We start from the raw sequence: 60,948 nt of genomic DNA on the forward strand, positions 1-60,948 counted from the left end.
GCACAAAGATTGAGCTGCTCTGTGTAAATAAGATCCCTTTCAGCTGGGGTCTACCAAAAGACTAAGCTTTTCCTCTTATAGGCGTTGGTGTATTTGTTCCCTATGCTTAGAATGACTTTCTCTCTCTTCCCCCAACTGGTTGTTGACGTCTATGACACCTCCTCCAGGAAGCCTCCTGTGGCCTTTGCTCACCTGAGTCAGGCTCTTGGGCATCACACTGGACTCAGTCCTTCCAGGCACCCTCTACATTGTGCAGTACTTCCTTAGACCAATGCTTTGCAACCTTGACTGTGCGTCAGACTCAAACGAAGGACTCGTTTGAAAGCGCAGAAATTGCTGGGCCAGAGTGTCTGACTCAGTAAGTCTGAAGGGGCCCTGAGAATCTGCATTCCTCACATGCTCACAGTAGTTGCTGATGCTGCTGGTCCCAGGGATCCCACTTGGTACTCCTCTGGTTTAGAGAACCTGCTCCAAGCTATGAAGTTTCTTTTCCATTATCACTTCCAGCAGCACTTCAGTCTCAGTCATTATGGTATAGAAGGAGAAATCAAACGGCAAGATGCGATACAGATTTCCCAAGGTTTGCGTGCTGACAGCCAGGCAGTGATAGCGACCCAGCTGGAAGGCTGGAGGTGTGGTGCCCACAGAGGCGGCCGGAAAGGCGAGACCTGTGTCCTAGGTCTTAGCGCCCTCTGGTGCCAACAGCTCAGCCCTGCACCTGGAGCTGTGACGGGTGAGAGAAGGGACTGGATTTCCCCTCTGGACCTCCTTCATGTCAGCACCAGAGGAAATGTGCTAAAACCCAGCTCTGACCCTTCCCCAGGTTAAACACTCAAGGTCAGCCCCTCCTCACACCCTCTCTTGTCCCTGGTGAACTGCCTTTTTCTGGGAAGCCCTCTGTTTTACCCACACAAACAGGCCATGATTACATGCCCTCCCTCATGCGATTTATTCCTCCCAAGAGGGTCACAAACTACTTTCTCTCTGTGAGAAACACTCTAATGTCGACTATGGCCTCCTCCATGAAGCCTCCCTTGGACTCTCCCAGGCAGAGAGTGATCGCCAATGTCACCCTGTGCAGAGACCAGTAAAGAGACTTCACAGAGCATGTAAGTACAGATTTGTGGGGTCTGAATCCTCCTTGAGACTGTGAACAATTTGGAGTTCTTGATTCAACCTTGAAATAGCTCAGTTGGAATTCCATCACCTCCACTAGCTTTGTTCGTAGTGATGCCTTCTAAGGCCCACTTGACTTCACATTCCAGGATGCCTGGCTCTATGTGAGTGATCACACCATCGTGATTATCTTGATTGTGAAGATCTTTTTTGTACAGTTCTTCCGTGTATTCTTGCCACCTCTTCTTAAAGTCTTCTGCTTCTGTTAGGTCCATACCATTTCTGTCCTTTATCGAGCCCATCTTTGCATGAAATGTTCCCTTGGTATCTCTAATTTTCATGAAGAAATCTCTAGTCTTTCCTATTCTGTTGTTTTACTCTATTTCTTTGCATTGATCACTGAGGAAGGCTTTCTTATCTTTCCTTGCTATTCTTTGGAACTCTGCATTCAGATGCTTATATTTTTCCTTTTCTCCTTTGCTTTTCGCTTCTCTTCTTTTCACAGCTATTTGCAAGGCCTCCCCAGACAGCCATTTTGCTTTTCTGCATTTCTTTTCCATGGGGATGGTCGTGATCTCTGTCTCCTGTACAATGTCACGAACCTCCGTCCATAGTTCATCAGGCACTCTATCTATTAGATCTATTAGTCCCTTCAATCTATTTCTCACTTCCACTGTATAATCATAAGGGATTTGATTTAGGTCATACCTGAATGTTCTAGTGGTTTTCCCTACTTTCTTCAATTTAGGTCTGAATTTGGCAATAAGGAGTTCATAATCTGAGCCACAGTCACCTCCCGGTCTTGTTTTTGCTGACTATATAGAGCTTCTCCATCTTTGGCTGCAAAGAATATAATCAATCTGATTTCAGTGTTGACCATCTGGTGATGTCCATGTGTAGAGTCTTCTCTTGTATTGTTGGAAGAGGGTATTGGCTATGACCAGTGTGTTCTCTTGGCAAAACTCTATTAGCCTTTGCCCTGCTTCATTCCGTATTCCAAGGCCAAATTTGCCTGTTACTCCAGGTGTTTCTTGACTTTCTACTTCTGCATTCCAGTCCCCTATAATGTAAAGGACATCTTTTTTAGGTGTTAGTTCTAAAAGGTCTTGTAGTTCTTCATAGAAACTCAGCAATGGCCACAGGACTGGAAAAGGTCAGTTTTCATTCCAATCCCAAAGAAAGGCAATGCCAAAGAATGCTCAAACTACTGCACAATTGCGTTCATCTCACACCCTAGTAAAGTAATGCTCAAAATTCTCCAACCCAGGCTTCAGCAATACATGAACCATGAACTTCCAGATGTTCAAGCTGGTTTTAGAAAAGGCAGAGGAATCAGAGATCAAATTGCCAACATCTGCTGGATCATGGAAAAAGCAAGAGAGTTCCAGGAAAACATCTATTTCTGCTTTATTGACTATGCCAAAGCCTTTGACTGTGTGGATCACAACAAACTGTGGAAAATTCTGAAAGAGATGGGAATATCAGACCACCTGACCTGCCTCCTGAGAAATCTGTATGCAGGTCAGGAAGCAACAGTTAGAACTGGGCATGGAACAACAGACTGGTTCCAAATAGGAAAAGGAGTACTTCAAGGCTGTATATTGTCACCCTGCTTATTTAACTTCTATGCAGAGTACATCATGAGAAATGCTGGGCAGGAAGAAACACAAGCTGGAATCAAGATTGCTGGGAGAAATATCAATAACCTCAGATATGCAGATGACACCACCCTTATGGCAGAAAGTGAAGAGGAACTAAAAAGCCTCTTGATGAAAATGAAAGAGGAGAGTGAAACAGTTGACTTAAAGTTCAACATTCAGAAAACGAGGATCATGGCATTTGGTCCCATCACTTCATGGGAAATAGATGGGGAAACTGGAAACAGTGTCAGACTTTCTTTTTTTTGGGCTCCAAAATCACTGCAGATGGTGATTTCAGCCATGAAATTAAAAGACGATTACTCCTTGGAAGGAAAGTTATGACCAACCTAGATAGCATATTCAAAAGCAGAGACATTACTTTGCCAACAAAGGTCCATCTAGCCAAGGCTATGGTTTTTCCAGTGGTCATGTACGGATGTGAGAGTTGGACTGTGAAGAAAGCTGAGCGCCAAAGAATTGATGCTTTTGAACTGTGGTGTTGGAAAAGACTCTTGAGAGTCCCTTGGACTGCAAGGAGATCCAACCAGTCCATTCTAAAGGAGATCAGTCCTGGGTGTTCTTTGAAAGGGCTGATGCTAAAGCTGAAACTCCAACACTTTGGCCACCTCATGCAAAGAGTTGACTCATTGGAAAAGACTGATGCTGGGAGGGATTGGGGGCAGGAGGAGAAGGGGATGACAGAGGATGAGATGGCTGGATGGCATCACGAACTCGATGGACATGAGCCTGAGTGAACTCCGGGAGTTGGTGATGGACAGGGAGGCCTGGCGTGCTGCGATTCATGGGGTCGCAGAGTTGGACACGACTGAGCGACTGAACTGAACTGAACTGACTCAACCTTGGTGTTGATGCAGAAAACTTGGCCTCTGTGCACCTGTCCTGAATTGAATCTCGTAGACAGAGTTTTCTGGTAAAGTAGAAAAGATAGCTTTATTGCCTTACCAGGCAAAGGGGGACACAGCAAGCTCATGCATTGAAGAACTGTGTGTCCCAACATGGGACCATTTGGTGAAGAGTTTCATAGCAGCCGCTCAAGAGTCACTGATAAGGATCAGGGTGTGTGCAGGGTCTGCATTCCTTTAATCTGGCCTCGGGTGGTCTCCTTCTCCAGGTTAATAACTTGTGACCTTCTCTGGAATGAAGAATGCTAACATTTTCCATTCATTAGGGTTTTAGTTCTGTGAAAGAGTTCAAAGGTATTGTGATGTGTGTCCCTTGAGATGGAACCAGAACCCTGCCCCAAAGCTGCATTATCGTTTCTTGACTGCTCCTCCCTTTTCTCTGCATCCCCTCCCTTCCCTGATTAGCAGCTGTTTGAAAGGCTTCCGTGCCCAGGAACCCCACAGGGTCCTGCTCAGTTTCCTTTTCTCATTAAATGCTAATGGAATCTAGAGAGCTGTTTTCCTACTTCAAAAGTAAAACATATCCTTTTAAAGCAATGATAAATGAAAATTAAACAGGGATATAAATTAATGGAGGGGGTCTGTTTTATAGTATGGTTAAGGAAATTCTCACTGACGAGGCGATACTTGAGCAAAGATCTGAACAAAGTGAAGCTCTGGGCTGTGCATGTATCTGATGGTGTGCTAATGCCCTGTGGTAGGATCAGGCTTACCTGCCTCCTGAGAACTCTGTATGCAGATCAAAAAGCAACAGTTACGACTGGACAGGGAACAACGGACTGGTTCCCAACTGGGAAAGGAGTATGTCAAGGCTGTATATTGTCACCCTGTTTATTTAACTTATATGCAGAGTACATCATGCAAAATGCTGGGGTGGTTGAAGCTGGAATCAAAATTGCCGGGAGAAATATCTATAACCTCAGACATGCAGATGATACCACCCTTATGGCAGAAAGTGAGGAGAAACTGAAGAGCTTGTTAACGAAAGTGAAAGAGGAGAGTGAAAAAACTGGCTTAAAACTCAATATTCAAAAAGCTAAGATCATGGCATCCGGTCCCATCACTTCATGGCAAATAGATGGGGAAACAATGGAAATAGTGAGAGACTTTATTTTGGGGGGCTTGAAAATCACTGCAGATAGTGACTGCAGCTATGAAATTAAAAGATGCTTGCTTCTTGGAAAAAAAGCTATAACCAACATAGACGGCATATTAAAAAACAGACATTGCCAACAAAGGTCCATTTAGTCAAAGCTATGGTTTTTCTAGTAGTCATGTATGGATGTGAGAGTTGGACCGTGAAGAAGGCTGAGCGCTGAAGAACTGATGCTTTTGAAGTGTGGTGTTGGGGAAGACTCTTGAGAGTCCCTTGAACTGCAAGGAGATCGAACAAGTCAACCCTAAAGGAAATTAGTCTTGAATATTCATTAGAAGGACTGATGCTGAAGCTGAAACTCCAATACTTTGGCCACCTGATACGAAGAACTGACTCATTGGAAAAGACCCTGATGCTGGGAAAGATTGAAGGCAGCAGGAGAAGGAGGCAGCAGAGGATAAAATGGTTGGATGGCATCACTGACTCGATAGACATGAGTCTGAGTAGGCTCCGGGAGTTGTTGATGGACAGGAAAGCCCGGCGAGCTGCAGTCCATGGGGTCGCGAAGAGTGACTGAACTGAACTGAACAGGGAGCTCTGGTCCCTGAGTTATGCCTAGAGTTTGTCTTGACCAAAGACAACTAACTAAGACTTTACTGTTCCCATCAATCCCTGGTTAAGGGTCACCCCAAGGGTCACCAAGGGCTTCCCTCATAGCTCAGTTGACAAAGAATCCGCCTGTAATGCAGGAGACCCGGGTTTCAATTCCTGATGGGAAGATCTGCTGGAGAAGGGATAGGCTACCCACTATAGTATTCTTGGGCTTCCCTTGTGTCTCAGCTGGTAAAGAATCTGCCTGCAGTGCGGAAGACCTGGGTTCAATCCCTGGGTTGGGAAGATCCCCTGGAGGAGGGAACAGCTACCCACTCCAGTATTCTAGCCTGGAGAATTCCATGGACTGTATAGTCCATGGGGGTCGCAAAGAGTTGGACACAACTCAGAGACTTTCACTTCATTTCAAGGATTTGTAAATGCTTGGACACTTTATATGGGCAAAGCGGGATTCAGCAACTTAAAGGCTGCCCCACCACCCAAAAGAGCCAAGGGTACTGGGTGTTGGAAGCAAAAGCAAATCACAGCTAGGGGCCACACACACAGTAGGATCTGAAGGGCTCTTGGTGGAGGTGGAGTGATAGCATTGTCTGTTATAATCGACAAGGTTAAAGAACAGAAGTCAAGGGGGAAAATTATGAGATGAGATCTGAGAGTCAGTTGAGGCCAGATTAGGGAAACCAGTATCTGATTTTGCCCAAGGAGGCAGTGTAGTAAGCTATAAAAGTACATTTTCCAGTCTTCCTTGTATGTGGGGTGGCCAGTTCTAGACACCGACATAAGTAGAAGTCTGCTGAAGTTGTTCGAGAAAGCACTGGTTTCCTGATGGAGGCACCAGTTCCCCTTTGTTGCACTCTTCTTCTTGCCTGGAATGTGAACCTGAGGCTGGAGCTCAAGCAGCCAACTTGCAGTCATGAGGACACAATGAGGCAAATGTGAGAATAAAAGCTTCATGCGAAGGATGGTAGAGCAGAAAGACATCACCTCTGCCTACAGCTGACTACAAACTACAGGAAAAGACTTGATCTTTGGTAAATGTCTATCATTGCAAAGCAGGAAACAAAGTCCTTTTATAAACTCTGTTACAACACTTTCAGGCAGAGCACAAGAGACTGGCTGGAAGTTCACAGCCTGCACTTAATAGCCCAAGTCCAATATCTCGCCCATCTGCGGAATCACTGAATTTACCAGCCCCTATGAAAATCAGCAGCACTATGTTTGGGGCTGAAGAAATAAACAGAAAAGCTGCCATTCCAAACAATCTTAGGGATGCATTGAAAACATCTCAGATGACACAGAGCCAAAGCTAATCTAGGAGCTCCAAAGCTTTTGCATCGCAAAGTGACAAATCACTGTAGAGCGCTGACTCTACAGACATCAGTAACTGTAGTCAGTTAGAAAAAGCAACAGAATGCTCAGAATCCAGTGAGGAGGAAGTAGTCAGAGGTATACGGGCACCTTGAATTGACAACACCAGGTGAGTATGTGATCTCCTGGGGTGGCTGCAACAACACAGTGTCAAGGCTTTACTTCACAATTCTCTCCCCAAATCCTGAAATTTCAGGAACATATTCTTTCACTCATAGAAAGTTATTGTTTGTAAAGATTTCCTTGAAGATCTGAATTCCACAACGGTATGATCAAAACGGTGAAATAAAACCCAAGGCTCTCAGCTGTATATAGTTTTGGCCTTATGAGAAGGCTGAAAACTACTTTTTGCTGTTTCATACAGAAATGGGTTGACTCTCCAAAGAAAGTTTTGTCAAGAGTCTATAAGCTTAAAAAATAATAAAAAAAAGAAATGTAAAAATTGTGAACCAGTCTCACTTTGCAGATTTTTTTGAAGGAATAAGTAATTGGCTTCAAAATCTGACTTAACTTAATTGACATTTTTGAGTCTCTGAATGAATTTGATCAAAAATTATAAGAATTAAGGGAAAGTATATTTGTGCATGAGTTGACCTAGCAGGCTTAGGTGGCCCAAATTTTCACATTGCAAAGGTCATTGGGACTAGCCCTTGATCAGCTCCTGGAAGATGATCTTTGAGCCTTTGAAATGTCCCACGTGATCTCCCAGATGAGTGTTTTTGTTAGCCTGAAACTTTGAGCCTTGCTGCATCAATCTGACCTCAGTAGGCCAACACTGAGTAAGTAAGGTCAATTTTGTGAGTGCTGCCATTTAAAGTAACTGACCCTTAAATAAAAAGCCTGGACGCCAAGTCTGGGTGAGCCTCCCTGAGTGTCAACAATGCCCTGCTTTCAGACATCATCCTGGGAGAATTAGGTGCTCTCCATGTGATGTCACAGGAAGAAGAAAAGTAGAAGCTTGTCCTAGTCCTTCCTGGACTGCTTCACCTAAGCATCTTTTCTCTGAACTGATTTTAATCTGTATCCTTTTACTACATTAAACCATGCCCATGAAGACACCAGGTTTTCCAAGTTCCGTGAGTCCTTCTAGCAAATCATTGAACCTGAGGACTGTCTTGGGGTCTTTCCACACAATAGTAAGGTGTACTAACAATGTTTATGGAATCAAATAAAAAACTTACCTTTGGAGAAGTGAAATGACCAGCGAACGAAGTTGGAGTTACTGTTTAAATCCTAAAGAAAAATGATTCAGACTAATAGAGCATTGTCTGTGTACACTGGAAGAAATTTTCATCATGATTTTAAAGTACTTAACTTGAACAAAGTACTATTGTATTCTAAAGACCTTAATATTATTACGAGAAATTTCAACATTACATTTGTCAGTGAAATAAAAGGCCAAACCACTAGATTTAGAGAATAATTGCATCATCCAAGTAAAATTCAAAGGATCCTAATTCTATTAAGAAGTAGGAAGGAGTGTCTAACAAGTGGGGAGAAAAATAATAGATCTTGCTGCCATTCACAGCATCTACTTGTGAATGTTTCTTGTGAATGGTGATGATCATGAACTTGACGTGACCATAACTGGAAGAACATAACAAGGAGTTTGTGGTCATTTCAAGTACAGACTCTATTGCAAAGTGTTTGTGGAAGCAAACTGATTTCTTATCCGAAATTTGAAAAGATGTTATTTGGAAGTTTTATCCTAATTCAATAGTTACTATTTTTCTAAATACTTTGTATTTTATTTCTTTTCATAATTATGTACTATCCTGCTGCTGCTGCTAAGTCGCTTTAGTCGTGTCTGACTCTGTGCGACCCCATAGACGGCAGCCCATCAGGCTCCCTCATCCCTGGGATTCTCCAGGCAAGAACACTGGAGTGGGTTGCCATTTCCTTCTCCAATGCATGAAGGTGAAAAGAAAAAGCGAAGTTGCTCAGTCATGTCTGACTCTTAGCGACCCCATGGACTGTAGCCTGCCAGGCTCCTCCGTCCATGGGATTTTCCAGGCAAGAGTACTAGAGTGGGATGCCATTGCCTTCTCCGTACATACTATCCAAAAAAATGTAATTAGTATTTTCACTCAGTCCTATATGCTGCTGCTAAGTCACTTCAGTTGTGTCAGCCTCTGTGCAACCCCATGGACGGCAGCCCACCAGGCTCCCCCATCCTTGGGACTCTCCAGGCAAGAACACTGGAGTGGATTGCCAGTTCCTTCTCCAATGAGTGAAAGTGAGAAGTGAAAGTGAAGTCACTCAGTCATGTCTGACTCTTTGCGACCCCATGGACTGCAGCCTACCAGGCTCCTCCGCCCATGGGATTTTCCAGGCAAGAGTACTGGAGTGGGGTGCCATTGCCTTCTCCAGTCCTATATATACATTCCCAAACCATGAGTACATCCTGATATGTCATATAAATACTACCATTTTCTACGTATCCTATGGTGTGAAACCATTAGGAAGCACTGAGTTAAAACAGTTTAATTGTTGTTGTTAAAAAAAAATCAAAATAATGGTGGCTTAAAAATATAGAACCATATTTCCCCCCAGGTAACAATCCTCGGAGAAGGCAATGGCACCCCACTCCAGTACTCTTGCCTGGAAAATCCCATGGATGGAGGAGCCTGGTAGGCTGCAGTCCATGGGGTCGCTAAGAGTCAGACACGACTGGGCGACTTCACTTTCACTTTTCACTTTCATGCATTGGAGAAGGAAATGGCAACCCACTCCAGTGTTCTTGCCTGGAGAATCCCAGGGACGGGGGAGCCTGGTGGGCTGCCGTCTCTGGGGTCACACAGAGTTGGACACGACTGAAGTGACTTAGCAGCAGCAGCAGCAACAATCTACATGTAAGCCATCCTGAGATTGGCGTGATGGCTCCTTAACTCTTCACCCAAATACATTCTCTCAAGCAAGAAGGTGGAAGAAACTGTCCTCTGCCTAGTTTCACATGTTTCTTTGTTGGGTTCAACATAGACTGCTAGTTATTCCCTTGGGCACGTGCTAAGTTGCTGCAGTCATGTCCAACTCTTTTCAACCCCATGGACGGTAGTCCACCAGGCTCTTCTGTCCATGGGATTCTCCAGGCGTGAATACTGAAGTGGGTTGCCATTTCCTTCTCCAGGGGATCTTCCTGACCCAGGGATTCAACCAGCATCTCTTACATCTCCTGCATTAGTGGGTGAGTTCTGAATCCGCCTGCAATGCGGGAGACTCTGGTTTGGATTCCTGGGTCAGAAAGATCCACTGGAGAAGGTATAGGCTACCCACTCCAGTATTCTTGGGCTTCCCTTGTGGCTCAACTGGTAAAGAATCTGCCTGCAATTCAGGAAACCTGCGTTTGATCCCTGGGTTGGGAAGATCTCCTGGAGAAGGGAAAGGCCACCCACTTCAGTATTCCGGCCTGGAGAAATCCATGGACTGTATAGTCCATGGGGTCACAAAGAGTCAAACACGACTGAATGACTTTCACTTTCACTTTCTTTACCAGTAGCGCCGCCTGGGAAGCCCTAGTTATTCCTTTGATCATGGAAAAAGCAAGAGAGTTCCAGAAAAACATCTGTTTCTGCTTTATTGACTATGCCAAAGCCTTTGACTGTGTGGATCACAATAAACTGTGGAAAATTCTGAGAGAGATGGGAATTCCAGACCACCTGACCTGCCTCTTGAGAAATCTGTATGCAGGTCAGGAAGCAACAGTTACAACTGGACATGGGTCCAAATAGGAAAAGGAGTACATCAAGGCTTTATATTGTCACCCTGCTTATTTAACTTCTATGCAGAGTACATCATGAGAAACGCTGGACTGGAAGAAACACAAGCTGGAATCAAGATTGCCAGGAGAAATATCAATAACTTCAGATATGCATATGACATCACCCTTATGGCAGAAAATGAAGAGGAACTAAAAAACTTCTTGATGAAAGTGAAAGAGGAGAGTGAAAAAGTTGGCTTAAAGCTCAACATTCAGAAAACGAAGATCATGGCATTCGGTCCCATCACTTCATGGGAAATAGATGGGGAAACAGCAGAAACAGTGTCAGACTTTATTTTTTTGGGCTCCAAAATCACTTCAGATGGTGATTGCAGCCATGAAATTAAAAGACGCTTACTCCTTGGAAGGAAAGTTATGACCAACCTAGATAGCATATTCAAAAGCAGAGACATTACTTTGCTGACTAAGGTCCATCTAGTCAAGGCTATGGTTTTTCCAGTGGTCATGTATGGATGTGAGAGTTGGACTGTGAAGAAGGCTGGGCGCCAAAGAATTGATGCTTTTGAACTGCGGTGTTGGAGAAGACTCTTGAGAGTCCCTTGGACTGCAAGGAGATCCAACCAGTCCATTCTGAAGGAGATCAGCCCTGGGATTTCTTGGAAGGAATGATGCTGAAGATGAAACTCCAGTACTTTGGCCACCTCATGAGAAGAGCTGACTCATTGGAAAAGACTGTGATGCTGGGAGGGATTAGGGGCAGGAGGAGAAGGGGACGACAGAGGATAAGATCGTTGGATAGCATCATGGACTCGATGAATGTGAGTCTGAGTGAACTCCGGGAGATGGTGATGGACAGGGAGGCCTGGCGTGCTGCAATTCATGGGGTCGCAAAGAGTTGGACACGACTGAGTGACTGACCTGAACTGCCCTGCTTTGGGGATAGGGAGCATTTCTCATCAGATGCAGCAGTCTTGGAATCAAACAGATATCTCTGCTGGGACTTCCCGGTGGCCCCAGGTTTGATCCTGGACAGGGAAATAGATCCCTCATGTCTCAGCTAAGACCTGGCACAGTCAAATAATAAATAAATAAATATATTTTTAAAAAGTCTCTGGTGACTACAAGCTGGGGATTTCAGCGGTATTTATGCTCCCTTAGCCTCAGTTTTCTCATCTGTAAAATGGAGCAAAGAACAGCACCATGAGAATTAAAGTAGGGATGCAGCTGAAGCAGTCAGGACTGCGTCTGGCATCCGGCGTGTGCTCATGGACCTCAGGGTTACTCTGCATCCCTGGTGTCCAGCGTGGAGCCTGAAATAGGTGGGCCAGCATCAGCATTGTCTGAGGTGAACTGAACTGAACTGGGCTCAGGGGAAAGACGCTAATTCTCCAGTACATTAGGCCTCTCCTGTGGGTATAGCTGGCTCTGGCAGCCGCAGAAAGTCCTAGGGGGAGACTTTCCGGAACGAACAGTTGGAAGGCAGGGTGATCTTCCCTGGAGGGCTAAGGACATGGGTTGGATGATGACAGCATCTGCTAGACTGAACCATCGTGTCACTTTCACACTTTTTGAGACAATTCAGGTCTGAGTAGACTGTAAATTTTATCTGGGATGAGGGAGGGCAAGAATGCTACCAGAAGCGGGCAGTGGCTTGCAGAAGAGAGCGATCGTTTTCTGGGCCTTCGGTAGCAGCCAGGCTGTGGTGGACTCCACACAGTCGTCTAGTCGTTTCAGTCGCGTCTGACTCTATGCTACCCCCAGGACTGTAGCCCGCCAGGCTCCTCTGTCCATGGATTTCCCGGGCAAAAATACTGGAGTGGGTTGCCATTTCCTTTTCCAGGGATTCTTTCCAGTCCAGGGATCGAACCCACTTCTCCTGCAGCTATAACGTCTCCCAACCTCCCCTGCGGCCAGGACATGGCCCTCTGACTCAGTTTTAACCAGTGGCACGTGACAGAAAAAGTGTGGACAACTTCCACCGTATGTGCTTTAAAGGAAATCGTTTTTCCTTCACTTCCTTTCCTTCCTCACTCCTGTGCAGATGTGAGCACAGACACGGCGGCCTTGACCATGCAGATAAGGACAGGGCACCTTGTGGGAAGGCGGAGTAACAGGATGGGGGGAACCTTAGTCCCTAGATGGCTAGCCTGTCAATCAGGACCACTCACCCCAAGGCTGTCACGTAAGTGAGAGATAAACATTTATCTTAGTTAAGCCACTGCATTTCAGGGTCTCTGGCATGGAGTCTTAGCTTCCTGTTGACCAAGGGGGTGAGGTGGCCTTTGATTAAGGCAAGAGAGTACACCCTGGACCTGTCAGAGCAGAGCGAGCATTGGAAACCCTTCACACACTGGCTGTGGAGGAGGCCTCTAAAGAACACAGGCACCCACAGTCGAGATGTGAGTTATGCCCCAGAGAGGGAGACTGCAGGGCTAAGTGCAGACCTCAGCCCAGCTCTTTCTGGAGAAGGCAAAGAAGGTGGGCAGGGCTTATGGTAAAAGACACTGGACCTTCACAGCTGACAGCAGAGTTTCTCTCCTGCCTGGAGGAAAGGCCTGGGTGGGCTTAGGGGAGAATTCACTGCAGCCCGCCACAGTGATAAGGCTTGGCTTGGACTCCCAATGGCAGTGGGCATGCGAGCTGTCCACCAGCATGGGAAGCCCAGGGTCTGACACAGAATGAAAGGCAACGAGCAGAGCCACGACTTGGAGGGATTTGAAGCTGCAAGTAACAATTGCAAGTGGCAAAGTAGTTTTAATTGGGATCTGCATTCAGTGACAGGAAGAGCCCCAGAATTTCATGAGTATCAGCATAGACGGAATTTCTTCCTCTAGCCCCGTATTCCAGGCATGAGCAACCCAGGGCTGCCCCTGCAGCCAGCCTCTAGCCTCCTTCTGACTCGTTATCCCCTGCATTTGAGGTGTCCCAAGGTTTACTCTCAACTTGGTTAAACTGAAGCCTCATTTCCTGGAACCCCTTTCCCTGTAGAGTTCCATGTGAGAGGGGACCCCACAGAGGATCTGGTGTGAGGCTTGGGAGATGGAAGGCAAGCACTATTATTGTCTGAAGGGGAGGCATGGTGACAGAAGAAGTGCTCGGCAGGGTCCACCTTGTCCTCCGTGCCTCACTCTGCACCTCTTGCCCAATGATCACAGTGGCCCCGGGCACACCACCAGAGGCTTGGGCCCACCGAGGGGTACCCAAGGCTACAGCACCCCCACAAGCCTCTGCACAAGGCCCCAGTTCCCAGTGGCCAGACTCGCCCAACTTCTGCTTCCCAGCAAGCTCCACGTTGTCCACCTCTGACCATTATCCAGGAGGATTTGTTACTGAGTCCTCCCATCCCTCGTCTCCCTAATCTGGACCTTCACTTCCTCGGTTCCTCCTACCGTTGTGCAAGGTCTCATTCCAGCATTAATCCTTCCTGCCCTTAGCATGAGCCTGCTGGGTTCTGTTTCCCCACGGCTGGCTGGCGTTTTGTCTTTGCTAAATTTGCTCAGTTTTTATTCACTCATCTGATTTCTTGCTTCCAAAATATTTTCTCCTGTCATCTCTCCTGTTCTCCATGCCTTCATGTAGATTTATGCTTTAAAAAAAAATGTCTTTATTGTAGTTTCAATGAGGTTACCATGGGAAGGGAAAGTTGGCTGTGTTTGTTCAAGCTACCACTTTAACATAGAAGTCTTCTCCCTGCTGTGGTCTTTCTTTGCACAGAATAAACTGCAGTTTCCTCCATGGATAAGCTCCTCCTGCTTGTGACTCAGCACGTGACCCACCCCCCTCCTCTCCCCCATCGTGGGCCCTTACCCCATCCTCCAGCCTGGCTTCCCTTCCTCCTGTGTTGGCGCCTGCCCATCCTGAGAGACACTGCTGTGGGAAGTTTTTATGGCCATTTGGCTGAGTTAGGTACCCCTCCGGGGGTTCCAAGGCACACCCCACCACTTTCCCCAATTCTTTACTGGCCTCCGTATTATAATTGTCTTTGTAACCCTGGTGCCTAGGGCGCAGGGAAGATGCCAATAAATGCTCTGGAAATAAATGAAGTAGATGCCCATTTTGACAGCTCTTTTGCTTTGCATAACCAGAATCCGAGGAAGATGATTTGTTTACCTAAAAAGAAAGAGGATCTGGCATGGAGAGGAAGAGAGGAGGCAGGTACAACTTAAAGGAGCCAAACAGAATGTTGTGGATCTTAAGATTTTGCGGGAAAAGAGGAGAGCTTTAATAGATGACTGTGTTATCCCAGTATAGCTTTAAAAAGAGCCCTGCAAAAACTAATGTAGGGTGTTTGAAGTCAGGGTAGTTGTTTATACTGGGGGCGTAGAAATTGGAGGGGAACAAGGGGGCTTTCTGGAATGCTAGTAATGTGTTTCTTGGTCTGGGTGCTAGTTACATGGATGTGGTCAAGTATGTAAAAACTCATCACATTGTTCTCTTATGATTTTTACATCTTTTAAAAGTATATCATACTTCAAAAACAATTTACAAAATAGAAGTACATTTTAAAAAACAGAACAAACAAATGAAAAAACAGCCCTTAACTTCTTTCTTCAAAATAACATCACCCTCTACCACACCATCCTTGTCAATCTTTCCAGTTGTTTAAACCCACGAACAGATGAGTGTCTTTCCCATATGCCCTTGAGCTTAAGAGTAGTTGAATATATGTTGAATGCAGGTGTTTGAAAATTTTGAATCATTTAAAACACTCTCCTCTTGTGCAACAGGAATTGAAGGGCTAATTATGTAAACCTGGATGTTGGCTATCCTGTATGAGTAGTCCCTATTTTCCCCAGATTTAAAAGGTACCTCCAAGTGATCATGGCACTAATGGCAGGAGTGTGAACTATTCCTGGAGACAGAAATAGATCTCTTAAAGAGATCTGAGATACAGATGTCTGGAGCTTGGGTCCAGAATTTGAAATTACGACTATTGAGTTCTATACAAATTAGGGCTCCACTGAGTGCTTCCTAGATGGAAATCTCTCAATGTCCTAGCATCTGTCAGGTCACTCAACTCTGTGGCAGCTGGGAGAATGCTAGATGCCCAGTGGGAGCCTGGAGAATATTGGCATAGTGATCCCCTTAGTGATCTTCTGATTACCCTGGGTGGAACATTGCCAGCAAACATTCAAGACCCTTTGATTATTGAGCTGGGCTGGTGTAGGGATTGCTTTTGTGGTATCTCCCCATCAACTGAAATACAATTGGTTTTCTTGCAAGAATGCTCATTGGTGGAAAAAAGCCAGATGCTGAGGAGGTTAAAAGTCACAGGGCAATTCCCTGGTGGTCCAATGGTTAGGTTTTGGTGCTTTCAGTACACGTGTCCAGATTTGATCCCTGGTGAGAGAATTAAGATCTGGTTCAGTTCAGTTCAGTTGGTCAGTTGTGTCCGACTCTCTGTGACCCCATGGACTGCAGCACTCCAGGCTTCCCTGTCCATCACCAACTCCCAGAGCTTGCTCGAACTCCTGTCCATCGAGTCAGTGATACCATCCAGCCATCTTGTCCTAAGCTCAGCCAAAAATAGAAAAAAGAAAAAAAATTAATGGGGTCATTTCTTAGTCCTAATCCATCAAATATTTACTGACGGTCTGCTGTGTGCCAGGCAATATGCCAGACACCGTGGATAGAATGCTCTGCCTCTAGACTTTGGATACTGCAAGTGTTTAGGGGCCACATGCTGGTTGGAAGCAAGTGGTGGGAGCTTGTTTGGGAGCTCTGTTTGCGTAACAAGAACACAGTTTGTAGGTGGATTATATGGCTTATGGAAGTTTGGGAGAGGTTTTGCCAGTCCTCTCACAGCTACCGGTGCTGAAAAGAGGCAGTTTTGTCAGTCTAGGAAGAAGCCAATCCAGATAATTTCAATATAATGTGGTTGCTGGGAGAGATGAGGACAGAGTAGGCTCTGTGGATCAAGGAATGGTACTCAAGTAGACGAGAGGCTTGGAGGGGTTCTCCCAGGTGGGGGATGCTGGAAATGTACCTTGTTTGCTGTGTTTTCTGAACCCCAAAGTCAAAACATATGATCTAAAAAGTGTTCATTTTCTCACCTATCCATTTATTTGCATCAAAAACTTTAGGGATTTAATAACAAAATATTTGGGTTTCCCTGTTGGCTCAGATAGTAAAGAATCCACCTGCAATGCAGGAAACCTGGGTTCGACCCCTGGGTTGGGAAGATCCCCTGGAGCAGGGCATGGCAACCCACTCCAGTACTCTTGCCTGGAGAATTCCATGGACAGAGGAGCCTGGCAGGCTACAGTCCTTGGGACTGCAAAGAGTCGGACACGACTGAGTGACTATGCACAACCAAATACTTAGTACATGTAGCACATTCCTTTTATTAAAAATAATAAAATTCCAAGAAATCAGAACTGTCCCCTCCAATCTGGGATATGTGGTGATGTTAGCTATGTCATATTTGTCGATTAAGAATTCACAGTAACATGTTTTGTCGAAACAGTTTTTCTTCATTCTCTTTTACTATATGTCCTGCCTCCGCCCCCCCTTGCAATCTGTTAATGAGGCCCTACTGTATGATTACACCAAATGGTCATATAATAGTAATGCATATTATTATACACCCTACACAAGACAGATGTCTCCAGCAGATCATTCTGACATCCCATCACATTCTCTGTGAAGGACACCATCAATTCTGAGGTGGATAGGAATTTTACCCCCAGGCTCAACTGACAGTTGAAAGCCTTTGAATTTAACTTGGAGCTCAGAATGGCTTCATTCCATGTATTTCTCAGAGAGTATATAATACTGACTTCACTGCCCCTCAAATTCTACCCAGCACTTGCATTTAGGGAACAACTCGCCCAGAGGAAAGCCAGAAGATGCTGTGTAATTTGCTCTTGAATAAGCCCAGGCCTTCCAATGGCTTCTCCCCGATACTGCATACTATTGGTAGCCTATGGGCCCTCCGCAGAATCACTTTGCCTGACCTGTACTTTATGGCACTGCCAGCAGGCTTCATAGAGGATCATTATAAGGAACAGGGCCGTGACTGTGGCCTGTACGTCTGCTGTGCAGGTGTTGCTGAGACCACTCATTCTTATATTGGGTACCCTGCATCTGCTCCATGAAGACTTGCAGGAGAAACTGATCGCTGAGCTTATTAGCAGGAATAATGCTCCCTTTAATGCACTCAGGAAATATTTACTGAGGGACTTCCTTGGTGGTCTAGTAGCTAAGACTCCTCACTCTCAACTCAGGGGGCCCAGGTTCAATTCCTAGTCAGGGTATAGATCCTACCTACCACAGTTAAAGATCCTGTATGCTGCAACTAAAACCTGGAACAGCCAAATAAATAAAAACAAATACTTAAAGCAAAACCAAAAACATTTACTGAGCACCTCCTACATGCAGGCAAGACAGATGTGCTGGGGATACACTCATAAATGAAGTACAGTCTGATAGGGAACACAGACATCCTATAACCAGTTACCCCATCAATTGTTACACTTGTGGTAACTGCTAACAAGAAAAATACCGCCACTCAGGGGGCCAATAAGAAGGCATGGGGGTCAGTGAAGGGGTATTTGAGGCAGTGATACTCCTCATGATGTGGTTTTCTACTTGATCACACTGATCCTCATCAATTATGGGGCTGGGAAGTTAGAATCATATTTGTGACTTGCCTCTAGAGAGAATAGGATTTGGGACCTACTTTAATTCCTGGATTCATTTATTTGTGGAATCAAGGGCCTACTCTGTGCTGGAACCAGCTAGGCACTGAGCTTTCAACAGTAAGTCAGAGAAACAGGTCCCAGACCTCATGGAGCTTTGGACAAGGAATAGAACTGTTAAAACGCAATCTGTAGGTGCTGTGCATGGGGAAACCCAGGCAGCAGGAGAAGCATGGGGGAGAAAGACAAACCCCAACTTGAGGGAAGGAGGCTGCCCAGATTAGTTACTTTGGAGAAGTGAAGGCCAGGCTGAAATGTGACTTTAGTAAGACAAAGGGGATATTTCAGCAGGGCTATGTGAAGATCCAGGTGTGAGAAAGAACAAATGGCATGTTCAGGGTACTGGAGGAGTCCAGGGTGACTAGAGGCTGGCATGGGTCATGTGGCCAGAGGGTTGTAAACTGAGGCCAGCTTGTGCATAGCCTTGTGCTTCCAAGAGTGATTTTGACTTTATCCTGAAAGCAATGGATATCATTGAAGAGAAAAAGCTCCTACCCTTATTTTTCCTTTGCCTTGTTTCTCTCTCGTATTTTACACACACACACAGACACAGACACAGACACACACACACACACACACACACATAACATCATGGAGGGAAGCTAGCTCAAGGGAGGAAAATCCAACATAACACATTCATGCTGAAATAATTTATAGCCAGTAAGAAAGGATACAGACATGCACAGTGTCTCTTGAAAGATAAACAAGAAATCAGGAAGAGTGGCTGCCCTGAGGAGGAGAACTAGGTGGCAGGCACAGGTATGAGGGGAAGGCTTTTACTGTGTATTCCTTTTTATTTAATTTTGATTTTTTGACTGTGTTGGGTCTTCGTTGTGGAGCACAGGCTTAGGTGCCCTGTGGCATGGGCGATCTTAGTTCCACAACCTGGGCTCGAACCTTCATCCCCTGCCCTGGAAGGCAGATCCTTAACTACTGGACCATCAGGGAAGTCCTTAGGTATTCCTTTGTATCTTTTGAATTTTGTACCATTTACATAGTTATTAAAAACTAAGTAAAATTTAATTTTACAATAGAGAGCCCAAATCTGGTTAAAAACAACAGCAACAAAGATAAGTCAATAGCTGTGGGCTCTCTCCTGCCCCATTGCTCCCCCAGCTAATGTGTCAGAATGCCAGGCTAGGAAGACAGCATACTGATGTAGAAGTGAAAAAATTAACTCAAAGGAGCCTTGGTTAGAAAAGAATTAGTAAGATTTGGTGATGGGTAGAATGAGGAGGGTGCAAAATGGAAAGAGGATTCAAAGAGAACTTTTACAAGTGCTCCTGGGTGGGCATTTATACTTCTCAGTCTTGGCTTCATTATATGTATAGAGCAATAATGGTGGCATGTACATTACAGGGGAGTGTTGGGAATTAAATATGCTTCATCCTGGCTATTAAAAGGTGAGCAAGACTGTACCTGATAAGGAAACTGAGACACAGAAAGGTCAGGTAATCTCAGGGAGATTACAGTGTGGTGTGGAGACGGACAAGTAGGCAATAGGCAGTGTGAGCACCCTGTGAGAAGTGTCTCGGGGGAAGTGAGCACAGCACGGGAAGACATCAGGAAGGGTGCTGCCTTACGTTGGGCTCCCTGGAAACCAATCTGAGAAGGGGTAGCTGAATACAGTAAGTCCCCTACATACGATGAGTTCCATTCCGTAAGTCCAATTATGCGTGTGTGCTAAGTTGCTTCAGTCATGTCTGACTCTTTGCGACCCCATGGACTGTAGCCCACCAGGCTCCTCTGTCCATAAGATTCTTCAGGCAAGAATACTGGAGTGGGTTGCCATTTCCTCCTCCAAATCCAATTTGCTATAAGTCCAGCAAAGTTAGCCTAGGTACTCAACTAACACAATCAGCTATATAGTACTGTACTGTAATAGGTTTATAAAACTTTTTATGCAAATGATACATAAAAAGCAAAGAAAACATTTTAAACCTTACAGTGCAGTGCCTTGAAAAGTACAGTACTACAGTACAATAACTGGCACACAGGGGCTGGCATCGAGTGAACGGGCAATAAGAGTTACTGATTGGGGGAGGGAAAGGAGGTGGGAGATGGCAGAGCTGAAGGTTCATTAGCAATAGGAGATGGAGGGCAAGTTGCAATTTTACTCATGCCTGATGCTGATGGCACAGGTTCTGGCTCCTTGCTGGAACCAGATGCACGTTTCCATCTTTGAAAGTTCACAACTTGAAGGTTTGTATGTAGGGGATCTACTGTAATTGTGGAGTGTTCTCAAGAGCAGCTTGTAAGGGAATGAGGGAAGTGGGGTAGGGCAGGAAGAAGCTGGACAATGGGTGTGTTTAGGAGTGGACAATCTGGACTTCAGACCAGATCTGTATTTCTAGAATTAAAGATTTTTACTGGAATACAGTCACGCTTATTCTGTTTACATACCATTTATGGTCATCTTTGGCGTATGAAGACAGAGTCGAGGAATTGTGACTGAGACTGGAAGGCCCACAAAGCCTAAAATGTTGACTATCTGGCCCTTTACAGAAAGGCCGCAGTCCCTAGCTCAGCTGAGTCTAGTCTCAGCCTGATCCCAGGGGGAGTTCTGGAGCATGAACAGCACTGTAGAATTGTCCCACCTGAAGCCAAGGGGCCTGGCCTTCTGTACCTTTGCCCAGGGCAGACTTTGGAACCTCGTGCTTAGAAGGGCCTCAAACTCGGAGATAAAGAGAGAGGTCCAGGCTGGAAATAGAACTTTGGGAGTTGTCAGAATATAGACGGTATTTAAAGCCTAGTATTTAAAGTCTGATAGTTAAAGTCCGCATGAAATCATCTAGAGAATGATTATAGATGGTGAAGGGATATTCTGAGCCTTGAGGCGTTTTAATGTTTACAGGTCAGGAGGAGGAAAGGATCTAGGAAAGCAGATGTGGAAAGAGAGGCCTATGAAATAGAAAAACTGAGAAAGCAGTTTCCTAGAAACCAAGTGAAGAACACATTTTAAGGAAGGAGGGACGAGCTGCGACAAATGCTGTTAGGGAAGTAGTGAGTTTAGGGGCAGGATGTGGGTGCAGTAAGGTTGCACCCAGACGTCTAAAGAGAGTCTGTGAGCTCAAGATGAGTGAGAGGAGCAGCCCAAATATGTAAATACACACACCTACGCTCATATCATGCGCGTACACATGGTGCTTGTGAGTCTAGCACTTGTATATAAAGAGGGGGTCCGAGAAGGTAGAAGTTAAAGTTTTTTTAGAAGTTAATTTGTGTGTGTGTGTGTGGCTGTGCTGGGTCTTCTGTTCTGCACACTGGCTTTCCCAGTACAGCAAACGGGCTGTTAGTTGTGGCGTGCAAGCTTCTCATTGTGGTAGCTTCTCCAAAGCACAGCCTCTAGAGCGTGTGGGCTTTAGTAGTTGAGGTTCGTGGGCTTAGCTGCCCCACACCAGGAATTAAACCGTTGTCCCCTGAATTGCAAGTGAGGTCTTAACCACTGGATCACCAGGGAAGTCCTAGAACTTACTTTTTGACAAGAGGAGCTTCAGTGGAATTACATGAGCTACAGCCCGACAGAATGAGTTCAGGAGAGAAGAAATTGGAGACAACAGTTTCAAATGACACTTTCTAGGAGGTGTGTTGAAAAGGGGCGCAGAAAAATGGAGGGGTGGCTAGAGAATTATGCGGAGTCAGGGAGGAGTTTTAAGATGAGAGAGACTGTATCACGCTAGTGAAACTCATCGAGGAGAGAGAAATCAATGATGCAGGAGAGGAGAACTACTGGAAGGACGTTCTTAAGTCGATGCGAGGACACAGCACTGGCAACAACGAGAGGCTGATGGATAGCTGGTCCACAGCACAGGAGATAAAGCAGAGCTGTGTGCACAGATGCAAGCAGGTTGATGGATAGGGTGGTGGGAACTCAAGGGAGTTCTCCTGATGGCTGCTATTTTCTTAGTGAGACAGGAAGTAAGACCAGCAGCTGAGACAGTGGAGGTCTGCAGAAGGAGACTAAACGGTAAAGCAGGAGCCAGAAGAGGGGCTGAGCGAGAGGCTTGTATCCTCTACAGCACCTTCTTTACTTTGGCAAGTATGTTCTCAGTGTCTATCACATCCCAGGCACTTTGATAAACACCAAATGCTTCTTAGAAGAAGCGTGGCTGTAAAACATCCCAAGCATGTTTGAGGTTTGGAGCAGAGTGCATCTTGGCAGAGCAGAAACGGTGGTGATTCAGATTGGGAAGAAGGCAAAAGCCTGCTAACTGGTTTCTCGAAATCCATTTGGTTGAGTCATGGTCCTGAAATACAAGTCTGATCGCGTCATACTTTTGCTTTACATCCTTCAGTGAAGGTATACAAGGACTCCTGACAAACTGCTTCCAGGGAAGAAAACAGAACCCTGGGATACAGAGACTTACCTTTTAGGTATACACATGTATAGTGTTCGGAGAAAAAAAAAAAAGTGCAGGTATTCAGTATTCAAAATAAAACCCCTTCCTCAAAAAAGTTTCTATGGCTTTTCACTGCCCGGGGTAGGGGGAGGAGGGGGGGAGAAAATCCTTGGTTCCTAATGCTCTGCGTGGTGTGGCCACACCGTATTGATCTGTCTTTCCTGGGCTTTCTCCGATGCAGCGACACTGCACTCCAACTCAACTGGGCGAGGCTCTTCTGGGCCTCACTGCCTTCATACCGGCGTTTCTTTCTGCCTCACATATTCTTACTCCCAAGATGAGGAAGGAGCCTGCGTCTAGCCTCCCTCTCGGCCTTCCCTGGACTAGAGGTGGAGGGTGACATTGCAGGCTTCCATGGTTTAGACGGCGCCGCAGGGGAGATGGATTGGTGGCGGGGGGCGGGGGGGGTGTCACATCATCTTGCCCACAAGGTCAGACGGTTCAGGGACACCGTGTAATGATCTCGCCTCCTCTAGAAGGCTGTTGGGGAGTGGTGGCTGGAGCCAGGCGATGGGATTTGCCAAGTGTGAATCAAAACAGGGTATCCTCGCCCTCCGGAAGGGAAGCCCGCACTACTGGCTGTGACAAAGACAGCAAGGCATAAACGGCAAGACCTGCCCGGTCTCCCAACAGCACGCGTCTGCCAGCCGTCAGCAGCGTTGGGAGCACGATCCCTGGATCCGCCGCACTGGTGGGAAAGCGTGCCACCCCGCGCCTGCGCACTCGGGGCCCTGAGCCCCGCGCATCCAGGTCCCGCCCGAGGGAGGGCCCGCACCCCCGCCCCGCCCCCTGCCTCTGCGTGCGCACCGCCTAGAGCCCGCCTCCGTGAAAGACTGCCCGGCGCATGCGGCCGGGCTGGTGCACTGGCTCCCGGGGCTCAGTGTGAGCGTCGCTCTTTTAGCTTCTTAGCCGACGCCAGGATTTAAAGCCGGCCTCAGGTAGGCTGACTCCGGGGATCCCGCGGGAGCTGTTCTCCAGTGCAGCAATCGGCGGCGGGAGCCGAGCCCGGTGCGGGACAGCCCCACCGCCCGTGACAGACATGGTCCCCACCAATCAGGGGCGAGGTGGCCCGCCGGCCTGCCCAATGGGCTGCGTGCCTAACGGGAGTGGGGCGGGTGGCCTGGCCGGCGAGGAGCCGGCTCCCGCGCGCCGGGCCGCGTGGCCGGGCGCAGCTGGGTAGAGCGGCCGCAGGGGGCGTGGGGCGGCGGGAAAGGCCGCGGGGACCCGGGCTGCGGCCCCCGGCAGCGCCCTCGTCCGTGTGGCCTGGCTCTCCTGATCAGGGTGCCGGGGTGGCTTGCGGGGCGGAGGGGGCCATAAAGGCGCGGGAGCCCCCTTCTGCCCAGCCCGCCCCGAGCAAAGAGCCCGGCGGCCGCCGTTCCATTCGGACTGCCCGGGCCCTCTCCCCTCCGGCTTCAAGGCACGGCCTTAGCCTCGCTGGAGGAAGATCAAGGCCCGCCGCGGTGGGGGATGGGCTCGGCGGCCTGGCTGCGGGCCCCTCGGGCGCGCCCAGACTCCCGCAGGCGGAAGGGGCCTCGGAGCTTACCGAGCCAGACGGCCTCCCTTGCTGGAAGCTTCGGCCCCACAGCTGGCCTGCTCACCTCCTTACCTTCCGGCCGCCCAGAATGAAGATGCTGCATTTTAAAGAAGTTCACTACGTGTGCGTGGCGCACTTACGTCCACACTCATTATAATTTTGAATTCTCAGCAGTCCTGTGACACGGGCGATGCGGAGATTCTCAGCCCGGTTTAACAGATGTAAGGATTCGGGCTTCAGGCGGCTTCCGTGACTTGACAGGTCCCAGTACATGACCGGTGGAGCTGCAGCTGGATCTCAACATTTACCAACAACATCTTTGTTGCTGTTTCATCTTTGTTGAATTTCTCTGATGCATCTCGATTTATGTTACTTCTGTGCTTGAAAACCTTCCCGTGTCTCACCTTCCGACTGAAGCTCAGATTGAGCACTCACAGTTGCCACATGGTTTAGGCCCTTGCCTAAATTTGCAATTTATTTCCCACCATCCCCAGACCCCCCTCACTCTCAGTCTCTTTTCTTGGCCCTGCGTTTCTGTTCTGTAGATAGCTGTCACCTTCCTGTCCACTCTGTTCCCTTGCCCTTCAAAGCCATTGTCAGGTCCATGTAGCAGGAGGTGTCTGGATCCTCTCTTCGCTACATCCACCTTTTTGTGAAGTCCATGGTACTTACCCTCGTCTTGCCGCTGAAAGCTTTCTGCTCTGTCTTCCCCGTTTATACCTGTCACGTATCATCCCTCTGCTACCCGCCATCACTAGATTACTCATTTAATTGTAAATGGTTCTGTCTCTCTAACTGGACTGCAACTTGAGCTGTGGGCCCAAATCTGAGTGATTTTTGTGGTCCCTAGAGTGTCTAGCACAGTAGCATTTAGCTATTGGGTAGGCCATCCATGGAGTGACTCTCCTGTCAGTATCTCCCATCAGCATCTCCTGCCTGGTGGCTGAGTACTTTGGGATATTTATTGCCAGGCACTGTGGGGGGCTACACGAATCTCCCTTAAAGAGAGGTGTTATCCTCTGTGAGTAAAATCAAGGCCAGTTAAATGCAGATGGATGAGATGAGTCTTCTATAGAAGTAATCCACTCTGTACCCACTCAGAATGGTTGAGGAATTTCTGGGAACATTGAAAATTTAATCAGTGAGACTAGACCATAGCCTGGCTAGGACAGCTCTAAAATACAGCCAGGTCTAGATGCTCACATGTCTGTAAGGCACTGTTCAGGTGTGAAGTGAGAGCAGGGTGTCTCTCAAATACTAGGGACTTGGGTCAAACAAGTTTGGAGAAACTGCAGAAAATCCCTTTGGGAAATCACAGTGCACATTGACTTATTAAAGGCTCCCATGGGTCTTGCATTAAAGAAACCAGTTGACTGCTTAACCAGCATTTCTCTGATTTATCTGTCCATAAAGCCCTTTTTTGGAGTCCCGTGTGCATTTTGACAAAACCAAGGAGTATGCTTTTGGGAATGCTGCAACAGAATAGAAAGAGCAGGACATGGTTGGGTGTCTTTTTTGCTGTCCAAGTAGGGAGGACATTCTGAGCATTCTCATCTCTTTGCCAAGTATGTTCATTCCTGCCTTGGGGAGGAACACAGCGGGGCAGGGGAATGTTTCAAGCAGAACTCCCGTTTCCTTGTTCCTTTCTTAGCTTATTTTTATTATAATTTGGCTTCACATGGAAGTGTTCCCAGAGGAGGAAAATGTCCTGGACCATGCCAAAACATTCTCTTCTACTTGTGATTGTGTTTCTTGTTTTGATCACATTTGGGTTTACTGACCCAGTGATATTTCTGAGCCTCTGAAGCTGGAGCCAGTGGTAAATTCTCCCTGGCGAGCCTGTTGCTATTTGTCTGCTCACCTCTCACCTCTGCAGTTCTTGCATCTATCCACCCCTTTTTCTCTCACCAAGTCTGATTCTTCTGTTCCTTGCCACCCCTGCTCTTAAGATTTAATCTTCTCTTCCCTCTCTGAGTCTTCTGCGCAGTATGTGCTTCAGACTGGTTTATTATCTGATGTCCTTTTCCTCCAGTATGTACAGTCTCTCCTTATGACATACCTGGAAGAGATTGCTGGTAAGGAACAACTCGTTACATTTCAGAAGAGAGTTACCTTTAATTAAAAGACCTTGAGTTTTAACTGCAGCTCCTTTTAAATGTTGAAGTTCTTTTATTCTGTCTTCTATAACCTAAACGAACTGTGTTTTCTTGGCGATACAGTATAGTTTAGCCAAAGACATTCATTACCTTTTTCATGGGGAATCAGAGTGCTCATCCAATATTGAAATATTTTCCCTATGAAGGGAAGATAATGAAGCACCTACCTGAAGCACATCCCAGTGTCTGGTGGCAGTGTCAGCCAGCATTGGGAGTGTTGGGTTCTGTCAGCAGAGCTGGGTTTTGTTTGTTTGGTTTTTTTTGTTTTTTCATAGGCCCTCAAGGTTGTTGGGCTTCCCAGGTGGCTTAGTGGTAAAGAATCTGCCTGCCAAGCAGGAGATGTGGGTTCTATCCCTGGGGTCAGGAAGATCCCCTGGAGATGGAAATGGCAACCCACTCTAGTATCCTTGCCTGGGAAATTCCATGGACAGGGGAGCCTGGCAGGCTACTGTCCATGGGGTCGCAAAGAGTTGAACATGACTTAGCGACTAAGCAACAAGGTTGTTAGCTGTCAAAGCTTTAAACAAAAGCGGCATTATATAATTAGCAATTGTTTTCCAATTCATATTTGACTAAAGCCATCCAGTGATCCAAGAACCATTTGCTGGGATCCCACATAACGACATTCTAAAATCACACGGCAGATAGGGAAACAGACTCCTGGAGGCTTCTTAGCTAGTAAGTGGCAGAGCTGGCATTTCAACCCACATCAGTTTGATTTCTTGAGGTATGTTTTTTTCTTTCTTTCAGGTCGACAAGTAAAATGAAGTACATTCTAGTTACTGGCGGTGTCATATCAGGAATTGGAAAAGGAATCATCGCCAGCAGCGTGGGCACTATACTTAAGTCATGCGGTTTACATGTGACCTCCATTAAAATTGACCCGTATATTAACATTGATGCAGGCACATTCTCTCCTTATGAGCATGGTAAGCAAAATGCATTTCTTTTTTAAAAATAATAATTATGTAATATGTGAAAGAAAATGTCAGCTCTTAGAAATTGTGTGTGTTTTGCTTTGCATGTCCTCCATTTCCTGCCTCCTGAGAAGAGTCCTTGGCAGAGCAGAGTGATGGTTTTCTCACCCTGACATAAAGGAAGCAGAAATCTTAAGAGGCAATGGGTTATTAGAGTTTTGTGTTTTCTGTGATAGAAATGATATTTTTGGTGGCTGAATGAAAGTTTGTCTCTTCTCTTGGAAAAGGATATCTGATGACATGGTAACTTTTCGAATATTTGAGAAGAGGGATTGTGTTTATTCTCTGTGGCTCCAATCTTTAGGAATAGGATGGGTGGATGGAAGTTGTAAGAGCATGGATTTTGGCCCAGTATACGATCTTACTAATAGCAAATGCTCTCCAAGAGTCGGGTGACAACTTCAAGAATTTGGTTCCTTTTGGTTGAAATATTCAGAGACCAAAGGACCATTTTGTAGAGATTCAGGCCATAGATAGATGTTGAATGTGGATGCTCTCTATGCTTGAGATTCTGTTTTGCTTACAGAATTTGGATAAGAACAAGCATCTTTTGAAGTGAGTGAAAAGTCAAAACCATTAAGATAGGGTAGGAATACAGCGCTTTACTTCTTTGCTATTGCTGATCAGCTACTGTGTGGTAACTGGCTGAATTATGTAAAAGAGTAACTACTTGAAATTGGGGGTAGATGTACTGTTAAGACATGTTAAGAAAAAAAACTTCTTCAGTTTTTACATTGTTTTCATACTCCTGCTTTCTAATAAGAGGTAAAAATCTATGAGTGTCATCAGAGCAAAATCTTTTCCATCAGGAAAAGATGGAAAAATTGAAGCAATATTTCAGAATTCTTGAGAGCAGAAGATGAAGGAAAAGCAAGGCCAATTTTTACTTTCCTATTTTTGAGCTTGTTTCCCATTGTGATGGTTGGACGGCCCCATTTAGGGCAAAAATTGTAATGGCATGTCAAGGCATGCATGTTAAACAAAAGAATAGGAGGAAACTTGAGCAACTTTGCACTTTTGTTTTGGACTAAAACGTGGCCCAGAAGTCAGTTTTTATAATCAGTATGACTAGGCTATGTTTAACTTTTTGGATCAAGTCCTACTTTTATCCCATTTAAACCTTTCTCTGCTCAAGTGGGAGACTTTGTTGAAAGTTCTTTTTCTCTGGGTGATGGATGCCATACCATATAAAGTCCCCTGTGTCTTCCATGGCCGTAGTTTCCTTCTGTTCATTCCATGCTGTTTCACAGCAGACTCTTCTGATTCAGACTGGGTGTGGAGGTAGACTGGAAGTATGGAGTTAACCTTTTGCAGAATGGTGGGTGATTTTTCTTTCATGTTATATTTACTTTTCTAAAATAAATTTCCCTGCTTCCTGTCAAGTTAATGCAAACATCGGTCTATTCAGGTGTTTATATTTGGGGACTCAGTTTGTGCCATGGTGTAGGTATCTCTCACGCGTCCTGCTGGTTTTCACTGTTCCCTGCAGGTGAGGTTTTTGTGCTGGATGATGGTGGGGAGGTAGACCTTGACCTGGGTAACTATGAACGTTTCCTTGATATCCGCCTCACCAAGGACAATAATCTGACCACTGGCAAGATCTATCAGTACGTCATTAACAAGGAACGCAAAGGAGATTATTTGGGGAAAACCGTCCAAGGTAATATAGGATTTGCCTTCAATGTTTAAAAATCTTAACCAGTTTAATTTCTTTTGTGTATAAAAATGTACCTTTTATGCAATTTCAGCATGAAAGCATCAAGTATTGTCATCGAAATATATCTTCAGGTGAAAATTCAAGTTATTTTTTTGAGTGGGCTCCCGCCTCTCTATGAATGACATTGAAGCTGACAGTCCAGCTGTGTGATTTGAGTGAGAGCTGTTGTTTTTGCACAGTGATGAGTGTGAAGCGATGAGGGCAGTAAGCCAGACAGTGTGTGTTGTGCGTCTGGAATGTTCTGTGTATAGACAGTGAGAAGGAGGAGGCCCGCCCATCATGTCCGTTGGCCTTTGGTCGCGGGCTGGAGGGAGTTTGAGAAGCGGGTCTCCGGGTCTGCCTGAGCGTTCACCAGCGCAGCACTGCTTGTGCCTTTGCACGCTGGTCGCTTGAGACTCGTGCTGCTTTTTAAAAGGTGGAGTTGGAAAACCACTGGTCTGCTATAATGGCATAAATCCAAATTTGGGGGGTTGTTGAAGAGTGACTCTCATCTGAGTCGTGAGAGTAAATCTGCTTTTGACTTTGGACTTTATGGACTGAGAACGGAGGGTTGCGCTGACAGCTGGCTCTGCCCTGGAGCCACCCTGACCGGATTCTGGGGCTGGGGGGTCATGTGTAGGTCTTAGCTCTGCCTCTTACCAGCTTTGTGAGCCCTGGCAGATCACTTCCGCTCTTGGAAGTCTTAACTTCTTTTCTGTGAAATGAGGTTAATAACAGTGCCTACCTCTTTAGGCTGTTGGCAGAATTAAAGGAGCTGAGTCAGTGGAGTATGTCTCTGAGTTCCCAACACACAGGACAGGATTGATTAGGAGCTGCAGTGATCTTTATCATACAGTTTGCTGTTCTAGGCCCCTGATGTCTTCATTCATTTATTCACTCATCAGCGATTTCTTCAGTGCTCAATACGGTCAGTTGCTCACTGGTGCTGGGAGTAAATGGTGAACGAGACCAGGGAAGCCATTGTCCTCGTGGAGGTTACACAGGGTTACATGGGAGAGGAAAAAACAAACAGATGAAGTGAAGTGTCTGGTAGGAGCTAAGAGGGACCTAAATAGAGTGAGGAGAGAGTGGTGGGGAAAGGGATCAGGACTGATGGTCAGGAAAAGCCTCCAAGGAGGGGGCTTGTGAGCTGAGAAGCTAGCCCTGGGAAGGGAAGGAGGGGGCTCAGCGCAGACAGAGACCCCTGGTGGCAGTGGGCCTGGTTAGGGACCAGGAGGGAGACTCTGCACTGAGACCAAGGTACAGGGGAGAGGTGGGTTGCACCCAGGTTCCATGGGGCCTCCCGAACGGCCACGCGGCATGGAGGTCACCTTTTATGCAGAGTCTGGAAGCCCGTTCAAGAGTGTAAGCCTGGGAGAAATGAACTCTGAGTTGTATTTTTAAAAGATCACTTTGGCTGCTGTGAGTGAACTACATCATATCCTGTGCTGGAGGCACTGCGGGTTATATGCATAGTGGGTTAAACAGTAATCTCTGCTCTGTTGGAACTGGCCTTCTGAGCCCTAGGACTGTGATTTAAAAAGTGCCGAGCTGTGGCTGGTGAGGGTGAACACTGTCTGCGAGGGTGCTGCTTATCAGCTCCCCAGGGCGCCTTGATGACGTTTCCACGACCTTAGGAAGGAGAAGCTCTTTCCTCCAGTTCATGGCAAGGGACATTGGACTTAGGAATAGTTAGGTAATGTTGCCCCAAAAGCCACACCTAATGAGTGGAGGGCCTGAGATTTGAATCCAGACGTTCTGGCCCAGATGCTGTGTCCCAGACACCCTGCTGCGCTGTCCTGTCCCTGCAGCAGGTTGTCTACCCTTCAGAAAGCTGGAAACCAGATGGATCTGGGTCCTGGGGCTCTTTTGTCCTTGGGAAAGGGTGTGTGTGATGTGCTTCCGCAGCCGTAAGCAGTAGGGGTAGTAGCCGCGCAGTGGTTGTGGAACCAGGGTAGGTTCTGCATTGGGGCCTCCGCTCCCAGGTGGCTCAGGTTGCCCCTCGATGTCCTGCTCTCCTGCAGGGCTTCCAGTCACAACTGGGAAATTCATTCAGGAATTCAAGAGCATTCAAGAGGGGTCTCAGAGATACTGTGATATCCTCCTGCTGCTCTGCAGCAGGTCTGTTGTCGCAAAGAGTATGTTTGCCTCAGTTAATGCCAGTGGGATGTGCAAGTCACGCAGGTCTTTTCTCTTCCTCAGTGGTCCCGCATATCACAGATGCAATCCAGGAGTGGGTAATGAGACAGGCCTTAATACCTGTGGACGAAGATGGTCTGGAACCTCAAGTGTGTGTTATCGAGGTTTGTTGAGTCTCCGTGGCACTCCGTGGTACCCGTGCATGTGACCGGGTGTACATTTTCTCCTCTTTAGTCAGCCACCAGCTACTGATAAGCCAATTGCCAGTGAAGCCCTTGACCCTCCCAAGGGCAGCGTGGCAGGTGAGGGTACCGTCACGGCCATGTGGAGTGGCCCCACCATCGAAAGCGATACTTCACTCACGCCTTCTCCTCTCCAGCGTTTATACACTTGCTTAGGATGGCTTACCAGTGAGAGTGGTATGACACATTTTCCTTTGTCTCTCGAGAAAATCAGGTGATCCGACCTTCTGTTTCCAGCGGCGGGAATGTTCCTCCCTGAGCCTCCTTTGGTCTCAGTTTCTGTGCTCCTGCTTTGCTGGTCCCAGCTGTTAGATCTCAGTGCTCCTGTGAAAACAGGAGACTCCAGCAGTTTGTTTAAAACTGGTTTTTATTGTAATACAGAAGTTATTTATGGCTAGGTAGTAAGACCTCAGGTTCTTTGCTTTGTGACTCTTCAGACAAATAAAATTCCTTAGGGCATCGTTTACCTGACCTTTTCCTTGAAATGATGTGGAAAGATCTGTGATGACCTTGGGGAATGGTGAGCCTATCAGAGAGGGGTCTTTTAGTCCAGAGAAACGTCTGCTTCTTGTTAACTGACGTCTGTTGGATTCAGGGCATCTGTATTATGTTGTTAGTGATAATTGAGATGACACAGTGCAATTGTTAGGAAACTAAACCACAAGAAGATGTAGTGCTTCACCTCTAAATTAACTTTGTTATTCCAGCTCGGTGGGACAGTAGGAGATATAGAAAGCATGCCCTTTATTGAGGCCTTCCGTCAATTCCAGTTTAAGGTCAAAAGAGAGAACTTCTGTAACATTCACGTCAGCCTCGTGCCGCAGGTAAGGCATTTAGGGCTTCACTTTGGGGGACGGAGAAGAGGGAGAAAAGGGTGGTTTTCACTCCTTATCTGTTTCAAATATTTGAGGTGCAGGAAACAGGGAATACACACTTCTTTGTGAACTTTAAATTATTATAATCATATTTTTACAAAGGTCAAATGGAAAACATTTGAAAAATTGATCAGGGAAATTTGCAGTTGAAGACAGTAGGTTGCACAGGTCCATTTGTCTCTAGTACATGGTGAAACTATACGGCAACTGGAGTAAAGGGAATTTTTTTTTAAGACAAAAATTCACAAAGATGAATCCTCTGAGTGGAGTCAGTAGTAACAAGAAATTAGGAAGGCAGAAAGCAGAGGGCCTTGTAGAAACGAGCCGGGCAGACCTGGAAGAGCTGGATCCTAAGCTGGCAGCGGGGGAAAACAGAGAGCAAGCCTGCTCGCCCTGCAGAACTGTGAAGACTCGGGAATGGGCAGCCCTGGGCGCCTCGGGGTGAGGTGGGGCTCGCTATAATTGCTATTTCCGAAGCACTTAGACTCTGACATTCCCTGCCCTAATGTGCACCGTTGGGCATCAGTGCTCTCTTGCCTTGGCAGAGGAGTAGGCTTTTTCTGGGTGAGTAGTCACTAGGGACTGTAATTTTATGTTGTGGCGACACCCTGCCTTCTTCTGCTACTGGGTTTGCAGATATCATAGCCAGGCTTCCCTTGTGGCTCAGCTGGTAAAGAATCCGCCTGCAATGTGGGAGACCCGGGTTCGATCGCTGGGTTGGGAAGATCCCCTGGAGAAGGGAAAGGCTACCCACTCCAGTATTCTGGCCTGGAGAATTCCATGGCCAGAATCAGACACAACTGAGTCAGACACAACTGAGTGACTTCACTTTCACACTTTCATAGTCAGGCAGGGACTGTCTATAAGAGATTGTAGGATTCTTGGGGTATGTGACTAACCCAAGAGAAAACACACTGCCTTCAGAGGCTCCCCGGTGAAAATAGACCAGATTCCCACAGCTAGGGCCCTGAGGGACAAGCCCACCTACTCACAGAACTTGTGGTTAGCTTTTACAGTGAGCTGGCAGCCAGTGACCACAAGGCATTTTGAGAAAGCATCTAGCGTGCAAGGGACCAAAACAACAGAAGAAAATTAACTTGGAGGAAACTGAGGCTCTGCAGGGGTAGGAAAAGGAAACTTCGGAAAGAGAAAAAGCAACATCTCATTAATATCCTCAGAATTAAGAGGAAATAAACTGCATCCATTAGATGGAGACGGATACTTTAAGAAGAGAACGTTCAAAGGACAGAAAAGAATTCTTGGAAATTAGAAATTAAATAGCAAGAATGAAAATTTAGGAGAGAGAAGGCTAAGGAAATACCCTATAAAGTAGAGCAGGAAGATCAGGAGAGAAAAGGCAAGGGACTTAGAGGTTGGTCTAGGACTTCTGATCCAAATAATGGGGTTTTTAAAAAATGGGAGAAATGGAGAGGCATGTGCGATGTGAACCAGGGGTCAACAGACAGGCCGAATCAGCCCACCTTCTGTTTCTGAAAATAGAACAGCCATGCCCATTTGTGTTAAAACATCAGAGTTGAGTAGTTGTGGCAGAGACTGTGTGGCCTACAAAGCCTAAAATATTTATTATCTGGCCTTTTATGGGAAAAATTTTCTGACTCCTGATTTAAAGAATTCAAGCAAATTTCCAGATAGGAGTTTCTAGATTGGAGGGCCTAGTTAATGCCCAGCCTATTAAATGAAAAATGACCCCCCCCCCCCCCACCAAGGTACATAGTTGTGAAAATTTGAAATAATGGTGCAGAAATTCTTAAAATCTCTAAAGAGAAAAATCGAGAATCACTATGGCATTAGAGTTCTCAACAGCAGTCCTGAAAGCTAAAAGATAGTGAAGCTGTTTCCCTTAAAAAATTTCAGGGAAAATGACTTCTAACTTAGAATTATATACCCAACAAATATATCTGTGAGAGGAGAATAATTTAGTATATAGAAAACTCAGCATATCCACAAAATAAAACCAAAAAACCAACCAAGGAAGCCAAATCATTGGAAAAGTCATGGCATGTGGTTTAGTTTGCACAGTATCTACTGAGATGGGGGCTGCAGACACAAGGCAGGTACATGTAATGGGGGCAGGGAAATGAAAAGAGTGGGTTCCTGATCCAAAAGGGAAATCAGTAGAAGATACCTCAAAGTGTCAAGAAATAGCAGTGTAAAGCATAGTAGGAGGCTTATTCAAGGGTGGAGGACCTACTGTATGGCATAGGAAACTACATTATATATCTTGTAGTTATAATGGGAAAGAATCTGAAAAAGTATACATGTACGTATGTGTGTGCACATACATAAGTATATATATGTATATAGTTACGTATATATAAAAATATATCTGAGTCACTTTGCTGTACGCTCGAAACTAACACAACATTGTAAATCAACTATTGTTTTAGTCGCTAAGTCGTGTCCAACTCTTTGCGACCCCATGGGCTGTAGCTGGCCAGGCTCCTCTGTCCGTGGGATTTCCCAGGCAAGAATACTGGAGTGGGTAGCCATTCCCTTCTCTAGGGGATCTTCCCCACGCAGGGATCAAATCCACATTCCTGCACTGGCAGGCAGGTTCTTTACCACTGAGCCACCAGAAAAACCATGTATACTCCAATTTAAAGAAAAAAGTGGAAGAGTGGCTGTCTCTAGGGTTTGGAAAGGTGAAGGGATAGATAGGTCTGGTACTACTGCTTTTTGGACAAACCTTAAATGACTCTGTTACTGTAAAACATGTATGTGTATAAACTCGACAGTCTAAAAACTAAATGGGAGTTTAGGTAACGTATTAAAAGAGGTTGGGAGAAAAGTCATTCTTGAAAGTCCCTTATCACAGAGAAACTAACTTTTTTTTTTCCCCTCCTGTAAAATAGCCCAGTTCAACAGGGGAACAGAAGACTAAACCCACCCAGAACAGTGTTCGGGAACTCAGAGGGCTTGGGCTTTCCCCAGATCTGGTAAGATTTCCTGGTTACCTGGTTTCAGTGTGACCTTGTCTGTCTAATGAAGATCTGGCCTTCATGAAAGCTAAAACCTTTGTTTTCTTGGCCTGCGTGTAGCTAGCCAAATAGAGTTAGTGCTTTGAACTGGGATGTGGTTTGCAAAGATTTCCCTACCTGGCATGTATGAAGTTGTGTCTTCTCCTGCTAGCCAATCATTCATTCTCCTTTTCCTCCTACCCAAGAACAGTGGTTGAGGAAAACCCCAGTTGGCTCATTAATCTCTATGTCAATTTGTCCTACCACTCTTGCACATTTCTCTAACTTGGGATTTAGGAAGTTTTGAAAACAGGTAACATTTTTACAGTTTCTCTGCATTGTGCTGGGAGTTGACATTTTCATCCAGCTTAACAATGTGGTGTCTACTTTAATTTCAATCGGGAGAAAAACCCAACTTTGTAACCCCTTCTGTCCCTCCAAATGTCTAGGTTGTGTGCAGGTGCTCAAATCCTCTTGACACGTCAGTGAAAGAGAAAATATCGATGTTCTGCCATGTGGAACCTGAACAAGTAAGTAGAAATTTCATCTTCTCATAAACCGTGTTTTGCTTCTAATTATCCTATTCTCTTAACCAGTTTCATGAGGCTTATTGCTATTTCATGATTTGAGACAGGAGACTGTTCCCTAGAAGAACTGACACCCGTGGGCTCTGTGATTTTCCATCGCCTTATCCCTGTGGTTCCCCAAACATCCTTTACCTGTCCTGTCTGTCCCGACTCCTCCTTTTGTTTGCTCCAGCCATGCCCAGTGGGTGTTCCCCTCCCTGGAAATAGGCCTGACAATCTTCCTATTCCTCCTCATCCTTCGGAGCCCAGCTAGGACACACTATTGTCTGAGAAGCTTTACCTTCCAAACCTCCTCAAAACTCTGGGTGACCTGTGTGTCTCACAGGTCCTGTTGGTGAGCCTGTCATTGCCCCTTATTGTGTTTATGTGCATGTGTTCCCGTGTTTGTGTGTGTGTGTGTATGTGTTCCCGTGTGTGTGTGTGTGTGTGTGTGTGTGTTTCGTCTGTGTATGTCTCCGCTCACAGACTGAGCTTCTTAAAGGCAAGGATCACTTTATTCAACTTTAAATTCCTGGAGCCTGCTGTCTAAGGTGTTGGAGGCTCTAGACATATTTAAGTCTTTTTTGTTACTTGTGCTAATGGCAGTTACCTATGGTACAGGAAATTCAGCATTTTGGAAGCTGATGTATCTCAAGTGCATATGGTATGGAAATTCCAGGGGTGGTGAGTTGGGATTGTGACTCTGGTCATGTTTGGCTGACGGAGAGCAGAAGGAAGTTGAGGTCAAGGAACTTGCGGTCGGGTTATGGGTGGTTTGTTCTATTACTAGGTTGTTTGAGAATCAGAGGAGCCCCGCTGGCCTAGGGAGGAAAGAGTGAAGCAGCAGGGTTATAATCAGAGAAATCCATTCACAAGGCTTCTAGGAGTACGGCAAGCGAATATGAAAAAACAAAAGTAACTGTGCTGGCATTAGAGCCAGTGAAGCAAAGGGAAGCCTTTGTCCATTAGAAGCAGCGGTCCCTCTCCAGCTCCCCGGCAGCTTGCGCTTCAGGGTGTGGGAGCAGCCGGAGGCTGGAGATCATTGTTCCTGGGTTGATGCCTGAGCCAGGAGCTCCATCCGAGGGATTCTGTTTCACACTAAGTGTGTTGTACGTCAGAATACTTTCATTGGTATAAACAGCCTTTTTTTCATGCACTTCAGTTGTTTTTTATATTTCTGTCCCTGCAAGCCAAGGTAATTCAATTCTATAATAGAATAGGTTATTATTAAAATTGAAAGTGTTAGTCACTTAGTCATGTCCAGCTCTCTGCAACCCCATGGACTGTGTAGCCTGCCAGGTTCCTCTGTCCATGGGATTCTCCAGGCAAGGATACTGGAGTGGGTAAGCCATTCCCTTCTCCAGATCTTCCTGGCCTAGGGATTGAACCTGGCTCTCCTGCATTGCAGGCACCATCTGAACCAAAAATGTAAAGGAAAGTTCCAACTTCTATCAGTTCAGTTCAGTTGCTCAGTCGTGTCTGACTCCTTGCAACCCCATGAATCGCAGCATGCCAGGCCTCCCTGTCCATCACCAACTCCCGGAGTTCACTCAGGCTCATGTCCATCGAGTCCGTGATGCCATCCAGCCATCTCATCCTCTGTCGTCCCCTTCTCCTCCTGCCCCCAATCCCTCCCAGCATCAGAGTCTTTTCCAATGAGTCAACTCTTTGCATGAGGTGGCCAAAGCATTGGAGTTTCAGCTTTAGCATCATTCCCTCCAAAGAACACTCAGGACTGATCTCCTTTAGAATGGACTGGTTGGATCTCCTTGCAGTTCAAGGGACTCTGAAGAGTCTTCTCCAACACCACAGTTCAAAAGCATCAATTCTTCGGCACTCAGCTTTCTTCACAGTCCAGCTCTCACATCCATACATGACCACAGGAAAAACCATAGCCTTGCCTAGACGGACCTTAGTCGGCAAAGTAATGTCTCTGTTTTTGAATATGCTATCTAGGTTGGTCATAACTTTTCTTCCAAGGAGTAAGCATCTTTTAATTTCATGGCTGCAGCAGGGGACTTTAAAAAAAATTCACAACTGTTGAGAAGTAGAACTGTACATATGAAGCAAATTCCATCATACAGCTAATGCTGGGAACCAAGGTTGCATGTTATTTAAAAACACAGATTTTTTTTTTCCTCCTCCTGTCTCTTCATCCTAGAACTTTGCTGAAATTAGTCACTATTAAAAATGTGACAGGTGTTTCTGTATTTAAATTAGACCTTCACAGCTATTTCCTGTCTTTTAATTTTCTTACTGAGTTTTAGGAGTTCTTTACATATTTTGAGTGCAGGTCTTTTATCAGATACATCATTTGCATATTTTTTTCTCAGCTTGCGGTTTGTCTTTTCATTTTGTTTTTCCTTTTTTAATCGAAGTACAGTTGATTTACAGTGTCATGTTAGTTTCAGGTATATGTCTTTTCATTCTCTTAATGGTGTCTTTGGGAGCACAGAAGCTCTTACATTTTTGATGAACTCCCAGTTTATCAGTTTTTTTCTTTATAGATTGTGCTTTTGGTGTCATATCTAAGAACTCTGCTTAATCAAGGTCATGAAGATGTTCTGTGTTTTCTAAAAGTTGTATAATTTTAGGTCGTAACACGTACATAGGTCTAGGATTCGTTGTAAGTAAGTTAATTTTTATGGATGGTAACTTCAGTAAAATTTGGAACTCATCTTTTTTGCATGGAGCTGTCTCGCTGTTCCAGCTCTGTTTGTTGAAAGATCAGTAATCTAGTTTTCTTTGTGAAGGTGGTTTATAGACTTTTTATCTTTGGGAATTGTGTTTTAGGTTTATTTATAGGTATTCATAATTTCTGTTACTATGTGAATGGCATATTGTTAAAAAATTTAATTTCCTGATTAGATATGACCTATGTAGGGGGCTGCCCTGGTGGCTCAGTGGTAAAAAATCCGCCTGCAGTGCAGGAGACGTGGGTTTGATCCCTCAGTCAGGAAAATCCCCTGGAGAAGGGAATGGCTACCCACTCCAGTATTCTTGCTTGGAGAATTCCATGGATAGAGGAGCCTGACGGGCTGCATGCAGCGCATGGGGTCACAGAGTCTGACATGACCGAGTGGCTAACACACATACACATGTAGGAAACCCTGTTGAGGTTGATCTCAAGCTTAGCAACCTTACTAAACTTATTAGTTCTGATTGTTTGCCTATAAGTTTGCTTGGTTTTATGAATAAGCAATATTATATGCAATTAGTGGCAATAGTTTCTTATTTTCCAATTCATATACTTTTTTCTTATCCAATTGTAATGTCTCATATCTCTAATATATTGAATAGAAATAGTGATAGTGGCCAGGTTGGCCTGTTTCAGACTTTACGTATTAAGTGACATTAATATTAAATATCAAGCCAAATGGTATTTGCTCTGGGTTTTTTATATTTTCACATTTTCCTCAATTCATTAAGAATTTTTATTATGAATTTGTATTAAATTTGCATCCACCAAGGTGATTTTTTCCCCCCCCTCTTTTAATCTATTTCTGTAGTGAATTCTACTGTTAAATTTAAGTGGTGTGCAGTGCTGCATGGGCCTTTGAATTTTTAAAAGCTCACTTGGGAGTGATTCCAGTGAAAGCCAATTTTTAAAATTACTGATCGTGGGACATTTGCTACTTGGACATAATTTTTTTTTAAACTAATTTGTGGTTTTGTTTATAAATTCTTGAGGACTTTAGCACCCATGTTCATAGGAGATTAGCCACTATCTGTTCTTCTCAATTTATATTTTTTAGAAAGTTGACCTTTTCTCTGTTTTCAAATTTAGAGCAGTTATGTTCCCAAGGTCATAATACCTGCTAGGAGACTGTTGGCACAGTTAGTTTTTATTCCTTTTCATGAACTAACTTTGCTCATTTTTAAACAGGTGATCTGTGTCCACGATGTTTCGTCCATCTACCGCGTCCCCTTACTGTTAGAGGAGCAGGGGGTTGTAGATTATTTCCTCCGGAGACTGGACCTTCCTATTGAGAGGCAGCCACGAAAAATGCTGATGAAATGGAAAGAGATGGCCGACAGGTTTGCTTCTTAATAAGGACTTGGGGGTCTCAGCCTTATTTTTCCCTTTTTTTGGTGGAAGGTCAGGGAATTCAGCTCTTCCTTATGTGATATCAGCTCACATTGGAAAGGCCTTCATAGAAGAAAGGATCTTAGCCAGCCTTCACATAGCTGCATCATGGATGAGGAAGTCCTGATAGAGCTGGCTCAGGTCACAGGTGACACAGCTGTCCCCTTTGCTCCCGTGCAAACAGGCCTCCTTGTGGTGATGGGCTAGTACCTGTGGCTCACATGGATGGCGGGACATGGCTGGAGCACTCCTGGGTGCTCCCAGGCACCTGAGCTGTGTTTGGGAACGTGCCCACCCCACACCACAAAAGGATCAGCAACGATGTCCAGTCTTTTCTTTCTTCCTTTCTTTTTGTCACTGAATTTGGATTCTTATTTTCTGTGTCAGAGGAAGAGGATTTTTCAAAACATTCAGCTGCCAGTGATATTATCAGGCAGAAGAAAAGCTTTAGCTGGGCGTCTGTCATCAAAAATAAATACAGTTGCATGAAGCTGCTCAAGATCTGAATCAAAGTAAAAGCAGGAAGGCAGGGGGTTGGAACATTGTCAGGACCTCCCCGCCTGCCGCTGCGGGTCACTCTGGGCTGGAGGTCCTGCCCAGTCTACTCTCACTGCTGCTATCACAGCTCATCGGTTTGAGAACCGGCCCACCCTGTGTGCCCCTCACTCTGAGATGCTTACACAGTACGTGACAGACCTTGACCAGCGCCTCCAAGCCCTGGGTGCGGGCTGCTGGAGCCACAGAGTCACCCAGACAGCACTAAGCAGCGTTTGCAGAGGGAGCATGCATGCCGTTGCTCAGCCATCCTCATTTTCATTTTGACATTTTTCCCTTTCAGTCTATGTCCATTTGCTTGTATATCATTATGTGGCCACAAAAATAGCACACCGTTTTATGATCGTTCATAAAATATTATAAGCTTTTTTGTGTTACTGACAATACTTTATCATGAAAAATTTTTAATAAGTTTGGACTGTTGTGTGGATGCCCATAATTGGACTGTTCCCTTCATCACATAACTCTTGTGAATTGTCTGTGTTTGTTAGTTTTTTCATTAAAAAAATTTGGAGTAGATTTTGAAGCCATCTCTTGGTAGCAGGTTCCAAAATCCTACTTTCTCCACAAAGCCTGCCATGTTGATCTGAAACTTGCTTTGTCTTTGCTGTTCTGTACATAGAGCTCAGACAGTAGTGGCTCCTATCATATTTTTCTCAGACTTTTTTCCCCCCTCTTTTACGTAGTGATTTTCATCTCATGGAGGTACATATGGCCTGCGTAACTTGATGTTTCTTGACCTTTGTGTGATAGATACGATCGATTGCTGGAGACCTGCTCTATTGCCCTCGTGGGAAAATACACCAAGTTCTCAGACTCATATGCTTCTGTCATTAAAGCTCTGGAGCATTCTGCACTGGCCATCAACCACAAACTGGAAATCAAGGTGAGTGGGGACACAGGTGTAGTGTGGTGTGGCATGGACACCTGCTTTGTATTTTTGGGGCTCAGAATTTCTTTTTAGAAATCAAAAAGATCTGTGGTTGCCTCCTGGCTGGGAGAGAGCAGCAGAGCGTTTTTTAGGAAATATGGAGAGATGTGGTCAGAGTAGAAGCCACGAGGATGGACGCCTGGATCTGAACGTCAGGTGACTCCAGTGGTGAGGAGTCCTAGTGGCCAAGCATGTGGCGTAGTTGCTGGCCTCTGGCCGGTGTCCACCCCGTGGAACCAGGAGGTTTCTCAGTAACTTGTCTCCACTCACCCAGCTGGTGCCTGGATCATGGGCAGTGCCTGGTGAACAGTGCTCACTGTGTTCTCTGGGACAAGCCAGGCAGAAGCTGAGCTGCTGGCATGTCAGGGCATAGCCCCTGCCCATCTCCTGGAGGCGGCAGAGGGGCAAGATTTAGGGCAGGGCTTCCAGAGCCTAGCGGCAAAGCCGCAGAGTCTGTGTGACCCCGGGCAGGTTACTTAGCTCTCTTTGGGCCTCAGTTTCACCATTTAAAAAAAAAATTTTTTTAAAAATATTTATTTTTTAATTTATTTGGCTGCATTGGGTCTTAGTTGCATCACTCAGGACCCTCCTTATGGTGCACAGACTTTCTCTTTGGGGTGTGCAGGCTTAGCTGCTTTGAGGCACGTGGGATGTTTGTTACCTGACCAGGGATAGAACCTGTCAGGCAAGGTGGATTCTTAACCGCTGGACACCAGGGAAGTCCTGCTTTCCCCATCTTGAAAAGGGTTAGTGATGGTGTCTTTGTCACAGAGTTCTTTTTGTAAGAATTGAGTGAGTTCATGTGAAGTGCTTGGAATTGTGTCTAGGGTAGAGGAAGTACTATATGGGTCAGCTCTTCCTGAAAACCTTCCACTTGTCCCTTTAAACTTTTTTTCCCCAGCAAAGTATCTCCCACATAGAACTTTTCAGGAGGGGTCAGAAATTAGAAGTGAAGTTGGAGCTCAGTGCTGAGGGGCTGACTAGGCACAGAGCTGATGGCCCTGGGGAGCTGACCTCGCCCTTGGCACTGGGGTTGGCCTCCTGCTTTCCACCAGTTTCTCAGGATGAAAATGAAACTGCCTTCAGCTGGTGAGCAGGTTCCTAGAGGAGGAGCTGTTCTATGTGCTTTAAGAATTGTGGGATCTCTTTTCCTTGCCTTGCCTTTTTTTTTCACTAGTTTCTTCAGTCACTGATTCATTTTCTCCCCTTGGAGGTACCCTGTGCCAGTCATGTGTTAGATTGTGGAGGCTGAGAAGGGTGTCTGAGTCAGTGAGGTCTCTCAGGTATGAAGGGAACACGCAGAAGCGGGGAGATCCTGCCTTGGTAGCTGTGTGAAGAGGGGTGTGTGGGCAGGTCTGGGAAGATAGATAAGGTCACAGGGAGAAGGGCATTCCCAAGAGCAGATAGCGTTTATCCAAGGACTTGGAGGTGTGGGATGGTTGGGAGCTCAGTGGATGGGAGAAGTGTGAATTGGAGGGTGTCTGGAGAGAGGCTGGCGAGGGCCTGGTCATGAAATGTATCAGCTGGGCCACTCCTGTATTTTGCCCCCAGGTTCAGGGAAGTCACCGCAGGGTATTGGGCAGAAAGGAGCAGGAAGATGAGCAATGTAATAAAAAAGTGGGCAGAAGATTTGAACAGACACTTCCATAGAAGATACACGCGATATACACAGAAAGATGCTTAATGCCTTTAGTTGTCAGGGAGATAAATGCAAATTGAGTCTCAGTGAGGTACCAACACGCACCCACCTAAGTGGCTAAGCGTGTCAGTGAGGACGCGGGAGCGTAAACTGGTGCAGTTGCTCGAGAAAGGAGTCTGGCGGTTTCACATGAAGGTAAACAGACGCCTTCTGTGTGACCCAGCCATCCCACTCCTAGATATTTACTCAAGAGAAGTGAAAACATGTCCACCGAAAGAATGTATTTTTATACAAACGGACCAGTTAGTCATAACAGCTAAAATCTGGGAACAGCCCGAATATCCAGGATGAGTTGGTGGATAAACGCTATCATACGGTGTATTCCTACAGTAGAAAAGTACCCAGTAGTAGAAAGGAATAAAGTCCGTGGTGATACGCCACACCACGATGAATCTGAGAAACGGAAGGCTACCCCATGCATAGCTCCATTTGTCTGAAGTTCTAGAGGAGGCAGAACCAGTGGTGACGGAAAACAAGAGCCAGGATCGTCTGGAGCAGGAGGCAGGAAGGATGCTGTTTGCAGGGGGCCAGAGGGAACCGTGGGGAACTTTCTAGATCTTAATCAAGGTAGGGGTCACTCCTTTGCATGGGACAAAACTCAGGCAAGTACACACTTAAAATGCTTGTGTTTCATCGTATGTAAGTTATACTTCAGCACAATCGAGGAGAAAGAATGAGAAGCCCCCTGGGAGGGGAGATGGACTGGGGAAGATGTCTTGAACAGAGGGGACACTTCAGGGTCTGCACCCAGTCTACCGAGTATAGATGGAGAGCCAAAGCTTAATGATTTGAGAAGGAAACTCATATTCTAAAATATAAGAAAGATGCTAAAGTTCATCTTTAAAAGATTAGTATGAATACACGAAGGTTATTTTTAAACTTTATTTTAAACTTAAGAAAGATGGCTTGCTGGTAACACTGTTTAGAGGTCAGGAGAGAACGTGCGTAGGAGTCACGCGCCCGCTTCTTTTCTCTCCGCTCTGCCCGCACCCAGTACGTAGATTCCACGGACCTGGAGCACAGCACCTTGCAAGAGGAGCCGGTGCGCTACCACGAGGCCTGGCAGAAGCTCTGCAGCGCTCAGTAAGCAGAACTCTCTACCTCTGCTTTCAGGGGCTCGAGGTGTGCCTTCATGAAGACAGTGTGTGCTCTCTCTTGGGGACAGATGATCTGATCTTTTAAATGTCTTTTAATTGTTGAAAGGGCTACACCCTGGAGGACTGAAGCCTCACAGAAAGATAGCTTATCAATTTTTTAAAAAGGTGTTTTTGATGTGGACCATTTTAAAGTGTTTGTGTTGTAGTACGGCTGTTTTTATGTTTTGGTGTTTTGGCCACAAGGCATCTGGGGATCGTGGCTCCCTGACCAGGGATCAAACCTGTCCCCGCTGCGTTGGAAGGTGAAGTGTTCACCACTGGACCACCGAGGAAGTTCCACAGCTTATTAGTATAGTTAATATGAAGCAGACTACTTCTAACTTCACTGATAATGTTTACTGTATGCATCTTTAGATGAGACTGTTTTTAATTAAAAAAAAAAAATCCCCTCTGGTGCCTCGAGTCTTATGAGAGCTCAGTCCCCCAGCCAAGGGTTGAACCCAGGCCGTAGCAGTGGAAGTGCCAAATCCAAACCACTAGACCACCAGGGGATTCTCTGGATGAGGCTTATAAAAGGTTTTTCATTCAGACCATTTGATGAGGGTCCATCAGTAGAATTTCATAAATAGGGGGTTTTTTTCTTTTTTTTTTCTGGCAGCTATTATCTAATATAACAGTAAAAAAAATCAGTAAGAATTTCTGGTTCCCTAGATAAGTTGAATGTTACAGAGCCATACAGCTATGGTTAGTGTGGCGCTGACTGACCAGGAAAGGCCCGCTTCCTACTTGGGGGAGCCGAGGGGTTTAAAAAAAAAAAAATTGCAAACTTAGGGAAGAATCCCTGCCTGGGACAAATACTGTGCAGTAGTGGCATTACAGTTACATATGCCATCTTTTTTTTCCTGGTTATAAGCATTTTCTTGATGTTACTAAGAAGGAGAGTGGATGCTTTTGTGTGCATTTTCCAAGTCCATAGTGCTTCTATACAAGTCATGGGCAGGATTGCAATTACAGTCCTCAGAGCTGGAGTGACTTCAGGGCGTCAGTGTCTTGGAAGTGACTCCTCGGGTGGTTTCCGGGAGCTGGACTTGGTGGAAAGGGGCTGCCTGTGGTGTGCTTTCTTGCACAGTGGCGTGCTGGTTCCAGGAGGATTTGGTGTCCGAGGGACTGAAGGAAAAATCCAAGCCATCTCCTGGGCTCGGAAACAGAAGAAGCCTTTTTTGGGTAAGGAGTAGGAAAGACAAGAAAAAGTGCCCCCTGAGCCTGTAAATAAACAGAGATTATCAAAATCACACATAAATGCTGTCTCTCCAGATAGCAGCTCAAGTAGAAGCCTTTGGGTTCTGTTTTTGAGAAATCTAAACTCCTTTTTAAAATGAACATTTAAAACTTGAGCTCCATGTCATTGTTATGGACTTCTGAGAGAATGAAATAGCAATTAGGAAATCTTGTCCATTTACTGAAACCAGCTGTTTGGCAGGACATGTGAGACTGGGTTTTATATCCTTGTTTGGAACACCAGCTGTCTAATTGGGCAGAGTGATTTTGGATGCTTCCTGGTGCTGTAAATTTCAGTCATATTCAGCATGATCCATTTTAAGTGGGAACTTAATGAGAGAGGATAAGAAAACTTGAATTTTAAAATGCTAAAGAGAATATTATTTCTAAGATCACATGACTCTAAAACCTGAAATCTTCATATACACTTAAACCTCATGTTTGAAATCTGTTATAGATAAAACATAGCAGGGGGTTGCGTGTTTATAGCAGAAAATTATGAAAGTTTGTCATTGGAATTCTGTGAACAGTCAGCTTGCCGCGTCCACGCAAGCGGGTTGGAAGTATGGGGACTCCCTTTTCAATGGAGTTTCATTTGCTTTCCCTCTATCTGGAAGGTGTGTGCTTAGGAATGCAGTTGGCAGTGGTTGAATTTTCAAGAAATGTGCTGGGATGGCAAGGTAAGTGTCTACTTGTGTTAAATTCTCACTGGAATGTTCCTGGTGCCTGTTGGACAGTGGGGGCCATGGAGGCCAGGCTTGGTTTCCCAGTATCTCACAGCCACCGCGAAGGGAAGCTGCTGAATGTATCAACAGAAAACACTCTGCCCTCCTCCAGGGGAACCACTAGCCACTGGAGGAGGGAGCATGGTGAGCTGCCCGCCTCTGCCCTTGCACCTTTCTCTGGAGATGCCCACACTCCCGTCACCATGGCTGTGGACCCTGAACTGGCACACGGCAAGGAAACCAACTCTGGCCAGTGTGAGCCTGTGCAAATATTATGAACTTGGGCTCTGATGTTGATTAGACCTGGCCTCAAATTTTGCCCTTCTTTTTTTTTAAAATTTATTTGGCTGCTCCAGGTCTTAGGGAATTCCCAGGTGACTCAGTGGTAAAGAACCCCCCTGCTAATGTGGGAGATGCAGACCCTGGGTCAGGAAGATCCCCTGGAGGAGGAAATGGCAACCCACTCCAGTAGTCTTGCCTGGAAAATCCCATGGACAGAGGAGCCTGGGGGGCTACAGTCGATGGGGTTGCAAGAGTCGGACACGGCTGAGCACGCATGCACGCCTAGTTGCCACAGGCGGGATCTTTAGTTGCGTGTGTGGGATCTAGTTCCCTGACCAGAGATCAAACCCCTGCACTGGGAGTGTGGAGTCTTCACCACTGAGCCACCAGGGAAGTCCCTTTATCACTGTGGGTGATCTTAGCCTTTCTGAACCTCTATCTCTCCTGTAAAATGGAGGTGGTAGTGGTAACCTGCTTCACTTGGTTGTGGGAGCTGAGTGAAATGCCACCTGTAAATGGGCCCAGCACAGCTCCTGGCGGTAGGAAGCGCTCCCTAATGCTGGCCCGGTTACACTGACTGTGTTGCTGCTTCCAGACCACCGGGAACTCGGTGGCTTCCAGCAGTGGCTTCCTGTTTCTCAGGGCTCTGTGGTTTGAGTGGACTCGTGTGTGGTTTCCTGCTCAGTGTGTGGTGTGTCTCAATTCAGCCTGCCCTACTTTCAGCTCTGCCCGGCAGAGGCAGAGGGACAGTCTGATTGTCCACCAGTTCAGCCGAGCTTCCTCAGGGTGTGGCGACTACCTGGCCTGCTGTGTAGGCCCTTACCAAGTGTCCCATGGCTGAGCCATCATCGGAGGGAGGAGGGGACCACACGTGGTGTGAGTCCTGGGGCACAGTGATCCCATCGCAGCCACCGGATCCTTATATGTTCTAAGCAGAATCAGCAAAGTGACCTGAGGAATAGAACACAGCCTGGCTTTACCAAATACGAGGGGTTCCCAGGGGCCAGCTCGCCGTCACAGATTTTCACAGGAGCCCTGAGGAGGCAGCGGCTCGGTGCTGTAGGCAGCACGGCCTGGTGCTGGCTTCTGAGCTCTGTCCTACCACCTACCACTCGAGGTGGCCCTCGGGCGCCCTGAACCCCTGCACAGCCATCACCTCCTGCTGCTGCACCCACTGGGGTCCCCAGGTGGGTGGGTGACCTGGAGATGAGCTTCCCCGCATCTGAGACCTGGCCCCAGCTTAGGCCCCGGAGGGGGATGAAAGCTCACAGACGCACAGAAAGAGCAAGCAGACAGACCGTGCCGAGTGCTGGGGGCTGGGCTTCCTATTTTAGTCTTCAGTGCTCTCCCTTATAGTCAGATGGTAAATTCAGTAAAGGATAGAAAGGATATTTGGGTTTTGAAATCAAATTTTTGATTTAGCTCTTGAGTCAGGCAGTTGGGTAGTACAATGTGTAAGATGCTGAGGATGAAAGAAATGTAGAAGAAACAGTATTTGCACATCAAGGAGAGATCCTGGGAGAGAGATAGAGTCTGAAACAAAAGGTGGAAAAAGAGAGATAGTCTAGGAGCCATCAAAAGGATGCACTATCTGAGTAAAGGTTATCAGGTTATGCCATTGATTTGATTTTGCCATTTTGTACAGCTTGACTTCCCAGAGAGTTACAGATACAATGGGAAACAATTCACCTTTGTTGAGTGCCTTTGTATCTTGAGAATGTTATCCCTGGTTTTGGTTCTCGTCACTGAATAACTAAGCTGAGGAGGGAATTTGTGACTTAGAGCTTAGGAATGAAACTGTTAAATAATCCGTTTGGTTGTACCTATTTTTGTAACAAAAGTATTCTGGCTTTTTAGATGCCAATTCTACAGAGTTTGACCCCAACACCAATCATCCCGTGGTGAGTCCCGTGTCTGGAAGAGTGTGGAAGGGATGTTACGAGCGTGATTGAGGGCTGGAGACGGGAAATGAGACCACTGGGTTCATTCTGGAGGACCCTGAGCACCTGGGCTTGCAGATGTCCCAGCTAGGAAGGAAGAACTTTCTGTTTTCATCACGTGGTTTCTCACTATTCTTCACAGTTAGCCACAGGAAGTTTTTAAGACAGGTGCCACTTCAGCCAACTGGGGGTGGCAGTAGGGGTTCCTGATTAAGTAATTCCCAGGAACACCCTAGAATAATATTGACACGAAACACTTACGTGGGCACTTATTACATACCAGGCACTTGCTCACTTCTTTGTATCACTTAATCCCCAGCAACCCCGAGAGATGGCCGTCTTAGTAAAGAACTGCTGGAACTTAGGACTGATTGTCTGACATGGGCCCAAGCCCCAGGAGGCTGGCATTCCTCGTGTTAAATCTCCCATCAGAAGAATGTGGCTCATGGGGGGCAGACAGTGCCCTCATTCGTCACTGAATCCCCGGCCCAGGCGTGACAGGGAGAAGAGAGCAAAGGTTTTGAGACGTGGAACCTCGGGGAGGTGGGGGAGCCCAGAAAAGGTCCTCTTAGTCCCACAGACATTCGCCACGCTCCTCCCGGTTCCTGGCCAGCCCTATAAGAGCATCCCTTTCCTTCGAGCAGCTGCCAGTCTAGTGGAGGAGACGTGTGATAGCACGTCTGGTCTCGTGTCCACGCTACTGTCAGTCTTTATTAGAACAGGCCCTTGGGGTCCAGAGTACCAGGGCAGGAATGGCCAGGGCAGGGGGCAGCGATGTCCAGTCCTGCGACTCAGGAGGACAGGCTGAAGGGTGAAACACTCACCCGGAATAGGTTTAAGAATGGCCATCAGGAGACATTTTCCTCTGACAAGCTTCTCTTCTAAGGAAAGGCTGGACCTCCCTGCAGGCTCTCTTCACTCAGTGCGGGCAGTCTGTCTCCTAACTGAGGCAGGGTTTGGTAGCACATGTTTGTTTTTGGAACATCTCCAGGTCATAGACATGCCGGAACACAACCCTGGCCAGATGGGTGGAACCATGCGGCTGGGCAAGAGGAGAACTCTGTTCCAGACCAAGAACTCTGTCATGAGTAAGAGCGGCCTCCCTCCAGCCCAGCCTGCCGGACGCACGTCCCGGTGATACAGCCAGGCCGGCATTTACAGCTTTGTTCTTACTTTGGAAGTTCTTTACTTCTTTCCCAGTGACAATCCTTAGGATGCACTGTAATAGCCTAAGTTAGCACCATGCTCGTAGGTCACAGGCAGTACAGCTGGGGATCTGGGGGAGCTTTGGGTGTGGACCACTCACCAGAATGAGTCCCTTAGGGGAAATCCATGGCAGTCTTACTTCTCGGTCTTATTAGGTCAAAGTGGATAAAACTGCTGATGTCGAGCACTTAAATGGCAGATGTCGAGCACTTATCTTACAGAAATGGCAGTTTCACCTGGTTCAACCTAAACAGATTTTATTCTAGACGTACTAACATAATGTGAGCTTCCCGGGTGGCTCAGTGGTAAAGGATCTGCCTGCCGGTGCAAGAGACGTGGGTTCAGTCCCTGGGTCTGGAGGATCCCTTGAAGGCAATGGCAATCCACTCCAGTATTCTTGCCTGGAAAATCCCATGGACAGAGGAGCCTGGCTGGCTCCGTGGGGTTGCAGAGTCGGACATGACTTAGTGACAAACAGCAGCAATAACTAACATGTGCTAAAGATTTAGGGGAAATTTAAGATATTTAGGAATTTACTAGATTGGATTTGCTTTTTCTTCCACTGGGGAAACTCTGCCACTGTTGGCAGAGCAACTATACATCTGTCCGGGGTTTGGAGGCTGCGTAATTTGAGTCACTTGAGTAGGTGGTCATCCAGTCCTCTGGCTCTAAGCTTCTGTGGTTTGGGGGGTCTCACTTGGCTCTGGGAATTCACCTGTGGGCAAATGCCACTCTTGTTCCCGGGGAACAGCAGGCGCTGGGTAACCTTAGTGGCTCTGACTTAACCCCGGTGTCTCTGTAGTCACGTGTGAGGGATGGTGGTAAAAGTCCGTTTCTGTTAGTTTTTCTTAGTTGCAAAGAATCAAAAGCCCAAGAATTTGAATTGTGCTGCTAGAGCAGGCAGTGGGGATGGGCAGCAATGTCACAGAAATAACTTTCAAAGGGCCTGGCCGTGTAGATGAGAATAGGCAACCTGGGCGGCAGCATGTGGTGTGAATGAATGCCTTTGTGATATCAGGGTCCTTCATGTCACGTGGGTTTTTTCCCAGGGAAACTCTACGGAGATCCAGATTACCTGGAAGAGAGGCACCGCCACAGGTTTGAGGTGAGGATGTGAGCTCTGTGACCTTTGACATTTTCTCCTTCCTGTTACTCTGGAAACACAGCTGAGAGCCCAGCAAAACTGTTCTTCATGCTTCACAGGTGAATCCAGTCTTGAAAAAGTGTTTGGAGGAGCAAGGCTTGAAGTTCGTTGGCCAAGATGTTGAAGGAGAGAGAATGGAAATTGTGGAGTTGGAAGGTGCTTGCTTGGGTGGTTGTGTTTAGTGGGAAACAGGTTTTCTTGGCATGTGGGAAAAACACAGTAATATAAATTGTTGTCCTTGACCTCACCAGATCAGGCAGCCGTGCCGCCTGGGGAGGGGAGGGCTCTTGGGGACAAGGTTCTGGAGCCCTGGGGGACTCAGCCTCCCTCCAAGGCCTTCCTTAGGCAGCCGCTTGACCTCTGGCTTCACGTTCTTGTTCTCCAGAATGAGAGCTCAGACTTGGTACCGGAGTCTAATCTTACAGGACCTGCAGGACTCAATCCTGCTCAAGTCAGGGAGCTGGGGTATGGGGGTGAGAATTGGGGTGGCAGAACCTGCAGAGGAGGGGTCAACTTCATCTGCAGGTCAAGGGCATCACATCTCCTGTGCTTTGTGATTGCCTCTGCCCAGGCTCCAGATAAGTTGTTTTCAGATGATTTTAGGGTCTGCAGAAACGTGGATCGTTCAAGGTTTTTTCCCATCTTCCGCATGTTCTGCGGACACACAGTGAAGCTGGCTCTTCTGCGCTTCTGTTTCAGATCATCCCTTTTTCGTTGGAGTGCAGTATCACCCTGAGTTTCTGTCCAGACCTATCAAGCCTTCCCCACCGTACTTTGGTCTCCTCCTAGCCTCCGTGGGGAGGCTCCCGCATTACCTCCAGAAAGGCTGCAGGCTCTCGCCCAGGTGAGGTCGCGCTCCCCTAGTCCCTTGGGAGGTCACTGATTTCTTACAGAGAGCCGTCCCCACGCCATCGGTGATGAGCAAAGCCACAGGACTGTGGAGCCTTGCTGGGACCCTGCTTCTCACGCTGACACACAAGCATCCTCTCCTTCCCTGGGGTTTTCTCAGGCTGCTTCTGTGCCGCCCCTGGCCTTGCCCCCCGGCATGGTGGCCATGTCCCCCTCTGCAGCGCCTGGGCTCCAGGATCCCATCTCAGGCCCTGTGGCCCGTGGGGAACTGTGGTTTTTTTTCACGGGGAGGTGGGGAGGTTGCCTTGGCCACAGCCTGGGGGGATTTCATGCGCCACTGCTGTGTTGGTTGGGAACAGCCCTGTCTTGGTGGGTCTCTTAACCATCATGACTGAGATATAAAGCGAATGTATATCTTTCATAACAAGAAGAAAATCCTCCTGCAGCTTTCTGCTAAATATATAATGTCTTTGATTTCTGCTGTGAGCAGACAAGCATCCCTTTGTGGGTGCCGTGGTGGCTGCAGAATCAGGGAAGTAGAGCGAGTGTTTGGTGGAAGCCGATGAATAAACCATCTGAATTCTACAGGGACACCTACAGTGACAGAAGTGGGAGCAGCTCCCCTGACTCTGAAATCACTGAACTGAAGTTTCCGTCAATAAATCACGACTGATGGCAGTGTAAGTGATACTTTGAAACTTGTTTTGTTTTAGATGGTGGTGATACCAGCATTGTAAGAGCATCATGAAAGTTTAGTGTTGAAAGATTGTATCTGCCAGAGGATACAAGTGGTCTAGGTCATGGTGAGCATCAAAAGGGTGAGGACCCAGCCCCCCACAGTTAGAGTACATCTACCCGCCCTGCTCTGGGGACTCCACTGGGGCGACAGCAGGCATGGGGCAGTTGTCGTCTGGCTGATTGCTCCTTTCAGGTGCTGATCTGACCTAACCTGGGGGAACTGGATTCTTAGAGCCATGGTATTTCATGTAGCCATAAACTTGGGAGATCTTGAAGGAGGTGACAGGCATGACAGTATGCTGTCATTTCTGCAGACCCTCAAGTTTTCACCAGGAAGTGCTTTAAAACCAATAAATACAACACTTTTGTGTTGCTTGCTTATTCTGGAAATACATTAAAATAAGAACAGTTATTGAACAACTTGGAATGTTTGTCTTTTGTGACCCTTTGGAAAGTTTATAAAGTGCAGTAACTGTGGGCAGCTGCCAAGAATTGTCTAAAATCCCATGAAGCTAACTGCGTGAACGCTCGGCAGAAATACGTGCTCAGAAGGGGGCTGGGGTGTCAGCTGGGTGTCTGGGGGGTCTAAAGGAGAACCAGGGGTGTGCGGGGGCTCCCACCACAGGGAAGCTGAGGTCCTGCCTCAGGCATGGGAAGCTGCCTTCCCCACCCGGGGACCTCTCCACCGGCAGGCGTGGTCTCATGGGCACGCAGTCATACTGAGCAGCTGCTTGGCCTGTGATGACCGTAGCCACGTGGGCAGGCATGAGAAGGAGGTCTGAACTGGGGGTGGGGGTGGGGGGTAGTTGGTTGCCTTCTCTGCCGGGTGAGCATTTAGCACTCATGTATTCATTAATCTTCACCAGATATTGCTGTAGGCGATCTGATAGTCTAAGGAACTGCCCTGGAAAGAAAGGAACCTTTGTAACGGTACAGGGGCAGATGCTTGGTCAGTTACATGGAGTTTCTAACTGCCACCCCAAGTGGAGATCCCCTGTGAGTGGCACCGTGAGGAGACTGGCGTGCTGGAAAACACTGCTTGTGTTGGGGCAGAGGTGGCGTCCGTGTGATTCTATAGGGATCTGAAATTTAGCTTCTCGTGATTCGAGCCTAATACTGGTCCTCAATGAAAACCAGGCAGTTTAACACAGCAGCTGACAACAGATTCTCAGTTTTTTATTTTAACGTGCATCCTATAATTAATTGCTCATTTTTTTTTTTTAAACAGGGATAATTCTTGAAGAGAGCCTTTGGACTTCAGGAGTTTACAGCTTTGATTTTACACTCAGCTTTTGACACTTCCTTTAAATTATGTTTTTATTAAGATTATTTTATTATGGGGGAGGGATCCAGGGAGACTGTGACTTGATGTCCTACTGTGTGGACCAGCTCCCGCACGGGTGTCCGCGCTCTCCTCTGTGGTCCTCCAGCCTCGGACGAGGGGCAGGATGTCGGGGCCGATCGGGTGAGGGCCGGGCGCCGGGGCAGCCCTCGGCCACAGAGCTTCTGCGGCCACCCTGCATCACTGTGGCTTCTCATGTGCAGCTGTTCCTTCCCTGGGGGCCCTTATAAGAGGTGTGCCATGCGGTCTAGTGGGCGTGAGGGGTGAGTCCAGCTGTGGTCATGACCTGGTGCCAGAACCCAAGGGCACCCCTTGCCACGAGGAAGAGGGAAACCAGAGACAGAGGGTCGGCTCCGTTCTGCGCCGGGGATTCTCTGTGGCAGCCATGGCTGGGATTTGCTCAGGACAGTCAGTTTGGCATCACACGAGATGGCAAGAACTCTGTCTCCCTGAAGTCTGAGTGTGTTGAATCCCTGTCCTCTGGCTGCGAGTTCCCTCCGGAATCACTCCTTGCATCAAGGGGTCACTTAACAAAGAACAAAGGATCTTTTCGGAACACTCCCTCTAAACCCCTCTCTTATGTAGACAGCTTTGCTTAAGGGGACTGTCTCCTTCCAGAATGGTGTTACTTCGGTTGGAATGCAATATGAAAAGCTATTTTCTTAATGTGGTGTAAGACAGGCGGAGCTGCGTGCCTGTTATATCCTGGCTGGACTCGGTGTATACTCTAACTTAAATAAATAATGCAGAGCAAGAGACACACCTTGTCTGTCGTGCTCTTCATGTCACGGCCAGATGGGAGCCGTTGGAGCACAGTGCTGGCCACGTGTGACCCCTGAACTCTCTCAGTGCCAGGCTCTCCCCACAGGGAGCAGCCTGAGGTGGGGGATTTGATAGTTTTGTTTAAAAACTAAGAGAGGAGCCTAATAGGAACCAGAATTTCCCCAGAAGACTTCAAATTTAGGTTCTCAGCATATAGACATTCAAGTATTCATGAAGGAGGCCAGTCCCTTTGATGGGTGTAGACCAGAAGCAGCCTGCCTGCCTCATCTGCCCTGGCCTTCTGAATGCGGGTCATCGTCCTTTGGATTCTCCTCCAAAGTGAAAATCGAGACGCTGAATCCGTGCTCCTCATGGCATGATGGTGATGCTGGGACCACCCACCCACCCTCTGGCTGCCGAGCACACTTGCTTGTGAGCTGGCTTCTCTGTAGTGTGTCTGAGGCCGAGGCCCAGGGCTTAGACTGGGCTGCTCATCAGAGGTCAGTAGCCTTTGCTTGTTGACATTTGAGAAGCTGGGGGTTGGGAGAAAAATGTTTCCCACCATTTGGCCCAGTTCCTTCATCAGGGAGACCCAGGAAGGAGGCAGGCTCCCTCTTGCCTTCCACCCGCTAGCCCAAGGCCACCATCATGGCGGAGGCCTAGAAGCCTGTGTGGGAGCACCGCCCTCTGACCCAGGCCAACCCAGCTGCCTCTGTCTGTCGGTGAGTCTCACGGCCTCTTCACTTACAGAGGACTCCATACTGGTTTGGGAACTCTGAATGTGGCTGATTGGGTGAATTCTGACCTCTTCTGCGGTCTGTTTTCAGTTATTTTTATAAAAGCCAGTCCCCAGACTGAAGGCTCTGATGCCTCTTGGTGACAGCAGCTCCCTCCAACAGTGAGGACACGGTTGCAAAACCTCACGGGGTCAGCTGTGCCCCCACTGCTTTGAGTGGGCCTCTACCAGCCAGTTAAGTGCGGGCTGCTTACATAACCTAGAAACAGGACCACCAGAATGACTTTCCGGGGCCTGCCAAGCCCCACTAGCCTTTCACCCCGGAGACAGGATGGTACCAGGGCTGTAGTGGAGATGGCACAGGAGGGTTGCCTTCACGCCTGGCATGGGCCACCCAATGCCCAGGACTTCTTGGGGAGGGAGCTGGGCCCACTCCCTGTCCTCCTCTTCATCCCTGGTGATCTGGGCAGGGTCTGCCTTCATGGAGCAACCCTGAGTGCCGTGGTGCTTTGCTTTTGATGAGATGGAAGACTTTGAACCTAAGCATGGCATGGTCAGACACTGGCTTTGCAGAGTCCCCGGCTCTGCTGGTAGAGATGGCAGGGGAAACAGCCAGAGCAGGAATCCTCTCTGGTGGCTGGAGGGTGCATGGAGTAGAAGTCTCCTTCCTGTGCAGGTGCTGGAGAGAATCGGGACCAGCTGCCCTGTCTATTGTCCTGTAGATTTGCCCTAAGATACCTGGTCTTCAGGGCTTCCCTGGCAGCTCAGCTGGTAAAGAATCTGCCTGCAATGCAGGAGACCTGGGTTTTATCCCTGAGCTGGGAAGATTCCCTGGAGGAGGGGATGGCAACCCACTCCAGTATTCTTGCCTGGAGAATCCCCATGGACAGAGGAGCCTGGCAGGAGCCCTACAGTCCATGGGGTCGCAGAATCAGACACGACTGAGCAACTGAGCACAGCACCCGGTCTTCAAGCTGAGATGGACTGGACCCCAAACATCCAGGCTCCTTCCCTCACAGCTCTCTGTGGGGAGGAGCCCAGGGCTGGCTCAGTCTCTTGGACAGAGGTGGGCTGGGCATGGGACTCATGACCAAGTTGCAACCAACCAGCCAAATGTTCTAGAAAGAACCATTCTGGCCTGGGTGCATGTAATTTATTAAAGAGCTTTTAGTCCCAAATCCCAGCAAGCCAGGGGAGGGGCTGCAGGGTGGTCTGTCAGCTGGAACAGTTAGCCACGTGCCATCTGCAGAGGGTCTTTCCCAAGATGAATCCTTTTCTGGCCCTGCCTAGCCGTTGGGAGTTCAGGGACCCCAGCCTGAGCTACACTACACGAGCCCTTCAGGGAGAAGGACAGTCCCTGCCAGCCCAGCCCAGGGAGTGCACTGGCCCAGTTCTTTCTGAAAATAAGGCCCCTTGGGGTGGGATTTGGGGGGAGGGCTCATGCTTAGAGCAGTTTCTTAGCTACACAGCCCAGGGTCTGCTCAGGACTGACACCACATGGGGACCAGCCTGAGTGCACGGTGTCGTAGGAGCCAGGAAGTGCAGTGTTCCTGTCCACCTCTGAGCAGCCCAGACTGATTTTATTGGGGGCAACGTAGGGTCAAGCAGGAAAGCCCCACATGTTCCAGGTGGGGCACTGGGCCCTCACAAGACGCAGCAGGTGCAGGAGACGGGCCTGTGCTGCTGCTGCTGCAGCTGCTGCTGGAGCTGTTCCTTCTCGGCCGTCAGCGCCTGCAGCCTCTCCTCCAGCTTGCTCAGCTCAGCCATCCACTTCTGAGGGGACACGGGAGAAGCCAGGTCTGAGCTGAGGACAGCTGAGACCCAGGGCTGAACTGATGGGAGGGAGGCGAGGCCCAGAGAGCCTGGAAGTGGTCGTGGGGTGGGGGGGTGCCTGCTCCAGGCCACTGGGCGCCACCCTGGGCCTGGTCGGTGGAGAAGCCAGGTTCCCTGACCAAGCAGCCCTGGGGTCTTGGGCAAAATCCTGCCAGCCTCCCAGACCCTGGGGTGACTCGCCCTCTGCAGCCTCTCACCCTGTCCTGTCTGCCCTCGCCCTCCTCTGTTTTTGTGTCACCTGATGTTCCCCTCTTGAGAAAGCTTTTCTCTGGGGCTGCGTCCAGCACTCACTTAAGCACTCACTCCCAGCTTAAGGACCTCCCCCAAGTGCAGTACACAGTTCTTGGGTTTGTCTTAAAGCTTTGACACTGTTCTCCCTGCTCCTCCAGTTACACTGCAGAGGAATCTGGGATGCAGCGGGCTTATTGCTCCCCGTGGGAACACTGGTGGGAAACCCAACGACCCCAGGCCTGCCTGGTGAATGGCTGAGGGGCCCCCTCCCCGCCCAGCCGGCCTGGGCCACCCACCTGCCTGCACCACTCCTGGATGGCGCGCACGGACAGCGGGCCCTGGATGCTCCCGTCCCGCCGCAGGAACACCTCCCCCTGGTCGGTCTCGTAGAGCTGCGGCTCGGCCTGGGCCTTGGGAGCCTGCACGCTCAGGCGGATCACCTTGGGAAGGGCAACGGCAGCTCTGCGGGCGCCGCACCGGACAGCGTGCGGACCCCGCCCCGCCCGGCGTCGGCCCTGCCTCGCTGGCTCCCGGGCAGCCTGGGGGCAGGGCTCACCTTGAGGGGCGTGTCGGTGGTGGAGGTGCTGACCACGGGGATGAAGGTGAGCCTGTAGGCGTCGGGGAAGACCTGGGGCTTGAAGCCCTGCAGGACGGAGTCCACCAGCAGGCGCACGCGGTCCTCGTCGCGGTGGTTGCAGCGGACGCCCTGCACCAGGCCGCTGTCCTCCACGCCCACCAGCAGGCTGCCGCCCTCGCTGTTGAGGAAGGCGCACACGTAGCGCCGCAGGTGGTGCTTGAAGGCCTGGCTCAGGTACTCGCCGCCGCCGCGCTTGAACTCCAGGTTGCGCGTCTCGTTGCCCAGGAAGGCGCCCTGGAAGAGGCGCTCCTGGCCCAGGATGCCCTGGTGCGTGATGGCGCTGTCTGAGCGCGTGCCGCTGGGCCAGCTGGGGGAGACTCCTTGCGGACCCAATGCCCGGGTGGGAAAGGGTCGGGCCGGCCTGGCTCGCGGAGGGCTGGAGCCCAGGACCAGGCCGGGGCTGGGGCCACTCTCCTCTTCCTGCTGGAGTGGGGGTGGGGGCAAGAGCAGGGTGTATGCTCCCGGCAAGAGTTAGGAGCCAACCCGGAGGGACAGGCGGCCAGAACCCCCATCTCCCTCCTCCCCTCCAACCCCCGCCCCCGGGGCCCAGCCCACACAGGGCATCCTGATGCCCCTCCAGGTCAGAGGGGCCTAATTCTGCCCACCGTGCCGGGGCCAATGCGGGAAACCCTGTGGGTCGGGGGTCTGAAAGCAGCCAGTGCTCCGCCCTCTTCCCAGGTGAAACATGGGCGGCTTGTGGGGGAGGAGCTCTCCTTTCCAGCCGGAGCTGGGACACCTGCAGCTGCTCTCTGCCCTCGGGTTTTGCATCCGCCTAGGAGACACAGGGTTGGATCATTCTGGAAGATGCCTCAGCGCCCTGAGGTCCCCTGTGACACAGCTGCAGGTCTCTGAATTGAGAGGGCCTCCCAAAGATCCCACCCCCTTCCTAGTCTCCCTGAAAGCCTGGTTGATTGGGCCTGAATCTCTCCCATCCCTGGGCCTTCCTGAGTCCCTTCCGCGGTTTCTGCTGTGTGAGGGCTCCAGGAGCAGCCTGCTCAGGGCCGCTGCCCCGGTCTAGGTCTCACCATCGGACTCCCTGCCTCCAGGTCCTCGTCCTATCCATTCTCTCGCTGACCTCAGATACAAGTCCCGCAGTCACGCTGTGCTGAAAACCCTTCCCTGGTTCCCTGCTGCCTTTCAGCCTCCAAAAGCAGCTTCCAGGGTTGGGAGCTCAGTGCGGGCTGGGGTGGTGATGAGAGCCATTCCCAGCCCTACCAGCAGCTCCCAGAGAAGACAAGCTTAGCAGAGACTTGAGAGAAGCCTCAGTGTCATATAAACATGCCATCAGGCCACAGGTCTTGAAATGTAAGCCCATGTAGCTCTGCAACAGTTTAAATGTCATGGAGGCTTCATCCAGAAGGAAATTCAGTTCAAGAATTCAAAATCGAGGAGGAGGAGAATTCAAGAAGTGAGTTCACTGTTCCCTCCTCTCCCACAAAAGCCCACTTTTTCTGGCACTGCTGTGGTCTCACAGCCCTGCCCTCCAGCCTGATTTTCTTCGTCAGTCCCCCCCCACCCCCCCGGGACAGCCACCAACCACCCTGCAAATGCCGCCACCCTCACCTGGGCTCCTGGTATGTGCCCCATCCCTCTGCTAGGGATGTCCTTTGATGGAGTCAGTCCCATTGCCTAAGCCCCAGCCTGGGTTTCACTCCCTGGGGAATCTGTCCTCAAGAGATCAGTGAGGACCTTCCTGGGTCCTTCTCCAGTTCCAGGCTGCCTTCCCCTCCACCGCCCTGGAAGGGTCTGGCTCTGCTCATAGAAGCAGGGCTCCCCGAGGGCAGGGTCAAGCCCTACTCTCCACTGTGCTGCCCACCAGAGCAGGTGTGTGTCAACTGAGTGGATGAACTCGGCCAAGGAGAAGGTCAGGACCCTTGTATATGCTTGGGCCTGGCCTGGCCGGACCCACCTGCTGGCTGTAGATGGACGCAGGGAGGGTCTGATACTCAGGCTTTCACTTGCTTCCAGGCTGGAGGCAAGCTCCAAGGGTCAGTGTCCCTCTGGGACCATGGTTATTTGAGTAGCAAGCCCCAGTTTGCCAATTTGTCCCCAGTTCCTCAAAGACATCCCTTACGCCCACCGGGCAAGGCCATCCACACTGAGGCCTCTCTCGAGGGAGGCTCTGGGGCTGGCAGGCCCCCTGCTGCGGGAAGCCTTGCTTACCTCTCGGTGGTTTGAAGGCTCCCGGCCCTCACCCAGCACCGGCTCCTTCCCGCGGGCCACCAGTTCTTTGATGATCTGGTGCTGCCCCCAGGCCGTGTGCAGGCGCTGGGGCAGGGAGGCCAGGGTGTCCTTGGGGGTGGCCACTTGCACCAGCCCGTAGGCCTGGCGTGGCCGCCGGACGACCTCAATGTGCTCTCGCGCCACTGGCAGTTCAAGACGCTCCAGGGCGTCTCTCAGCAGGCAGGTGAGGACCGGCACAGACAACTGGGGGTTCAGGTGGCCCACGTAGAGAACATGCCTGCTGGGAGCTGCCTTGGCACCCGAGTCCTCAGGTGGGGGCTCTTCTGGGGGAAGCTCCCGCAGGGGCTGCTTGCCTGGGGGCTCCATGGCAGGGGTCAGGGGGCGCCTGTGTTTTGGTGGTCTCTTCCTGGGAGTCTCCGGAGGGGCCTCCCCTGGAGGGGCTTCTAGGATTCCTCACCACTGGCTGCTCCTCCCAGGGCCTGGGCTCTCAGCCTGGCCCAGGGCCTCCCAGGGGACTCGGGGAGGCCGAGGCTCCGGGGAGGTTCACAGATTGACAGGGGCTGAGGAGGGCCAGAGAGAGAGAGAGAGGGTGGGCAGAGAGCCAGCAGGAAGGGCCCTGCCCCCTACCCAAGGCCTAGGACAGGGAAGAGAGGAGTCAGAGCTGAGCCAGCGAACAGAGCGTGTGTGCCTGCAGCTCCATTTCCACAGAAGGGAAGACTGAGGCGGTACAACCAAAGAGGGGGAGAGGCAGAACTCAGGTCTCTGAGGGGCCCCCATATCCTGTCATTGGCCTCAGCGGGCCTGTCTTCCCTCAGAAAGTCCCAGGCTAGGGCGTTAACCCAGGGCCCTGAGGATGAGTCATGGACCCCCTGGGCTTCTTGCCTGCTCTGAAGCTGGTGTGAGCCCAGCAGAGGCTCTGAAGGGGTCAGGCTGGGTCAGAGGGTTTAGAGAGAGGT

General features: G+C 48.2%; 2 protein-coding genes across 7 annotated transcripts; one reads left to right on the forward strand and one right to left on the reverse strand.

Moving 5' to 3' along the window:
• The first annotated feature begins 23,144 nt into the window (after positions 1-23,144).
• Positions 23,145-54,367, forward strand: CTPS1 (CTP synthase 1). 4 transcript variants are annotated; one of them, XM_069588103.1, is made up of 19 exons: positions 23,145-23,511; positions 27,014-27,192; positions 28,730-28,900; positions 31,139-31,239; positions 32,025-32,141; positions 35,066-35,149; positions 35,620-35,700; positions 39,623-39,774; positions 41,132-41,264; positions 44,003-44,091; positions 45,235-45,329; positions 46,001-46,063; positions 48,248-48,291; positions 49,322-49,418; positions 50,586-50,641; positions 50,740-50,836; positions 51,380-51,524; positions 52,118-52,209; positions 53,496-54,367. In XM_069588103.1, the coding sequence occupies exons 2-18, from the start codon at positions 27,027-27,029 to the stop codon at positions 52,200-52,202; spliced, it is 1,776 nt and encodes a 591-aa protein (XP_069444204.1). In that variant the 5' UTR covers positions 23,145-23,511; positions 27,014-27,026; the 3' UTR covers positions 52,203-52,209; positions 53,496-54,367. The 4 variants fall into 4 exon arrangements, with proteins under 4 accessions (XP_069444204.1, XP_069444217.1, XP_069444195.1 ...); XM_069588094.1 differs by lacking the exon at positions 23,145-23,511 and adding an exon at positions 23,730-24,328; XM_069588113.1 differs by lacking the exon at positions 23,145-23,511 and adding an exon at positions 24,327-26,182.
• SLFNL1 (schlafen like 1) lies at positions 53,567-60,516 on the reverse strand. 3 transcript variants are annotated; one of them, XM_069588124.1, is made up of 4 exons: positions 59,972-60,510; positions 57,728-58,231; positions 57,468-57,611; positions 53,567-56,880 (listed from the first exon to the last, which is right to left on the reverse strand). In XM_069588124.1, the coding sequence occupies exons 1-4, from the start codon at positions 60,356-60,358 to the stop codon at positions 56,752-56,754; spliced, it is 1,164 nt and encodes a 387-aa protein (XP_069444225.1). In that variant the 5' UTR covers positions 60,359-60,510; the 3' UTR covers positions 53,567-56,751. The 3 variants fall into 3 exon arrangements, with proteins under 3 accessions (XP_069444225.1, XP_069444241.1, XP_069444232.1); XM_069588140.1 differs by having other exon boundaries at positions 56,661-56,880; positions 57,728-58,072; positions 59,972-60,516; XM_069588131.1 differs by having other exon boundaries at positions 56,661-56,880; positions 57,728-58,228; positions 59,972-60,497.
• Positions 60,517-60,948: the final 432 nt, after the last annotated feature.

This window comes from Ovis canadensis, chromosome 1, assembly GCF_042477335.2.
Source record: "Ovis canadensis isolate MfBH-ARS-UI-01 breed Bighorn chromosome 1, ARS-UI_OviCan_v2, whole genome shotgun sequence".
NCBI lineage: Eukaryota > Metazoa > Chordata > Mammalia > Artiodactyla > Bovidae > Ovis > Ovis canadensis.

What these genes read in the sequence shown, in the direction of transcription:
- CTPS1 (XM_069588094.1), top strand. An exon ending in ACGTCAGCCTCGTGCCGCAG is followed by an intron (nt 32,142 to 35,065) that starts GTAAGGCATTTA and finishes CCTGTAAAATAG; the next exon opens with CCCAGTTCAACAGGGGAACA. An exon ending in GGCACCGCCACAGGTTTGAG is followed by an intron (nt 50,642 to 50,739) that starts GTGAGGATGTGA and finishes CATGCTTCACAG; the next exon opens with GTGAATCCAGTCTTGAAAAA.
- SLFNL1 (XM_069588124.1), bottom strand. Translation starts at nt 60,358, where the DNA reads ATGGAGCCCCCAGGCAAGCAGCCCCTGCGGGAGCTTCCCCCAGAAGAG. An exon ending in CCACCGACACGCCCCTCAAG is followed by an intron (nt 57,612 to 57,727) that starts GTGAGCCCTGCC and finishes GCCCTTCCCAAG; the next exon opens with GTGATCCGCCTGAGCGTGCA. An exon ending in TCCAGGAGTGGTGCAGGCAG is followed by an intron (nt 56,881 to 57,467) that starts GTGGGTGGCCCA and finishes GTGTCCCCTCAG; the next exon opens with AAGTGGATGGCTGAGCTGAG.